Below are 72,089 nucleotides of genomic sequence, written 5' to 3'. Positions count from 1 at the left end.
CTTGTTTTAGGGGCAATCTATGTAGCACATTGCCTGGGACACTGGTTGTCACACAGTCATGTGCCACACACGGCCATTGCACACGGTCGTGTGTCATTGTTGTTTAAAGTGCAGGTTTAACACAGTCTGAGACATGGCCGTGTGTCTTAAGTTAGTATGTAACACGACCTACGACATGGCCGTGTGACCTAACATCAAATACGTGTACGATTTGGCACATGGCCTATGACACAATCGTGTAACCCTATTTCGAATACCCACACGGGCAGACACACAGGTTGGGACATGATCGTGTGTCCAGAATTCGAGTGCCCACACGATCTAGGCTATGTCACATGATCGTGTGACCCATGTGTCAAAAATTTTCACGCTTTTTCAAAATTTTCTGTTTTGTTTCAAATTGATCCCTAATTATTTCCAAACTAATTTTAAGGCCTTGTAAGCTCGATTTAAGAGCCATAAGTATATTTACACTATAAATGTAATGTGTGTTTGAATGTTAATATTTAATCTAAATTTTAGTTTCTATTTGAACTTAAATGTTCTGAATTGTATTGTAATGCTCCATAACCTTAATTCGACAACAGAGACCGGTTAGGGGTGTTACATTATCACAGCTACAGTTTAATCAATTCTCAGATTGAACGTAACATGTTTGTAGTCTAGCAATTACATGCCATATAAACCTGTGATAGTGCGATATTGATTAATCCGATCTAACCCCTTTTTTCTTATAGATTTTAAAGATGTTAGTAGAATCTGAATGTGCTGACTGTAACAGCCCATTTTCAGTGAAATTAGAATAGTAGTTTTGGGACCATAAATATGATGAGTAAATTATTATTTTATTATTATTTTAATGTCTATGGAATGTTAGTGGGGTTGTATAAAAATTTTGTTAAGAAATTTTGACGTTTACGTGCTTAATTAAGCGAAAAGGACTAATTCGTAAAAGGTGCAAAAGTAGAGTTCTATTAGTTAATGATATCAATTAGCTATGGAATTTAAATATGAGTGGATTCAAATGGTAATTAGGCCATTTTTATTGTTAGTGGACAAAGATGGCCATAAATTAAGTTAAAAATAAAGGTTAAAAAGGTAATTAAATAAATAAGCCTTAATTAAATTAAGTAAAGCCATGGTATCATCTTCTTTAACTTTTATTTCCATCGAAATTTGATGAATGAGAAGCCATACCTAGGTCTAGACATTCGGCCAAGTTCATCTAATGCATGTGAGTATAATTTTGGTACGTTTTTAATGATTTGTATGTTTTTGGGATCATTGTAGCTTAATCTAGCTAACCCAAGGATTAATTTGCAAAAATGTTAAAGGTTTAGGGTTTACCATGAATGTTCTTGCATGATTCATGAAGTTTAATGAAAGATTATGAGTCCTTATTGTTAAAGAAACAAGTTTTGTAAAGTGATTTTTGATGAAAATGTCATTGAGGGACTTATTTGTAAAATTAGTAAAATGCCATGGTAAATGTAACAACCCATTTTTTAGTGGTGTCGAAAATAGTGGTTTCGGGGCCACCAAATCTGATGAGTAAGTTCGTAAATATTATTATAATAAAATGCTCTGACCAGTTAGTAGTAATAACTATAGGAGTAGAAATAAGTTTTTATTTTATTATCTCAAAAGGTTTGATGCATTCCTGATCAAATACAAACAGTGTCTCTTTCTACAATAGTTGGTTCAACAACTTAGAGATATGGGCAAAATATTTTATAAATCACTTGTAGAACCCATCATGTCCTAAAAAATTTCTCACTACCCGAACTACTGTAGGATTTGGGAGTTTCTTAATAACCTTAATTTTAGCTTTGTAAACTTTCAGGCCTTTTCTATGATGCCCTAAAACCAATTCCTCCTTGACCATGAAATGACATTTTTCCCAGTTTAATACTACATTAGTTTTTTCGTATCTTTGTAGGACTTATTCAAGATTGTCTAGAAATTCTTGAAAGGAATCTCCACATAACGAGAAATCATCCATAAATATGTCCAAGACTTCCACTAACATGTTAGTAAAAATAGTAGTCACATGTCTCACAAAGGTTATTCAAGCATTGCAAAGCCCAAATGTCGTTCGTCTGAAAGTAAAGGTACCAAAAGGACATGTGAAGGTAGTTTTTTCTTGGTCATCCGAATCTATTAGGATTTGATGGTATCTTGAGTATTCGTCAAGGAAACAATAATAATCCTTCCATGCTAACCTATCAAGCATTTGATTAGTCAAAGAAAGTAGTAAATGATTTTTTTTGTTACATCATTTAATTTTTGATAATCGATACATGCTCTCCAACCAATAATTGTTCTTGTTGGAATTAATTCATTCTTATAATTTTCAACCACTTCCAGCCCACCTTTTTTTGGAACACATTGGGTAAGACTAACCTATTCACTGTCGAAAATAACATAGACAATACATGCATTTAACCATTTAAGTAATTTTTTTACCACTTCCTTCATAGTTGGACTAAGTCTGCATTGTGCATCTACTACAAGTTTTTTTCTTCTTCTACTCTAACCTTATGTCGACACAGCATAGGATTGATTCCCTTAATGTCAGTGTTTGTCCATTTTATGGCTTTATTATGTGTTTTTAAAACACTAAATAAAGCCTCTTCTTGTTCTGAACTTAGCCCAACTACTATAACCACTGGTAATGTATTTTGCTTCCCCAATACTTGTATTTTAAATGTTTCGATAAAGGTTTTAATTCTAACTCAAAAGGTTTCATAACGGAGGGTATCATTTTTGTTGTGCTTAAAATAATCTGGTTTGGTTGGCCCTTAATTTGATGCCACCAATCTAACTGAATTGTTGTCTGAGCATTTTCCTGTTCAGTGTCATCCCATTTTTCTTCTTCTAACTCATATTCATGGTCAACCAAATTTGCTGTAATGGTCTCTAATTTATAGCACTTTTGCTCCTCTGTTTTACTTTTTTCCAATTCCCATACTTCTAATTCTTGATATATTTTCAAAGAAAATTCATTTTTACGGAATCTTTCTAATATTTCCACTACCTCTTTCCAATCTTCTTCCAGATGCTCCCTTCAGCCATGATATCAAATTTTTTGCTTGTTTTGACTATTCAGTTCATCGTAAAAATGTTGGATTTGAACTGCAAAATGTATGCCTCCTCCTAACACTGATATGATGATTGTTTTAAATCTTTCCCAAGCTTGTCTTAACATTTTAGTAATATATTATTTAAATTGAAATAATATTTCATAAATATTGAGTACCTGAGTCATAGGAAGTACCCGACAAAGGAATAACTGCACAAAATCAATCCATGTAGTAAAAGTATCGGGTGGGAGTGCATCTAACTAAGCTTTTCCTTTTCCATCCAATGCAAACAGAATTAATAATAATTTGATAGAGTTTGGCGGAACTCCAGCGTAAGTGACAGTATTGCATATATATTCAAATTGTCGTAGAAAAGCTATAGGATCCTCTGTCTTAGGATCATTAAATGTCATATTATTAGAAATCCACGTTAGTAAAGAAGGATTTAGCTCAAATTGTGAATTATAAATAATAGGATGAGTAATACTAGACAACAACCAATCTGTATAAAAAATTGTCTCCAGTCATTGCATCATATTTCCTGGATTTTGAAGCTAAAAAAAGTAAGGGAATGTTAGTAACTTAGGATTTAAATTTCATATCTATAATGCGTAAATTTCCTATTTATTCTATTAATATGCAAAAATTAAAATCAATAAAGTGATGTTGTCTCTCCAAAAATGGTGCCAACAACTTGACCTCCTTCAGACGTACCAACATCCAGAGTAAAAATTATGCACAAGAGATATAAAAGATGGTATCCGCAAGTTTATGGGTCATGTTATAATATAGTTTCAATGGAGTAGTTGAATACTTCGAGGATCGTACCCAAAGGAGGCGAGCACTAAATTAGTTATAATCTAAACATAAATAGATCCAATTAGTACTTTAAATGAATTATATTACGATAAATAAAAAGAAAGATTTTGGAGATCTATAATAATAAAAATAATAAAAGAAAGTATTGAAATAAATAAAAACACGAGAAATCAAACAGTAAAATATATCAAGTCTGATCACGGATGATTAGCTCACTTCGGTAGTCATAATCAACTATGACTTTGAGTTTTCTTGTTCAATCAACTAGTCAATATCCCAACAGGATCTTTTGATCTTCTACTAGAATAACAAATCAACAAGAACTACTTATATCTCGACCTCACAGTTCAAACTAATTTAGGGTTAAGGTGTTCACAGATAGGCCATAACAAATTTAGGTTACTTCCTACCTTAATGACTTCCTAGGGTTGTCAGGCCTAGGGTTTAGGTTCTTCCTTTCTTGAATAGTTGATCCATTAAGAAACCCTTACAAAATAGTTAATTAATCATACTTCCACTAATTAATCCCCCACAAGAGGATTAGTTCCTGATGGATCTAATAAACAATATAAACTTGACAAAAAGAATAAACATGAAGAGTAATTGAAGAGAATAGAGTTTAGAAAAAGTCTAATTTATATTAGAATTTAAGCACAGAATCCTCATAGAGTTTGATGGTATTACCCAAATCCGATTTCCCTACAAAAACCAATAACAAGAAATGGAATAAAACCTAAACCTAAGAGAAAATAAAAACTAAATACTAATCAAAAGAGAAAATTATACAATATGAAAAGGTGTCTGTAACATGTATTAAATGAGCCTATTTATAGACTTTAGGGTGGTTGCTGTCCTTAACTCTAGGTCAGTTGTTGTCCTCGTGCTTAATGTTTGATTATGCAAACCAAAATGACCCTGGCTCGTAATTTTTTCCCGTACAGAGGTGATGTTGATACACACCAAGTCCTATGTCACGACATCGAGGGCAGTATGCTCATATTCAGTGTGTCTTTAGGGGTATCCCGCAACATCCTCAAGTTGTGTCATGACATCGAAGGCAGTCTTGGAATTCTTCTACAATGTTCTCTATGTTGCGACATCTAATGCTCCGTGTTGCAACATAAGGATCAGTATCGAGTTAGCATGCCTTCTAATGGTCTCCTTCACACTCACAAAGTATATTAGCCTACTCTTAGGCCTTATTTGGCCTCTAAGTAAAAGACTCATATTACACACCTTATTAAAATGAACTAAACTTACTAAAATGTAATTAAAACTTAACAAAAATTCTCAAGCTCCTAAAGTGCGAAAACTAGTTTAATCTGCTGCACCAAATTATCACAGATCAAGTATCTCAACCCTAGCCCCCTTCATGGACCATTGGGAAGAACTAGAAGGACCTGAATCCCTTTTATTCTTATTTTGGTTCTTTTCTTGTGCTCTATGCGCTTAATCTCCTCAGTAGTTTCCATTTTCTCCATCAAAGTTTTGAAGACTCGCTCCCGTTGAAGAGCTCCTAATACCTTAATATCGTACCTCACCCTTCTTCAAACCTAATACTCTTATCATAATTGGTCTCAACAAAATTGCAAGCATAGTTGCTCGGCCTTAGAAATTCAGCCTCTTACTTGGCCACATATCTCTCACCTTGGGTTATCCCCATAAACTAGCGTCATCAGGCCTCAACATAACTCGCCCCCACATATTTATTCTAGAAGGCACTCTAAAGAAAGGCCCAAGTCACTCGCTCAGGCTGGGTACCCTCCACAATAGTCAGCCACCACTGATACGCTTTGTCACGAAATAAAGATACCACACCCTTCAGTTTTTACTTAGGATGCAATCTAAATTGTTCATACTTCTTTCTTTGGCCTCAAACCAACACTCTGTCACAGCCGGGGTGATCAAAGTGACACCCCTAAATAGTTCTGCCCTATTCAACAGAGTCGTTCAATTATCAACCCTTCGCTCCTAGATCTAGTATGGGTCCCAATGACCTTTTCTGACACCCTCAACATTGCTTGGGAAAGTGCATCGTTCCCAGCAGTTTGAGCCCTAGACTCGGTCTCAATGGTAGGAGTTCCAACAGTCTCACTTGTGTCTAAATTGGGCATATTGTCCAATGGCTTAGCTTGAGCCCCTTGACGACGATAACCATGCCCACGGGTATCACGTTCACGAGATCCACATGCACTCATTATCTTATCTACAATTTCAGAGTTTTATGAATTCATTTAGGTTTAAAAACCTTAGATCTAAAGTTTTATCAGAAGTGCTTATCAGAGTTTAGAGAATGTTTTAATGTTTTAGTTTTATCAGAAGTAGCAAAAAGCATCTAAAGTATAGCTAAATTTCGAAGTTTCTTACTTGGATCGGCGTCGGAGTTTCAGTTTCACTTTTCAAAAATCAAAAGGTCACGTTTAACAAAAAATTTCCAAATAATACAAAAAAATATACTTTTAAAACGTTTTGAAACCAAAATGCATAGCCTGAGTTCTGCAACCTGACTCTGATACAACCAAATGTAGCACCCCAAACCCGGCCTAGACGTTACAGTTAGATTATGAAGGTTACATCTTTATATAAAATATTATTCTCTTCTTTTCGTGAAAACTCTGGTTCAACCGAGAGTAAATAAATTTATTTTATTTTATGAAAAACATATATGTCCAGAAATTTGTAAGAGAGCGTGTTTTGAAGAAATCTTGTCTTATTAATTATTTTTAAACAAACCCTTTCACTCTAACTACTCGAAGTTACAAAACAACATTTTACTGATTTTAAAACTTTTTGCAATGGAAAAATAACTTAGAGTTCTTAATTTTTAAAATCATAGTTTTTATTGGTTATATCATCTTATTAGAAATACCACTTAAAGACTTTTGTTTACAAAGTAAAAACAATTATCAAATAAATATCCCAAAAATGATTTAAAAAGTTCAAAAGTCTGTAAAGTCCTTATTTAACCCAAAACATTCTTAAAATTGAAAATGTCTGAATCGAGCTTTGGAATCGCTGCCAACTCCTAAGTCTGAGGATATGAATCAACACAGACGAGTGAGTTGGAAGCCCAGTGTGTGACTTGGCCTACGTGGATAATTTTACTTATAACAGACACATATACAAATATCATAACAGAATTTAATATTTTAGAAACATATAACGTATCAGAACAAACCTTACCCCCATCCACTACACACCATATTTGAGCAATCAATCACACCAATTAAGACTACATGAGTCTATCCATCCAATCACATTAGTAAGTGGTGGTATGCCACTTATAAAGATACAGTTGAGTTGCAAGACAGATTTTACGGTTTAACTGCTAGAATTTGAAATAATATTGCCATAATACACTTCTTCCATCAAATATCAAACCCACCCCGACGCATATGCATGATCAAAATAACATATATTCCTATCACATGTTTGGTATGGCATGCACATCCAAACATACAGATCATGTCATATCATATCGTTTATATAGAATTAATCCTAATTATCATACTTTATAAGCATACTAGTACATAACATACCGAATTTAAGCCATTATAAGCCTACAAAATAACCATAGATCCAATTTTAGTGTCTCCTAATTGGGCCTTCAAATTGATCAACAAGGGCTCACATGCCCATGTGGCCCACACAACCCAACTAGCTAGCCCATGTGTTTTACACGATCTAGCACACGGCTGACCACATGCCCGTGTGGTGTACATGCCTAGCCACACGGCAGGGTAACACAAAATAGTTCCAAAAAAACCCTATTTTAGTTTTTTTGAGTTCTAGCTATGTTTTTGGGTTAGATTCACACACCTAATAATAGTTCTAATCAACCACACAATAGCACACTCTGAAACCTACATACAGTATCAAATTGCATCGATTAACAAACACAACTTAACCCAAATTTTAACTTAAATACACTCCCTTTTCCAAAAGAAAATAGTCCCTAAAATCAACATACAAGTACGTACTTCACAAAATAACATCAAAATAGTGACTACTCCTTCGGAGGATCTTGAATTCCTCACCTTTCGTCTAATCAAAGACCATAAGAATGCTTGACATAACGAAAAATGAGAATAAACGCTAACAACATACCATGCTCAAAGAATAAGTTAAACCTTAAAATTAAAAATTAAATCGATGTTACATACCTTTACTTGGATTTACGATTGCAAACGAAGAATCAAGAGGTAATCCATAATAACTCAATGGAATCAAGTAGGAAACAACAAAAAAAAGAAAGAAATATGGAAAAGAGAAAAAAATTGTTACAAAAGAGGGGGAGAAACACTGGTGGCAGACCAAAAGTTGAAGGGTGCAATATCTTTGCTTAGAGATGAGGATTACCACTTGTGGCAGTCTATGGTGCGGGGCATACAAGCTAAGCGTGTGACTTGGGACTTTTTCTAGAGTCCCTTCTAGAAGAAATATGTGGCGGCAATGTATATTGTGGCTCGTAAATTGGAGTTCATTAGACTTAATCAGGTTGACTTGTTAATGTCCAAGTATGAGGCTGAGTTCTTGAGGCTGAGTCAATATGCTCAGAGTTTGGTGTTTACTGACTATGATAAGAGTGTTTATGTTGAGAATGGACTTCGATATGATTTGAAAATTTTGGTTCCTCCACAGCAAGAGCGGGTCTTTGAAGCTTTGGTAGAGAAGACTAAGGTAGTTGATGAGATTAAACGTGTGGAGCATAAAAAAAGGAAACAGAATAAAAGTTAGAGCAAAAAAGAGTTGGCTTCTTTTGGTATAGCTCTGCGACTTAAGAAGTGGACCAGAAAAGTCATGCCACAGCGAAATATTGCAACAGTGGATATTGGTGTTGGTAGCATTCTAGTATGTAAGATTTGTGGTAGGCGTCATCCAGGCAAATGTTGGAGGAAGACAAGTGCTTGTTTGGATTGTGGGTCAATTGAGCATTGTGTCAGGGATTGTCCTTGTCGAGATTGGGATCCAGTATAAAATCGGGTCCAAAATTAGAGGGTTACTCAATTACCTTTGATTTTTAACTCGTGTTTTAGACATCTCGTGTACTGATTAAATCGACCAAGTCTAGACTTAAGATGTAGGAGTTGCAGATTAAGCAATAGTACACTAATTTAAAATTAATTAGGTGTGGGTTCTGAACATTGTGTGTGATTGTATAATAATCTATAACTGTATTTGATTGCTGAAATTTTGTACATGGCCAAATGGTAAGTGAAATTGGTAGATTGAATGATTGAGATAAGTAAATTAATCAAGCGATGTGTTTATTAAATATGTTTCATGAATTGAATTTTTGCATGACTTGAAATATGGCGATTGTGATATTGAGTATTGTTGCTTTGTAAGCATGCCATTATTTGAAATTGAATTGACTAAAGCATGAAAGTATGCCAAGTATAATATGTATGAATTGTTTCATTGAAAAGCATGTCATATTGCATTGCATGGAGTTTGTTTTTGTGGATGACGGGTGAGTTTCAGGGAGTATTGGCGGTAAACCCGCAATAATTGGTTCATCAGTATACTGCATCAGTGTATTAAGGAGATTGGAAGCTTGTCTGCAATTGATATTGGCGATTTATTCGCAACCTTAATTGGTATTTTTAACTACAAGATTGATATTGATGGTTCAACCATACTGAGCTTCGACTCCAATTGTTTGGTACTCAGACGACGAGTTCTGGGGAGACTTGTGGTGTGTAGCGGGCGGTATGGGTAGGACATGTATTGTTGCAAAAGTCTGCCATGAACTTGATGTTTTAGCAAAGATGACGAGTTATGTAAACATTGACAAAGATGATAATTTTCAAAGAATGGTTTTATTTGGCCATTTTGATGGTGCATGTAGTAAATGTAACCTTTAAAATCTGGTCATAACATCTAGGTCGGGTTTGGGGTGTTACACATTATTTGGTAAAAGAATAATCTGAAGTAGTGTTTGGAAAGCCTGCAACGACATGACTTTCGGTGGTATCAAAAAATACGGTGTAATATCCCATTTGTCAGTGGTAATGGAATAATGGTTTTGAGACCACAAATCCGATATGTGAAGTTGAATTTTTATAATTTCATTAATTTTATACGATGCATTGGATTCGTCTTAAATTTTGGTGCTGAAATTTTAACGTTTAGTTAGTTAATTAAGTAAAAAGGACAATTAAATTTTTATTTGGCATGTTTATTATTAGGGATAAAATTGTACTTAATGAATAAAATGATAAAGAATAAAAAAAAAATTGTATCATCTTCTCTAGGTTTTACCACCGAAAGTTGAAAGGGAGAAACACCATTGAAATGCTTAGGGAGGTTTAGCCATAGTTCCTATTGCATATCAAGACTTGAACCAAAGAGACAATAACCGACGAAAAGGGAAAATAACGGGTTTCTGCGTGTTGACCGGAATTAAATCATAGATAAGTTCATAGTATTTCAATACGTAAATGAAATTCTAGTTGCAATCTTATATTATTGTTCCTTAGTTTATATGATTATAGATAATTATTGTATAAATGCACATACGTGCCCCTATTTGTACTCCGGTACCCTTGAATGCCCATATGTGCCTTTGTTTGTACTTCGGTACCCCTAAATGCACATATGTGGCCCTGTTTGTACTTCAGTACCCTTGAATGCACATATGTGCCCCTGTTCATACTTTGATACCCCTGAATGCACATACATGCCCCTATTTGTACTTCAGTACCCCTGAATGCACATACGTGCCCCTGTTTGTACTTTAATACTCCTGAAGGCAACATACTTGCTGTTGATTTTATTCTGGTATCTCTGAGAACATTATATCGTTACATCATCTCCTCATTTGTCTTCTTGAAATTTTAGTACTCAAATAATATGTGAACCGTTTCTAATTATATTTAGATTAAACGTTATATTATGTCTTTACTAAGTTATGTAAGCTTATGAATTTTCATGGATTGTTTTATAGATAATCGTTGCTGACTTTCTGGAAGGATCAACCAACTGGCTCACACTATCCATCTAAGTTAGTAATTTTTGTATCTTTTTTGTAATAGCATGTATATAAAGATAAAGATGTGGTTTTGAAATGTTGATAGATGTAGTTCATGAATGAGACGTGTGTTTTGTTTAAAGGTATGTTTTGTATTCATAAAAAAAATATAAATATATAATGTATAGATGAACACCTTCATGTGTAGTTGTTCAATGAAGTGGTCTTAATCATAGTGTAATGTTTATTTGCGTATTGTCTTAAAGGATGTCTTTTGATCATTTTTGTGGCTAAATGTTTAGTATATATGTGGTGCCTTTGAATGACATATTGGTTGGATGAAATAGGTTGATTGATTTGGTATGTTTAGATGTGTTGGAATAGTGCCTAGGTCTTTTGAATGTATGCATAATTAGGGCGGTGGAACAGGTATGGTTCGGTCTTAAAATGAAAAAATTATTAGGTCCAATTTGGTGCATACGACCTAGGACATGGGATGTCACATGGCCGTGTGACACATACGGCTTAGCGACACAGTCATGTGCCACTTGTAAATTCCTAGTGTTTTAAGTTAGTGAGTTACACAGCTTAGCACACGGCCATGTGACCCTACTCAGTGAGTTATATGGGTGAGGACACGGGCTTGGACACGACCGTGTGTCCCTTATTTGATTGTTACACGGCCTAGGCTATGTTACAAGGCCGTGTGACCCCTGTTTTCGCATTTTTGCATCATTTTCTTAAAACCTTTGTTTTGTTTCAAATTAGTCTCAAATTGTTTCTAAACAATTTTTAGGCCCTCGAAGGTCTGATTTAAAACCCAATTGTATATTTTTTATAGGCTTTTAATAAGTTTTCGTTAATTACTATTTAATGACATTAAAGATATATATTTTTTATATAAATTGTTTGGATTTGCTTAGTAATACTCTATAACCCTAACCCGATAGTGGAGACAGGTTAGGGGGTGTTACATTTAGTGGTATCAAAGCTTCGATTTAGTCGATTCTAGGACTAACATAGCACTGTCGGGTTTAGTATATACATGCCACATATACCTTGTGATAGTGTGATGTTGTTGATCCGCTCTAATATTGTATTTTCTTATTTATTCAAGATGTCAGCTGAGTTGAACCAGGCTGTAGTTAACAAAGTTGAAAGTAATGTTGAAGCTTTAAATCCTGAAGCAATAGTGCATCGATTCCATAGTCCTTTGGTGATGAAATGAGAAATGTGTTTCTCGGGATGATAAACCAATGGTTCAATGAATTTAAGCAAACAAATCCTGCAACTCTACAACCTCTACCCTCTACTGTGCCTTCTTCAGCACCTCTAGGTCCTCAAAATCCTGTACCTGTGATAGTTACTTGTGTATCAGTAGATAAAATCTGAAAACGTGGAGCGAAAGAATTTAGAGGCAAGGTTGATGATGATCCTGTAAGAATATGCCTAAAGATCAATCATGAGATGGTTGTAATAACATACTTGATTTATCATTTTTATTAATATATGGTGTTGCCATTATTATTTCAGTTTCTTTTCTGTGTGTATAAATAAATTGTTCTATAATAATGTCCTAAGAATAATATGATTATTCTTAAAAGGTCCTTAGTCAAGTAGTATTGTTGGCTAGGACAACAATAATGCATTAAGACTAACATGTAGTTGATTGATGATAAAGAGTTTTCATTTATATGGAGTGTCAAAATCAATGCATGAATATATGTGTTAGAGAACAACATATTGGACTGACCCGTTATGAGTATGTTTATTAGATTATTATGTAATTGTCACAATATTACTCATAGTGATTAATATGTATATGATCCTCAGACTTGAGATCATCATTATCCTAACATCATGAGTTGTATATTTTGATACAGTCAAATGTACACTGTAACTGGTTGTTCTATAAAGGCTGATGTTGGATATACCACGATCTATGTAGAGGGATATGGTTGATCGATATAGGATAAGTCCCTCCTACATAATGGGAGTAATATCTTAGGCCACTTGATTGAGTGAGACTAGAAATGCATGGCCATGCTAAAATAAGCTGATATGAGATTTCATACTTATTTGTATATCATAGTCTACTTAAGATATCAAGGAACATAGGATGGACTATGCAAGTGTGACTATTCCATGACTTGTGTCTAACCCAGAGATAAAGGACTTAAGGATTAATGCATGAAAGGTTAATTGCAAAAAGGTTATGCCGAATCATGATTTCTTATAAATTAGGTAGCAATGATGCATTGCTAGATGCCACTCATTGTTTGCAACATTAGAATCATTCTGGTATTACTGCTAACGTTACAAGAACATACAGGGTCACACCCTATGGTTGAAATGAATGGAATAAAACATAGTTGGTATTGTGTTTGGTTGTCACATGAATGAATTTAATTAGTAATCAAATATCGAACATATTATATGTACAAGGTTGTTGTACACAAAATGAGAACATGGTTCTATTAATATATGAATTTGGTTCGCATATAAATTCAGATAAATATAGTTTATCAAAATCATTATTATAATTAATGTAATTATAATTTTCGGTTTAAAACATTGTTATATTTATTTAATTTCAATTATGATTATCATGTTCGAATAAATATTTAATCAATTATTATTCATTATATATATACCAATTATAAGAGGGAAAAGTGTGTTTTTTTAAAAAGAACCCTAAAAAAATTAAAAATCTCGTTTTTCTTTGCTTAAAAAGTCCAGCAGCCGTCAAGCAAAGTGGTTCTCCAAAAATAGTTTTGGGGATTTCTTCTGTTCATTGTCAACTGGGTGGATTATGTAGAGGCCGGAGTCACAAAAGGTTGCGGCTTGGTTCGATAGTAGATCAGAATACTCGTTGTTGAAGCGTCACTGTCTATCCAGTTTAAAGATTTGGTAATTTCGAAACATTTATTTCACCCCGATTTGTTCCTCGCACATGGATCCATGGTTTGGATCGCCAGATGTATTAATTTTTGTTGCGCCATGGGTGTGCTGGCATTCCAACAGATCCTACAAAAGCCAAGTATTGTTTATTGAATATGAAAAGAGTTTTCATAGAATTGGCTTACACTCCTGAAGACTATTTGAGATGTGTTGTGTCGTTGTTAAAAGATAAAGTGTACTTATGGTGGGACACTTTGAAAACGATGACATCAAATGATTGCATTAATTGGGATTTCTTTTAGATTTAATTCAAGAAGAAGTATGTTAGTCGATTTTTTATTGATAAGGAAACGAAAAAATTTCTTGAATTAAAATAGGGGAGTCGGTTTGTAGCGAGTATGAATGGGAATTTGTACAGTTAAGCAAGTATGCCCGTAATATAGTGTCAAATGAAGAAGAAATGTGTATTAAATTTGATGACGGGTTGAATGATGATATTCGTATGTCTATGGCAGCATTAAAGTTACTAGAATTTGTAGAACATTCTGAACAAGCCCAGAAAATTGAAGAAATTTTCAAAAGTAAACGACAATCATATTTGAAATTTCAAGATTTGAACAAAAGAGGGTCGTTTAAGTCTTTTTAAACAACTTCATCGAAGAAATTTAGAAATGAGATAGGTCAATCGGCTACCCCTTCAGAGTTCACTAGCAAAGATAAACTGAGGTAAATCAATTTTAAGTCTGTTAATTCTCTAGTGGATAGTGTCGGAAGTGTAAGAAATGTTGAGAGAACCATTCCTATTTGTGATGATTGTAATAGAAGGCATTTTGGAGAGTTTCGATCAAAGTAGGGAGCTTGTTTCTGTTGTGGATCTACTGATCATTTCTTTCATGATTGTCCAAAAAGGCAAAATGATTTTGGAAATCAAATAAACAAGCCTGAAGCAACCTCACAAAGAGGTAGAGGATTTGGAAATGGTAGGAATACTACTTTTGGTCGAGGGAAGAATAGTGATATGAATGAACGATCTGAAGCAAGAACATCAGCTAGAGCCTATGCAATTAGAGCTCGTGAGGAAGCAACTGCCCCAGATGTTATTACTGGTACTTTTTCTTTCTTTGATATTAATGTATATGCATTGATTGATCCTGGACCAACTCACTCGTATATATACACTACATTAGTAGACAAAAAGAATTTGCCTATTGAGTCCACTGAATATACTATCAAAGAAATGAATCTACTGGGTCAGTGTGTTTTAGTTAATCAGATCTGTAAATCATGTCCACTGAAAGTTAGGGGTTACGGTTTTCTCGCTAGTTGGATGTTGTTACCTTTTGATGATTTTGATCTCATTTTGGGAATGGACTGGTTGTCTGAGCATGATGTAATAGTGAGTTGCCGAAGGAAACAAGTTAGTTTGAAACGTCCAAATAGTGAATTTATTTGTGTTAGGACAGATGGGGCTGATTGTACTATAAATTTAGTTTCAGCATTGTTAACTAAAAAATTGATTAAAAAGGGATGTAAAGCTTATTTATCATACATTCTTGATTCGAAATTGGCTGAATAAAAAATTGAGCAAGTGTCAGTAGTCAAAGAATATGCCGATGTTTTTCCTAAAGAACTGCCTGGGTTGCCACTGACTCGAGAAGTAGAATTTGTGATCGAACTTGTGCCTAGAACAGCTTCAATTTTGATAACACCATACAAGATGGCCCCTACAATATTGAAAGAGTTAAAAATACAGTTGCAAGAGTTGTTAGATGACAAATTTATTCGACTGAGTGTGTCACCTTAGGGTGCTCCAGTTTTGCTCGTGAAGAAGAAAGATGGGTCAATGAGACTATGTATAGATTATTGACAGCTGAATAGAGCCACCATTAAGAATAAATACATGTTACCTCATATTGATGATTTGTTCGATCAGTTAAAGGGAGCTACAGTGTTTTTGAAGATTGACTTGAGATCTGGATATTACCAACTGCAAGTTGGTATGGTCACTACAAATTTCTAGTGTTGCCATTCAGTTTGACTAATACTCTTGCGGCATTCATGGACTTGATGAATCAGGTATTTTAGCCATATTTAGATCAATTTGTTGCGATATTCATTGATGATATCCTGATATATTCACTAAATGAGTTAGATCATGCCGAACATTTAAAACTTGTGATGCAAACTTTGCATGAAAAATAAATTTATGCGAAATTCAGTAAATGCAAATTTTGGCTACAGAAAGCTGGTTTTCTGGGACATGTTATATCTGCTAATGGAATTAAGGTTTATCCAAATAAAGTATTTGTGATCGTTGATTGGAAAATTCCAAATAATGTTTTTGTAGTTTGAAGTTTCTTGGGACTAGCAGGATACTATCAGTGATTTGTTAAAAAATTCTCCATTATAGCAACTTCGATGACTAAATTGTTACAGAAAGATGTTAGTTATGTTTGGACAAAAAATTACCAGAAAATTTTTGAGCAGTTCAAGAATATTTTAACCAAAGCTCATGTTTTCATTCAGCCTAATTTCGGGAAAGAGTTTATTATTTATAGTAATGCGTCGCTTTGTGGTTTAGGATGTGTTTTGATACAAAATAGAAAAGTAATGGCCTACGCTTCTAGGCAGTTGAAACCTTCTGAGCGACATTAATCGACACACGATTTGGAGTTAGCTACAATTGTTTTCGCTTTGAAGATATGGCGACATTATTTGTATGGGGAGAAATGTCATATTTTTACTGATCATAAAAGTTTAAAATACTTAATGACTCAAAAAGAATTGAATTTACGTCAACGCATATGGCTTAAATTATTAAAAGATTATGATTTGGTAATTGACTATCATCCTGGGAAAGCTAATATAGTTGCTGATGCCTTAAGTCGGAAGTCTTTATTTACTTTGAGCACAATAAATGTAAATTTGTCATTGGAGCGTGATGGTTCTCTTTTGGCTGAGTTGATCGTAAAGCCGACATTTTTATCGAAAATTTAAGAACTTTAGAAAGATGATTCAAATTTGTGTTCAAGACTTGAAGGAGTGAAAAGTGGTCAAAAGACTGATTTTAGTATCGGCATTGACGATTGTTTGTATTTCCAAAATTGACTTTGTGTACCGAATGATTCTGGACTAAAACGAGAATTGTTGAATGAAGCTTACAATAGTGTTTATTCAATCGAACCTGGGAGTACGAAAATGTATAATGACATGAAATGAAGTTATTGGTGGCCTGGTATGAAGAGAGAAATATCAGAATTTGTGTCACGATGCTTAGTTTACTAGTAGGTGAAAGCCGAACATCAGATACCATCGGGTTTGTTGTAACTAGTAATGATCCCTGAGTGAAAATAGGAACCAGTCACCATGAATTTTTTTCGGATTACCTTTAACTCTAAAAAAATTCTATTTGGGTTGTTGTTGATAGGTTAACGAAATCAACTCATTTTCTACCCATCCAGACTGATTATTCACTTAAGGAATTGGCAGAATTATATGTTTCAGAAATATTGAAATTTTATGGGGTACCCTTGTTGATTATATTAGATCGTGATCCAAGGTTTACTTCCAGATTTTGGGGTAAGTTGCACGAAGCTTTAAGCTCGAGGTTAAATTTTAGCACCCCTTTCTATCGGCAAACAGATGGTCAGTCGGGGCGAGTCATTCAGGTTTTAGAAGATATGTTGCGGTGTTGTATCATTTAATTCGAGGGAAGATGGGAATAGTATTTCTCATTAGCTGAATTTTTGTATAATAATAGATATCAAGCAAGTATAAAGATTGCTCCATACAAGGCTTTATACGAACGTAAATATAGAAGTTCGTTGTATTGCTCTGAATTGAATGAGTAGAAGTTAACCAAGGTGGATTTGTTTCTTGAAACCGAAGAAAAAGTTGGACTTTTTGAGATAACTTGAAAGCTACACCAGATTGTCAGAAGTCTTATGATGATCTAAAAAAGGAGAAATATCGAGTTCTCAGTTGGCGAAAAAGTATTTTAAAAGTCTCGCCCTAGAAGAAAATATTATGATTTGGTAAAAAGGGGAAACTGAGTCCTAGATTCATTGAGCCGTATGAAGTTCTTGAAAGCATAGGATTGGTAGCATACTATTTAGCCTTACCACCAGAACTTGACAGAATTCACAATGTCTTTCATGTTTCCATGCTTCGACGATATCAATCTGATCCGTCGCATATTTTGTCTACGGAAGAAATTAATGTACAGAAAGATTTAACTTATAGTGAAGAGCCTGTAAAAATCTTAGCTTGGGAAACAAAAGAACTGAGAAATAAGTTTGTATCATCAGGTAAAGTATTATGGCAAAATCATGGACTTGAAGAGGCAACGTGGGAAACAGAGGAAAACATGAGTTGTAATATTTTCTCTAGTAAGATTTTTAGGGATGAAAATTCCTTTAGGGGGAGAGTTGTAATATCCCATTTTTCAATGGTAACGGAATAGTTGTTTCGAGACCAGAAATCCAATATGTGAAGTTGAAATTTTATAATTTAATTAATGTTTATAGGGTTGCATTGGATTCGCGTTAAATTTTGGTGATGAAATTTTAACATTTAGTCGATTAATTAAGTAAAAATGATTAAATTGTGAAAGATGAAAAACTTAGTAATTATTGAATTGTAATGATTTGATAGTTTAATTACCAAAGGAGAAGGGACTTCAGTAGTAATTAGATCATAGAGAAGTTAGATGGACAGTAAAGGAAGATTAAATTGTCATTTGGTATGTTTATTAATAGGGATAAAGTTGTAATTAAGTAATAAAATGATAAAGAATAATAAAAAATTGTATCATCTTCTCTAGGTTCTACCACCGAAAGTTGAAAGGCAAAAACACCATTGAAGTGCTTAGGAAGGTTTGGCCATAGTTCCTCTTGCATATCAAGACTTGAATCAAAGAGACAATAACCAAGGAAAAGGGAAAATAGCAAAATAGTCCTTGCATGTTGACCGAAATTAAATTGTAGGTAAGTTTATAGTATTACAATACATAAATGAAATTTTACTTGTAATATTATATTATTGTTCCTTAGTTTATATGTTTATAGATAATTATTGTATGAATGCACATATGTGCCCCTATTTGTACTTCGATAGCCCTGAATGCACACACGTGCTTCTGTTTGTACTATGGTACCCCTGAATGAACATACGTGCCCCTGTTTGTACCTTGATACCCTTGAATGCGCATATGTGCCCCTGTTTGTACTTCGGTACTCCTAAAGGCAATATACATGCTTTTGATTTATTCTGGTATCTTTGTGAACATTATATTGTTACATCATCTCATCATTTCTATTCTTGAAATTTTAGTAATAAAAAAATATGTGAACCGTGTCTAATTGTATTTAGATTAAATGTTATACTATGTCCTTACTACGCTATGTAAGCTTATGAGTTTTTGTGGATTGTTTTGGAGATAATCGTTATTGTCTTTCAGGAAGGATCAACCAACCGGCTCATACTATCCATCTAAGTTAGTAGTTTTACATAAATATGTGGTTTTAGAATATTGATAGATGTAGTTCATGAATGAGACGTGTGTTTTGCTTAAGGTATGTTTTGTATTAATAAAACAAGTATACATATATAATGTATAAATGAACACCTTGATGTTTAGTTATTGAATAAAGTGGTCTTAATCATAGTGTAATGTTTATTTGCTTAATGTCTTAAATGAGGTCTTTTTGATCATTTTTAGACTAAATATTTACTATATATGTGGTGTCGTTGAATGGCATATTGATTATATGAAATAGGTTGATTGACTTGGTATGTTTAGATGTGTTGGAATAGTGCCTAGGTCTTTTGAATGTGTGCACAATTGGAGTGGTGGAATAGGTATGGTTTTGTCTTAAAATGACAATTTTTGGGTAAAATTTAGTGCGCACGGCCTGGGACACGAGCTGCCACACGGCCTAGTGACACACTCGTGTGTCATTTGTAAATTCCTAGTTTTTTAAGTCAGTGAGTTACACGGCCTAGCACTTGGCCCTGTGTGGCAAGTCAAAGAGTTACACGACCTGTGACATAGCCATGTGACCCTACTTGGTGAGTTACACGAGTGAGGACATGGGTTGGGACACGGCCACGTGTCCCTTATTTGAGTGTTACACGACCTGGTGTAACATCCCGAAATAGGGCCTAAACGGAACAGTGGTTTTGAAACCATAAATTCAAGATAGAAAAGTTTATTGTGATTACATTTTATGGTTTACCGATTGATTGGATGCATGTGTTAGAATATCAATAAGAAATTTCAGCGATTGCATATCTAAATAGCATATTAGGATTTAATTGCAAAAGTGGGTAAATATGAGTTTTAGATGATAAAGGATTTAATTGAAGTGCATAATTGAAGTAGAGGTCCTTAAATGGTAATTAAACCATTAGATTTTCAAGGACAAAAATGGGCATGCATAGATAAAAATAACTAATGTTTTAATAACTGGCATTTTAGTCATTTGGTAATAAAAAGAATTAAAAGGGAAAAATATGGCAATATGGGCTCATCTTCTTCCATAGGGCCGAAACTTCAAGGGACACCATAGCTAAGGTTTCTTCACTTTCTCAAGCTCATAGTAAGTGCATCCAAGCCCCGTTTTTAATTTTTTTTTATGTTTTTGGAGTCCTTGTAGCTCGGTTTAGCTTATTCTACCATTAATTCATGCTAGGGTTCATATTTGGAAAAATACTCATAGCTGAAATGTGTTTATTTTGATGTTTTATGGTAGAATTTGAAGCTTGAAATTATGTTAAACAACTTTTACTAGGCGATTTTAAGTGAAAACGAGTAAAACGGCATAATCGGTAAAAATACCTAATGTTCATAAGTAAATGTTAGAGTGGGAATTTGATGTTGCCATAAAATGGAAAGATGTTCAGCAGGTCATAAAACATAAGAATAAGGGATGAAGTTTAATTTCCAAGCTTTGGGGCAGAAGTGTAAATATGCAAAAGTTTAGGGGTAAAATTGTAATTTTTCCAAAGTTCGAGTCAAGGACTGTTTTGATGAATGTGAGTATTAAATAAGCTACATTTTCTATTACAGATCAAGAGGAACGAAATTCGGAGTTAGACCGGGGAAAGAAAAAGGTTGAAGACTAAGTTGCTAGATTTGATCGTATTTTGTACCGAGGTAAGTTTACGGTAAATAAATGCAATATTTCAATAATTATTATTAATGTTGTTATTTTCCAGCTATTATGTACTTATTTCATGAAATTATTTAATGTTGACTCAAGTATGAGATGATAGAGAATCAGTGTTAAAAAGTTCCGTTGAAACATTAGGAATGTATTAGATACAAATGTCATGACATTAAGGGGATGAGATCCCATGTAAGACCATGTTTGGGACATGGCATTGGCATTATTAAAGTTATGAGAGATCCCACGTAAGACCATGTCTAGGACATGGCGTTGGCACCGAAATGAGAGGTCCCCCATAAGACCATGTTTGGGACATGGCCTTTGCAGTACAGGAAACATCCCATGGAAGACCATGTTTGGGACATGGCTTTGGCTTGTTATTATCAGATAGGAGTCTCGTGTATCCTTAGTATTCCAAGTGATTCAACAAGCTAGTAAATAGACTATGTTACATGAAAGTTTAGGTAAAAGCTTAATGAATAGATTCAGGTTAGTTATAAGAGTTAAGAATATCTCATTTATCAGTTGAGAAAGAAATTTTAGCAATGAAGAAGTAAGTGATAATAATGAGTTATTTAAGTAAGCAAGTAAGTAAACAAGTAAGACAGTAAGTAAAGAAGAAGCAAATACCATGATACTTGATGATGATTTATGAGTATAATTATTTATGATAAATGTTTTTATTTATTTGCTCGTAAACTTACTAAGCTTTATGCTTATCCCCTTTATTTTCCTTTCTTTTTATAGTATCACCAAGCCAATTCGAGGATCGTAAGGACGTCGGAGATCATTTCACACTATCAACAGATCATCTCAGTATTTTGTAATAAGAAACGATTAAAGTTATGGCATGTATAGGGCCTTAGTCATTTTGTGTACGTGTCGTTATGATATGGCTAATGAATAGCATGTAAATATTCGATAATGATTACCTATTGAAATGGCTATTTAAGAACATGTTTTGGTGTTGTGTATGCCTACATGATAGTTAATACAAAGAAATTATAAAAGAGTAAGAAATTGCAATGGAATAGTTTTTAGACAGCAACAGTGATGTGATTTTGAAAAATTACCAAGGATAGTAGAAATGAAATTAGAGAGTCAATGAGATATAGAATTAAAGCTTATAGAGTCTATTTTCACATGAAAGAAACAGTGTAGGCAAAACAATTATATACTATGAGATATTTGAATTTCAGTGAGACAGGGTCAGAATGGTTTTTGACGTCCACTGTTCTGAATTTAAGAAATCATTAAAAATTGTAAGCAGTGAATTCAAGAGCTATCAGTATACACCACCCAAGCGAATAGATGAAAATAGTGAGTCATATTGTTAAACCCTTAATTTGATAGGAATGGTTAATATGTTGTTATCTTATTCTCTTATGAAACTATTTAGTTGGCCTAATGACGACTCGCTAGGATTGGACAAATTTTCTGAAAATGAAAGGACATGCATTTAAGATGAAAGAGAAAACTATTAGTCACGGGTACCGAATGAAAGTTAGTGGAGGGAAATAAGCTTGTCCACTAAGTTTTCTGAATACTTAAACAAATAAAAAATACTCAAAATTTTCTGAAAATGAAAGGACATGCATTTGATAGGAATGGTTAATATGTTGTTATCTTATTCTCTTATGAAACTATCTAGTTGGCCTAATGACGACTCGCTATGATTGGACAAATTTTCTGAAAATGAAAGGACATGCATTTAAGATGAAAGAGAAAACTATTAGTCACGGGTACCCGAACCATTTAGAGCCCAATTATATGTTTATGATAGGTTTTTAATGAGTTTTCGTTAATTACTATTTAATGACATTAATGATATATATTTTTTGATATAAATTTTCTGGATTTACTTGGTAATACTCTTTAACTTTAATCAGGCAATGGAGATGGGTTAGAGGTGTTACATACAGTTTTGGGACCTCATTTTTGTAAACCATGTTTGTAAATATTAAATAGAGATATTTATGGTGTTAGTTTATAGATGAATTAAAATTTGGTTAAGTAATTTAATAAAAAATGTTGTTAATTAAGACCTAGGGACTAAATTGTAAAAGTCTAATCGCTATAGATTTTTAATTAGAAAATGACTTGGGGTACTTTGATAACAATTATCCAAAAGGCCAAAATGGTTAATAAATTATTTTGAAATATGTGTTAGAGGATGGTAATGATGTATGCCAAATCACTTAAGTAATTACAAGTTAATTAACGGAAACATGTGTAATTAAGTAAATAGAGACGAATTAACGAATTATACTTAGTATAAAGGTTAAAGTTAATGGAGAATGATTGTCATACATTTATCATCACATATGTCATTAAAATTCTACCAAATATTAACTTAACTTTGGGTCAATTAATAAACGCGTGAATCAGAAAAACATATAATTGTCTTGATATTTTAAAGAAACTAATCTACGCAAAAGAGGTCAGTTAGGTGACATTTTGTTTCAACTAATCTATTTAAAATATTAGACATCCTTAATTAAATCTCAAAGCCAAAATATGAATTTAAACCAAAATAATTTGAATAAAGGTAAATCACATATCAATATATTAGACACTCCATTAATATTTCATCCTTGGACAAAAATATTAACTTGTAAGTGATACCTTATTGTAGTAATCAAAAACTAACAATAAAAACATGTCGAACAATAAATCTTCCTTTGAGTCGATTTACTGCTCATATGTAAAATCGAATAATCGCTACATGTTTATCACCACAGTTGAACATATAATTTTGTTAAATGTTATCCCTCATTTGGGCTGATCAGTTTTAACGTAGCTTAAGTTAACGTAGCTTAAGTTACTTCCACACCACCTTTTATATTTTAAAACAAAATAACTTCAATAAAGGCCATTTTGGCAACATATTGTTTCAATTAAGTTATTTTAATATATATAAATATACCAATATTTAAATTTAAAATTTTCATAACAGTCAAAGGTTATAACTAAAATTTCTGGCCACGCTAAAGTTTCTAAAATAACCCAAAGCAAAGTTGTCTCAACAAAGCAATCAATATTTGAAAACCGTAATCTTTAATTGATTTTAATATCTTAAACAAGCACACATCAAAATTTTTATAATAAAAATTAAAACCTAATTTTACAAAACCAAACTTAAATCAAAATTTTTAAACGCATATCATAATCAACATCAATTTACATCAAAACAATGCCCACAAAACATTCGACCAAAGTTTATAACTATACCGTTAAAATCAATTTCAATTCATGCAAAATAAGATCATGCAATATTCCCTTAAATTCATTGATAAGTATATGCATATAATGTAACACCCTAAAATCTACCCAGAAGTTTCAATCGAATTCTAGAGGTTACATTGGCCACCGAAATGGCCCTAAATCAGACACTGATCAAATTTGTCAAAAACCTTTCCAAAATCCATATTTGCTCACCTTTGATTGAAATCGTAGTTCAGCTTTGTTTACAAATTTTCAAAGATGTAAACTTTATTAATCACTTAAAATTTGTTTAAAACCAAAGTTCAATTTATTCGTAATAATTTTGAAAATGAGTTAGATTAACAAGTTGGTTAACCAAAGTTTCAACAAAACAGTATTGCAACGGAAAATCTACTATTTAGTTCCAAACTGGAACTATAATCCATTTCATAAAAACCATGAGATGATTTAAGATAGTAACCATTTGATTAGCTATAAACCATGCATGAAAATCACAGTTTTAGTTCAAAACCAAAACCCAGAAACCTTATGTCAAATAAAAAACTCATACAACAATTTATATAATCTTCCTGACAAACCAATTGGAAATAATTTATTATCACTTAGGAAAAATCTTTATTAAACCAAACCAGATTGTACAACTCCGAGACCACAGGGTTGCCGAGTCCAACTTCTAATCTCGAAGGTTACCTGAAAGAGAGGAGACTAAGGGAGTGAGCTATGAAAGTTCAGTGTGAGTCTAAACGTAGATAAGCAGTATGGTATTAAATGATTATGCGAACATGCAAAAGACAAGTCTGAATTATAGTCAGATATCACTTCAGAATCATTCCTCATAACACGTTAGCATTTAGCAGAGTCATAAAGTAACAAACATGCAATAGTCATTTTCCTGTCATATCGAATATCATGTCAAAGAAGAGCACCAAATATGCCTTAATAGTAACAAACATGCAAATTTTAGTCATGTACAATTGGCCCAAAACCCCACCTATCCAGTCTCTACACACCATCTTCAACCACCTGTCACACACCATAAATAAGGTTTAACTACACCCTTCCATCCTCTACACACCAATGTTGGGTTATAGTGGACTCGTCCTCCCAAATCACACCATGAAGAAGTCTTTTGCTTTATGATTGTTATGTAGTCAGGCTGCTAACATAATTGTGATTTTACCGCTAGATATTAATAACACAGTTTAACTACTGAATCATGTTTACTTCACTTATAAAATCAAATCCTATCCCAAAATGAAAATACATACAATTTCCAGCCTACGGATATACAGAATTACAGATTTAGGCATACTTATTCTCAATTTCCATAACTAATTACATATTAGCAACTAGCTCAGATATGCAAAGTCAGTATCAAACATTCCCACACCCAATTGTAAGATAACAAAATCAGAATGCACAATTTCTTGATCGTTATGTCCAAAACATTTACAAATACCAAAATTTCCATAACTTATGCATACTTAAAACCAATGAAAATATCAGTACTAAACATTCCAAACGTTTATAAATAAACTTTTCTAATAGGAATACGTCTACCGTAAATAAAATTCATGCCCTAAACACCCCTACAGAGGCTTAAACGAGTAAAGAATCATTCGGGATTTAAAATGAAACAATTTGTCATAGCAAAGTTTTGCAAAAACAAGACCACATGGCCGTGTGGAAGGGTCCAGACAGTGTGACAAAGGTACACGGTCGTGTGGCTGAGGGACATGCCTATGTGACCAGATCGTGTAACTCTCTATGCCTGTGTGACAAAATTAAAAAAAATTAGAAGCAGAGGAGACATGACCATATGGCTAAACCACACACCCGTGTGACTAAGTTACACGATTGTGTGCGATCGACAATTTTTCCCAATAGGGGTCACAAGACCGTGTGGACAGCCCGTGTGACCCACTTCAGACCGTGTGACAAGAAATTACCCTAACTTTTAAAGCAGCACACAGTCGTGCGGACCACCCGTGTGTAGCACACGCCCGTGTGGTCCAAAAACCACACCAAAATATGTTGTAAACCATGAAAATTACCATTAAAATGACCCCTAATTATAAATGTTGAAGAAACACACCTAAAAAATACAACTCCAACACCAAATAATGACTGAAGCACCTCCAAAAGACCAATCTAAAACTCGATATCACATATGTACAAAGCCTATAAGAACTTACACTTTACAATACCAAAAAGGAACGAAGATAAAATCGACCTAAAACTCAAACAAAACCACACTTACCGGATTCACACTTTGTTGAACAAGGAACGACTTTAAGAAGCAACCACTAATGATAACTATGTTGAAATCAAAAGGAAAAATTGTAGAACAAAGGGAAGAAGTTGAGGACATTGAAAAAAATGTAGAAATGAAAAGAGTCAAAACCAAATTTGCAAAACAAAAAGAATGGAAGAGAAAATTACGTGAGTAGAAGTAGAGACGTGAACAAAAATTTCGGGAGTATTTTTTTCAAAATTTTAAATAAAAAATAATAATAATAACAAATTGAATAGGATACTAACTTATCACAATTTCCAGAGTTGCTTATTAAAAATAAATCCCTCTAAGCACACAAGGGAATTCAAACACAATACCTAAAGCAAGCTAATAACTTATCACTGAACCAATAGACTCATTTTGTTCCTAAAATGCAAAAACTAACTTAATAGTCCACCCAAAGCACTGACCCAACCAACAGACCTTAATACTTCTAGCCCAAATTTTGAGGTGTTATATATAATAAAAAAATTACCAACTTACTTTGCATTTACATATAAATCTAAATAATTAAGTGGATTAGTGTAAGAAGCCTTTATTTTCATGAATACTTATAAAATTTTGTAACCACCAAATATTTATTTATTAAAGCAGCAACATGCTAAAAAGTCCATAAATTCATGGCTTATATTGGCACCAATATCAAAAGCATCACATATTAAACAAATGGTAAAATATAATGCCCTCATGGATTCATATAAGTAAACTAAAGGTGAAATCAAGAACCTTTAAAAGAAGTAAAATAAAACACTTCAAAGCCAATGTATTTGTTCTTTTTACAGATCTCCTAAAAAATGCTTCAGAAAACGTTGACTAAACAAAATCAAAACTTTGTAATAAACATGACTGAAGATAATAAACCCACAAAATATTGAATTTAAACTGATGATTCAGTAACTTAAACATGAAACTTTGCATCAATACTTGAGAAAATCGGAACTTTTGATGAAACAAATTCAACTTGAACTAATAACAGAAAAAAAATTATTAACTAGAGAACTGATCAAAAGTACATTCATAACAAACCCAACCCACACATGCATTCCAAAAAGAAAGAAACTTAATCAATTCCCAGTGATTCAACGCGATTAGGCTCGGATGTCACTTGTTAGAACCGTAAAACAAGGTCTAATATAAAACTTAACAAACCAGGATCTATCATGCCAAATCATCAAGAATAAATCAATAACAAAACTAGATGCAGAAGCGTACCTGAATACATCGATTTCTTGATCGAATATTAGAAAAGTTACATTGTGTAGTTTGGAGACCATAATCCTAATTTATAACTTTTGCACATTAACCACATTTTTAACCAGTCCTTCATTAATTAGAAATTAATTACTAGAGTATCTACACATATTTGACCCATTCTTTATTTAATAACTAAAGCCCAATAAATCTTAACCAAATTAGATCACTTTTAATTTGGACTAATATTTTATGATAGTTTATAATAACATGTAGTTACTATTATTATATAGGTGATGTCCATATTTTCCAACACACAAACCTTTTCAATAAGAGGTGATTAGGATTAGCATGTATGTAACAGCCCGATTTTGACCCTATTCAAAACGATGGTTTCGGAACCATGAATCTGAGTCCAAAAAATATTTTTAAATTATTTTCTGTGTTTATTATGTGTGAATTTGTTTGTGCTAAATTTTTGTTTAAAAATTTAATCGTTTGGATGCCGATTTAATAAAAAGGGCTTAATCACGTAAAATGAAAATTTGATAGTTAAATGTGTGAATGCGTAATTGAACTTGTCTTTATATTATGATGCACTTATGTTGAAATTATGCCATAGCTAATATTAATGGACGGCATTGGCATTAATATATAATAGTTATATATTGTTTTATAAGGTTAAAATAGTAAAACATGAAATAACTTATGTTAAATAAAATAAAAACAAAATGTTCATGCATGAAACTTTGTTCTTGCCGAAATAGAAAGATAAAAGAAAAAGAAAAAGAAACTAGGGTTCAGCTTTGTGTTTCTTCAATTGAGGTATGTTTTTGCTTCGGTTTTTGATTAATTTTTACGTTTTTGTGATCGTTGCTTTGAGTACTACAAAGCCCATGTCTTAATTTTTTAATTTGACGATTATTTTGTGAATTGCCATTTATGATAGCTTGTGGTTTTAGTAGTTGATGATGAAATATTAAAGATATGTGAAAGGTTATAATGTTTTGTTTTTGAATTTTTGATGAATTTGATTATTTTGTGTTAAATTGTAAAAATAATAAATTGAGGGACCAAAATGTGAAATAAATTACATGCATAGACTTATATGAGTCTAGGGAATATTTGGCCAAGCTATAGTGTGGTCAAATTTGGAATATTTTGTATTTTGTGAAATAGGGACTAATTTGTAAAAAATATGAAATGTCAGGGGAAAGAGTGAAAATTACTTATTTATTCATTTTTGAACTGAATTGAATGAAATTATGTTTGAATGAGTTTAATTTGAATATGTTTAGATCAAGAATTAAAGAAATCAAACTTGGATCGGGGTAAAACAAAAGTCATCGATTAATCGTTCCGTTCCGGTTTATCGCTGTCTAAGGTAAGTTTACAAGCAAATAGATGTTACAATTTGTAAATAAATATTAGTTATATATTCTGAAATGAAAATATGCAAAATATATATATGTAGCCGAATGTGTTTAAGTTCGGGAAGCAGAAATAGACATGGATGAGATTTATCAATATTCAGCACTGAGTGTGCGAGTATGGAATAGCTACAGCTATACGAATGGCACTAAGTGTGTGAAACTGAAATGAATATGTTGAATAATGGGCACTAAGTGTGCGATACCGAGATCAATTTGGTTAAATGAGAGAGAGCACTAATTGTGCAACTTCATTATGGCCTCAACAAATTACTTAGCACAAATTATGCGGATCAAATGAATGATAAATGTGACATATAAGTACATGATAGTACAAGTATTTAATAGTTAAATAATATATGATATCAAGGTAAGTTGGTTACTTCAATTGTGATACAAATTATATGATGCAAATGAAAGTATGTGAGTGTGTGTGACAAGCTTATATTCGGCCAAAGGGTAAGTGTATGTGAAATCATAATTATGCTTTTTATGCTTTTATATATGAATGAATACATTTGGTAAAGAATGTGTTTATTATTTAAAGGTAAAAAAAACTATAATGTTATTTATGTGTCAACTCGGTCAATGAAATTTGATTCATAGTTATACGCTGGATATTTACATTTTGCAAGCTCGACTGTATATATATATGAATATGAATTGAATAATTTGGTTATGTGATATTGAATTATTAATGACATTGAATTGTTTATTTGCTTTTAACTTACTAAGCTTTGATGGCTTACCGTGCATATGTGTTTGCCTCGATTTTATAGATTTTGGAAGCTAGTTACGGGCTCGGGGATCGTCAGTGAAATCAATCACACTATCGTTCGTTATCTATAAAAGTTAAACTTAAACATATAGCATGTATAGACGATACCACCTTTTTGAATATATATTGAATGATGTATATATATATAATAAGCCATGCGAAAATGGCTTGTTTATTTTGATATGTATGGTTTCATGCTTTGATTAAATATTATGGTTGATGATTTGGCTATGTTTCGTAAATGGTTGTGATAGACAAGTAAAGTTGATTGATATGATATGATATTTGTGTGAGCTAAGTTTGAGATCATGAGTGGATATATCTTTACATTCGGTAATTGAGATTGAATGTGGATTATCACTTGATATGCGAAAGTTATATAATGATTTGCCATGAATATAGGGCAGTTGGAATTGGTAATTTGCATAAGGAGTCTTGTTTATGTAATGGGTTTTATAGATGACATTTGACATTGAGGATAAATAGTATTAGCATATATATATATATATATATATATACAGGATCGACTTTGGAATGTTATGCATGAAAATGTTGAGTATTGATGAATTTGACATTGATTAAAGCATAATTGTATTGGGCTAAAGCTTGAGAAATTGACCATATGAATAGTAACTTTATTTATTTGATGAATAAATATTTGTATGCAATTTTGATAAATGGTTTTGAGTATTTGATTAATAATGAGTGAATATACTATGAAGGTATACAAATGCTTAGCTATATTTGGCCCAATGTATATAATTGTTTGTATTTATAAGGTTTTGTATATGTGCATATGTTAAAACATAATTATTACATGTAAAATAGGTAAATTTTAAATGTGGTGTTTGAGTTATTTAAAAAATAATAATAATGATATTCTGGATATTTTTATTTATGGGCTATGTGATTACGAATATGTTCGATGTATGATATGAAATGACTCGTAATAAGTTTATATAACCTTTTTGATTTAAGACTTGGTTGGTTTAGTAGTTTGAACATGTGTATATCTACGATTATTCGAATTTAAGTTTGGTCCGACAATACCTCGTAACCCTATTCCGGCGACGGCTACGGGTTAGGAGTGTTACAATATATGTTAGAATAACTTCAATTATTAGTTCAACGTTAAAGAGGCATACAAGGAGATCATTTGGAATACTACTACAATAGAGATTTATCTGGAAGGTACTATAGAAGCTCAAACTTTCCTTTAAGATACTAATGTTCCTATGGAAGTTTTGTAATAATTTATTTCCTATACGATCAGAAATAAAGACAAGAAACATTATGAAGGTGGAGTGGCTTGTTTGCTGTTTAGGGGAGGAAAAACTTGATCATTTAATCCCAACTTGTTCCCATGCAAGAGCTATTTGATTTGGAGCAAAGTAGGAATTTGAGTTGACCTAATCCAACAATCTAATGTTAGAGAATGGGTACCACACTGGATGGAGGAAGCTGGAACATCGAATGTTTTCTCATGTTCTCTAGCAAATATGGAAGCATCAGATTGAAATTCTAATTGGGTCTTGAAAGAAAAGCTTAGTTTGGTTCACTACATAATGTAAATTCACTTGGAAGTTGGGTTCAGGAACAAAGCGTGCTAATTGGGTTAGTAGTAACCGCTAACATGCGTGATAAAACATTTCGTGTGACGGCTGCAATAATAGGTGGTGGTTCCTCTTCGCTAATAATGGGGGTAACGATTATGGTGGTTTTTTTAATACATTACAGATTATTATTCAACAACCCTAATTGTCTGTCAAGATTTTAACTGTTATATAGAGCTAGTTGTTTATACCTATAACAATATAGAAATATAATTATTGTAAACTTACAATAAAGTTCATATTGTGAATTTCTATCAAATAAATAAAATGAAAATTACATTAAAAAAAAAGAAAAGAAAAGTGAGAATCATATTAACAAAATTAAAAAATGTATAGTAGGTGCATGCATTATTACTTTTACGCATATTTTATTTTTCTTTCTTTTACATGATTAATTATGATTATCAATCTAACAAGTTTAATTAATCAGTGTGAGTTATCAAATTAAATTAATTAATTTATCATGCATTATTAAATTCAAGTAATCAATTTATAAGTTTATGATGTTTCATATTCATAATAGAATATTAAATTAGGGAACTTAATAATTTATTGAATTGATTTCTTTAATTCCTCCCATTGAAAATTATTTTCATTTAATAAAAATGATTAATAAATATTTTCACGTGAATGTTAAACATTTTATTTAAGGCTTAGTATTTTGTCCACTGCAAATTGAATTTTTTAATTGCACAAGTCAGGTTTGCTACATGACACATGTCTACTCTAATTTTTTTAAAATTTTTTTAATATTCCTTTAAGACTCATGGAGATTTTACCCTTACTTTTTTAACTCGATTGGCAACAGACCAAATAATTTTCCTTTATTAAAATAATATTTTAATTAGTATAAATTTATTTAATAAATTATAATTAATAGGCTAGCTTATGTGAAATATCTATTTACTTAAAATTTTAGCCAAGATACTATTATAGAGAACTAATTTGAATGTACTTCATAACTATGGTTCTTATTGTTATAAGTGAAAAATTGTTATAAAAAATTAAAATAAAATATAAAATTTGATTCTACTAGAAATTTGATTGTTATAACAAAATATTGTTATAGTGGGAGATTGTTATAGAGAGGACCCATTGTAATAGAATTGAGAATTCTTAGAATTAGGAAACGGAGGAAAATTACATATATGACGACTCTAGTGCATTGGAAGTCGGTAGAAGACATCTACTACACATATATATCATTTTTGCTTGTTATACAAAAAAATGAAAAGAAAAGGAAAAGAAAATAGAGAAAAGAAAGTTTGAAAACTAGGATATTTTCTTTTCTTTTCTTTTACTTTTCTATCATGTTCGATTTTATTAAAAAGTTTAAATAGATTCACCAACTAAATATTAATTATGCTAAGTTTTCCCTTTTTTTTGTCTTCAATGGGAACTAAAGTATAATATATAACTTATCGAGATTGTATTATCTTTTTTCGTAATTTGTTTGTATTACTTTGTTCATATCTGTTTAAACTTTACTTTTATTTATTGAAAAAATTTCAGCATAGTTTCATATTCATTTCTTAAACTGATATGGAACAACTTACTTAACAGTTGGTATTTTTTTTTTCTTTCAAAACCAGTCTTCATGTTCATTTCTTGGACCGAAAATAATTTTTTTACTTGAAAATTTATATATTTATTTTATGTTGGTACGTCTTTCAAGTCATTGCTGTATTTATGTAAAGAGTATTAATACATTCATACATCCTTATTAATGCGAGCTGAGCTCCAATGGTCAAACTTCTCAACATAATGGGCTTTGAAAACTTTAAAGATCCAAGTGAGCTTATTGAATGATAAATGGATTGGTTTATGTTCTTTTGTTAGGCCTAATTTCGAGCCTTATTTTATTTTATTCATATGTTTATAATGTAATCACAATGACAAGTAGGGGTGAGCAAAACTTGATTCGACTCGAAAAATTCAAAAAAAAATTTGAATTTCGAGTTAAACGAATCGAGTTATTCGAGTTAATCGAGTTATTCGAATCAACTCGAATTTTTTTTTCGAATTTCGAGTTCAAATCGAGTTCAGTTTTCAAATTCGAATAACTCGAATAATTCGAATATCAAACTATAATATTTTACATTTTTACCCCAAACTCCCAAACCTTTTTACTTTTCTCTCAAAACTTTTACTCCTTCCCACTTTCCCCCCAAAACTTTTACTCTCCTCCCCTCCCAACCCCCCAATCTACCCAAAATCCATTTCCCACCAAAATTTTACTCTCCCATTTATTTTTTCTCAAAATTTTACTACCAAAAACCCTCAAAACCTTTTATTTTCTCCCAAAATTTTTACTCCCTCCCACTTTCCCCCTAAAACTTTTATTCCCTTCCCATCCCACCTCCCATCTACCCCAAACCCTCCCCCTCCAATTTTTTTTAATATTTTCCCTCCAAAATTTTACTCCCCCTATTTACTTTCCCTCAAACTTTTATTCTCTAAAACTTTTTATTTTCCCCCTAAACTTTTACTTCTCACCCTTTACCCTCAAATAAAAAATCAAAATTATCCAAAAAAAAATCACTAAACATAAATAGTAATAATTTTATTTATATATACTATTTATATTATTAAATTAAATTTCACATTTTATATTATTTATATTATTGAATTGTTTAGTCATATTGAATATTTATATTAAAATTGAATTATTAATTATGCCATAAAATATTCGTGTTAAAATTTTATATTGGTATCAATTTCACATTTTATTTTTAAAATAACTTTTATTAAAAAAATCATATTTTTACATTTAATATATTTTTTAATTCCAAAATACATAGTGACAAGAATCTGAAGATAATTGAAATAACTAAGCAAGCAAAGAAGCTAACCAATATATAAAAAATTAATAAATAAATTATGAGGTGATGAAAGTTAATAAAAAATTTGATTAAGGTCGACAAATTTTATTACGATGGGTGACAGTGGTTACAAGGACCCAAAATTATTTTTTAAAATTTAACTCGAACAAATATATTCGATTCGATTCGATTCGAATTCCATCTCACTCGACTCGATTCGAGAAAACTTCAAATAAAGTTAGGATGATAAAATGAGATTCAAAAACTCAATTAACTCGAAAATTTTCGATTCGATTCGATTCGATCGAATGCTCACCCCTAATAACAAGCGGTTTATCATAAAATTTCATTATGGCGAATTTGACATTTTGTAATTAAAATAACATGTTTCATAATTAAATTAATACTTTTTAGTAGGTTTTAGGGGTAAGCAAAATTCAGTGTAAACTAATTTAATTAACAGGTTTTTTTAAGTTAAAACTAAAATAATATATAGTTGTACTAAATATATGAAAGGGTTGGATAATCTAGTTATTGGGTAAGTAGACAACACATATAAGGAGGTCTCCATGAAGAACTTCTATTTTCTATAAAATATTATTATTTTTTATTCCTATACTAGTAGAACTCTTATAATATTTTCTCTATATATAGGGATTGGGGGTTATCGAAAATCATGAGGAAAATATACGAGGATACTTTATGGAATTTTATTGAAAATTTTATTTGGGTTATTAATAAATTTTATTTTTGTGAGTTCTTGTTGTTCAAAATTTTGAGATTATAATTCAAATTTGTGAGATTAAAATTTTTTAATTTTTCATCTAGTGTTTTGTTCTTAAATAGAAATCACTCTCTAAGCATTTAAGGGTTTGAGAATAGTAGAGAAGATCATTTGAGAAGGATTTAGATGTTAAATCTAGTATGTATTCAACAAATCTCCCTAGTTGGGAAACACCAATACAACATTTGGTAAAATTTATAACTATAGATATGACAATTAAGATTCAATTTTTTGAAAAATTTTAGATGTTCACTACGCAAATAAAATTGTCTTTCATAACTTATTTTTCCAACATAAGGAAGCACATTTACTCCAGTTATTAATAAAGCCTTTCTAAGGCAAAATGGCGAGCTAGGAGTGAGACCAAAAAGCTCATTTAAAATTGGAATAAAATAAATTTAACAAAATCAAGCCAAGGCTGCGACCTAAAGAATCCACCCACGGCCTTCTTTGGCAAACTATGATTTCTTCTTTTCCATCTTTTTTCTCACTTCCCTTGAATTTACTTTTCTTCTCTTGAACTCGATCCAATGCATATAAGAGGATCTTGAAAAAAATTATGTATTCAAAAAAATTAGTAATAATACAAAAAACACTAAATAATTTAAAACTCATTTTACAACTAGTTGTAAAATAGACTTATTAGTTCAAAACTAACTAAAAACCACTCAAGAAAATGCAAATGTGAATGAATTAAGGCCTAAAATATGTAACAAATATTCGTTCATCATACCCCCACACTCAAATTTTTGTTTGTTGCCAAGCAAAACCACTCAACAAAAAAATTAAGCTTGCAACTTAAAGTACTTAGTATAAATCAATAACAATATTACTAATATGTGAAGACTGATCTGTCGCTCCCTATTATACTTAAAGAGCTTGTTTTCGAGGAATTTAGATGACTTTGTCGTACTTTTAGTTAGTTTTAGTTTTCACATTAATAAGTGATTAACATGTGTTTTGCGCTACTTTTGAGACCCAAATTGGCCAAATGCGCCATAGGTTGATTGAGTGTTGTAATGAGTCAATGGTGGCTCGAACATGAGGGAGAACATCATCTAGTAGGGGTATTGCGATATTGAAGCATGAAAGTTGTCATACCTCGGGCAATGCTGAAAGGAAGAGGATTGAGGCCACCTACAGTGGTATCGTGATACCAACCTTGGATATTGCGGTATCGCGATACCCAACTCCCCCAGGATCCCTCATGTTAAGAATGGCGTGAGTATCGCAATACTAGACCACAGGTATCGTGGTACCCTTGACGAGAAGAGATAAAATAAATTACTACAAGGCTAGTCCTTGTTCAACCCAACATCAATAAAAAAATACATGCTGAGGGGCATTTTGGGCATAATTTTGGGTTGTAATCATAACAAAAAGCCTTCTTCTAGTTGAGAGAAATAGGGAAGACATCACTTTTCATATTTTATCATCTTTTTAGCTTAGGTTTAATTGCTTTTTTCATTTTCTTTTAAGGTTTATGCTTTTTTTAATTTTTGTTTAGTTAATTAGTTAGTTAGTTAGTTAGTTAGTTAACACTGTAGCTTGGTGTTAATTGCTCTTTAGTACCTTAACCTTTCATTGTTGTTCCACCTCTAACCCGAATCTGTCGCTGAATTAGGGTTACGAAGTATTACCGATCAAAACACAGTTCAGAACAGTTATTCAATGCAATTCAAGCACAAAGTAATATAATCTCCTTTACAAATTTTTTTTTCTACAAGTCAAATTCGTATATTTGAATCACATAGTCAACTAAAATCAATCATACTTTTCTAGTCATTTTACATATACGAATCATGATTCAATATTCAACTATGTCAAATCATTTATCTAATCAAATTACTAACCAACCAACAATCATCAAAATCATAGTGCACGTGTTTCATAAATACAAAGCTCGAACCATGTGACCATCAATTGCATGGTATTTGAATACCTAAATCATAATCAAACATAATTCATCTTATAAACCGAGCATACATTAAGACATCCTTTAGAATAATTTAATGCCTTTAACTAAATACTAAACATACCAATTCCACCATTCAATATTATGCTAAACATACTATTTCATAACCTAATGCAAACATCAACATGCCACTTATAACTATATATATAACCAACGAAACATACCTAAAACATACTCATTAGTCCCCATTTAGAATCATACCTAAATATTCAATACACAATCAATATACATATTCATCATATAACCTATAAGAACATACACCATAGTCAAAAAAAATACATCCATCATTTACCTCATTACTCAAACCAAATTATATGACCATCCACCACATAAGATATACCATATAACATACTTCCAAAATGAGCTAATTACATGGCCTAATATACATGAACATTAGCATCATTATCAAGCCATTTTCGCATGGCTATATATATACATATCAAAATGAACCATATTGAAATTAGCCTATACATGTCATACGTCAAAGGTACAAACTCTTAAAGTACCAAAATAGCGATCGATAATGTGACGATGTTCCTTGACGATCCCCAAACTCGAGCTAGCTTTATATATCTATAAAACAGAAAAAAATGCACAAAGTAAGTTTTGAAAGCTTAGTAAGTCATAAGCAAATAATTTATCACAAGAACATATATAATTCAATTCGGAATAGGCCAAATTTAACTAATCTCACTCCACCAAAACAGGCTTTTAGCGGCATCTTTAGTGGCGTTTGGACAAAAAACGCCACTAAAAATCAAGCATTAGCGGCGCTAAACATAAAACGCCGCTAAAGATCGAGCATTAGCAGCGCTTTCAGAAAAGTGCCGCTAAAAATGAGCATTAGCGGTGTTTTTTGGAAAAACGCCGCAAAAAACCTAAGCCCAACGACACTGTTTTCTTACCTTTCGGGGCTTTAGCGGCATTTTTTCAAAAGCGCTGCTAATGCTCTAGCTTTTAGCGGCGTTTTTAATAAAGCGCCGCTAATGCTCAGAGCTTTAGCGGCGTTTTTAGAAATGCGCTGCTAATGCTCTAGCTTTTAGCGGCGTTCTTAAGAAAGCGCCGCTAATGCTTAGACCTTTAGCGGCATTTTTGAAAAAGCGCAGCTAATGCTAATGGCTTTAGCGGCGTTTTTCAAAAAGCGCCACAAAAACACTTTACATGTCTATTTACTATTTACTTTGTTTATTTATATTAATTAAAATTCAATTTAATTTTAATTGAATATTTGTTAAAAATGGATAAATTTAAAATAATAACACGTAGAAATAATTTGAAATAAAAAACATAAAAAAGTATTTGTTAAAAATGGAAAAATTAAAATACTATTATTGAAAATAAATTTTAAATTTTTTGGGTACATGACTGATTGATTTTTAATTTATATATTAAATACTTTCATATATAATTGTAAAAGATACGATAGTATTAATTTTAAAATATTTAATTAATTATGATTATAGTTTAGGGTTTAATATATATGGTTTAAGGTATATGGTTAATTTAGGATTTAAGGCCGGTTTAGGAGTTACAATTTTAAGGTTTATAGATTATGGAATTAGGGACTATGGATTTGGAATTTTGGTTTAAGGTTTGTGATTTAGGGGTTAAGGGTTAGGGGTTAAAGATTAAGAGTTAGAGATTTAAGGTTTATGGATTCGGTGTCAGGTTAGAGTTTAAGGTTTAGATTAATTAGTGTGTTTTAATTTATATTAAATAAGGTTTAAGGGTTAGGGGTTAGGGATTCAGGTTAGGGTTAGGGTTTATGATTTAGATTAATTAGTGTTTTTTAATTTATATATTAAATAAGGTTTAAGGCTTAATAGTCAGGGGTTAGGGGTTAGAAGTTAAGAGTCAATGATTTAGGGTTGGGTTAGAGTTTAAGATTTAGATTAATTAGTATTTTTTAATTTATATATTAATTAAGTTCTTATATAATTGTAAAAGAGGGGTTAGGGGTTAAGGGTTAGAGGTTAGGGGTTAGGGGTTAAAGGGTTTATGTTTTATGATTTAGGGTTTAGGAGACATGGGTTTAGGGATAGGGTTTAGATTAATTGGTATTTTTTAATTTATATATTAAATAATTTCTTATATAATTGTAAAAGAGATAATATTAATTTTAATATATTAAAATTATTATTATAGTTTAAATTATTTAAGAGATAATAGATCAATTTTATATATATTAAATGGTTTAGGATTTAAGGTTTACTTTAGATTTGTTTTATTATAGATCAATTTTATTATAGTTTTCTTTAATTTTGTAACTTCTACCTGAGGTTGGCTATTTTACTTGTTTGTAGGAGTAAGTAGATGTTGCCACTTAAATGAATTTTCTTCGAAGGATGTTTTATCATTCTATTATCATGTTCCCTCTTGGCTCAAAAGTAACAGGGTTTATGAAATATTTTCAGATTGTCTTCACCCCTGGGCAAGATAAATGCTTCATATACGGTCAGATGGGCCATATAGCAGCAAATTGTGAAGGAAAGGCAAAGAGGAAGGAAGGAGAATTTGATGAGAAAGCTGATGGAAAAGCTGTGGCCAGAAAGCCATATCAAGTTACTTTTCAATTGAATTTATAGTTGGAATTATTATAATAAATTATTTGGAAAAATTAGAACTTGTTATTTGCTTCATCTTTGCAGTTCTTGAACATATGGACCCTTAGGGAGTATCTGGAATATGAGATGAGAATCCCCAATCCTCCTTTTGAAATTGACTTGGAACGCGTTGTGGATGATTTTATATTCATATGCTTCTTTGTTGGCAATGATTTCTTACCTCATATGCCTACACTCGAGATTCGTGAGGTTTTTATGTTGAAGTAATTATTCTATTGTTGGGTTGTATTTTTATATTGTGATTTTGACTGTAACTTTAGGGCTTTTATATGAAGCCAAGGTTTTAATTGAAAGCCTTCCCCTTTGTAATTTGTTAATTTCAGGATGCAATCAACTTGTTAATGGTAGTATACAAGAAGGAATTTAGATCATTTGGTGGTTATTTGACTGATGGAAGCAAGGTGCCTGTTGATCTTATGTGTGATGGCCACTTATTATTCCAGTCATCAAATTTCATCTAGTAAACTAAAGCTTTTGACTGTATGATTTTTATTTCAGCCTAATTTGAGCAGGGTAGAGCATTTTATCCAAGCTGTGGGGTCCTATGAAGATAAAATATTCAACAAAACAGCACAGTTGCATCAGGTTTGTTTGAGTTTAGGATCAATATGATTCTCTTTAACTTAAACAAAAAATTAGTTTGTATTTAGCTTTTATCTGTGATCCAAATTATTCTGGAAAACTTGCGAATGATCTTACCTTGTGAGTCAGTAGTCTCTTTCTATTTCATTTTGCATGTAGTATTCATTATGTGTTCAATCCTCTTTCATATGCCAATTGGTTTAGATTTAGACAATATTCATTTCAATGATGAAGTAGTGTTAGGTTTTTCTTCTTTGTTAGCTAATATTAATTTTAATCTGCTGATTTTAGCTGCCTGTTATTTGATTAGATTGTTGGTTATGCTGGCTTGAGTTGTGAATCTGGTGAACAAAGAACTTGCATAAAATCTCTTTAGTTTCTTTCTTTTTAAAAATCATTAACTATAACTTTACTAGTAAGAAATGAGATATATCAAACCCACCACTTCTCAATATCTGAGCATTTAACTTTACTAGAATACCTTGTGCTCTTGGCAACATTTGGCTGGCCTTACATTTCTTAAAATTTTTTCTAATTCAAATTCATATTTACTGTTTTTTGAAGAAAAATTAATAATAATTTTGTTTTGTCATTTCTTCTAATATTAATAACTAGCTACTTATACTATATTAGAGAATCAAATATTCACCGAGTCAATGGAGTATATAATTTAAATAAATTATCCTTGAGATAGTACCAAACCAGTTTTCCTCTTTGAAATTGCTTTAACTAGTGAAATGCTTCGGTAGTTTGCTATCTTTGTGGTGGAAATTATTGATGTCTATTTTGGACTTTAGAGCTATAATTTCATTTTTTATATGCAATTTTATTTTTATTATTTTTCTTTTATACAGGATGAGAACCGGTATAGTTTAAGCAATCTCATTAATGTCTTGTTTTATTCTTCCTGAAATTCAAAGAATCAGTTATTTAAGTGTTTTCATTCAGTTTACATGTTTACCTCTGTTTCTCTGAGTTTCATATTTAAGTAATCCATCTTAATTGGTGGTAAATTCATGTTTTAGGCACTAATCAATTTTAACCAAATTATCTAACTGTAATTTGTACTGCTTGTAGATTTTCAGCAGCATGATCCCAAAGTTGTCAAGCAAATTAGCCAAATGCTGGTGAATCACCTTGGACTAAATTTGACCAAAGATGATCTGCAAAACGTGGTTGATTTAATGGAGCCATATGGTCAGATAAGCAATGGAATAGAATATCTAAATCCTCCCCTTGATGTCAGTAACTAACTTGCTTGTCATTTTAAATATGCAAGTCAATTGCTATTAATAATTTTCTGTTGGATTCGTTTTGGACTGAAAAATAATTTCTGGGGAAAGTCTAAGAATCTTAAATTTTATAGAAAGCCAATAAAGTGCTTGCTGGACGAAATGTGGTGATTAATTGAACTGCAAGGTCATACATGCTGTTAATTTTTTAAGAGCTGATAAATGAGTATGACATAGTGCTCATAAATGTTCTAAGGATGTCTTTAGATGAATGGAATTGTTTGATAGTTTGAAGTTATAAATCTTTGTATTGATTTTTCTCAACAATCTGAAGCCTGTCATACTTAGCAAATTTTTTGATAGTTTAACAATTGTGAATTGTCTTGAAATATATGCGGTTGAGATGGTTGATATATTATCAAGCATGCAATATATATCACTGTCGTGACAAGTTTTTATAGGATATATTTGAAATGGGTACGAATTTATATCCTTGTTACATGGAAATATATATTTAGCTTTAAAGTTAAAATTTTAATAGAAATTTTAATTTAATTAATATTTTTTATTCCTAAAAGTATATAGTTTAAAGTTTAAATTTAAAAAAAACATAATATAATATTTATCATAAAAATAAATATTATTTAATTAAATTTTTTTTAAAAGTCATGTTTTTAGTGGCGTTTGTCAAAAAAGCGCCTCTAAAAGTCATCTTTATAGTGGCGTTTGTTGTAGAAGCGTCGCTAAAGGTCATGATCTTTAGTTGCATTTGTGGTAGAAGCGCCGCTAAAGATCATGACCTTTAGCGGCGCTTGTGGGAAAAGCGCCACTAAAGGTCTTGGTCTTTAGTGGCGTTTGTGGGAAAAGCGCCGCTAAAGTTAGCGACACGGTCTTTAGCGGCGTTTTTTCCGGCGCTTCTCAAAGCTCCGCAAATACTTTTAGCGTCGCTAAAGGCCTAAAAAAGCGCCGCTAAAAGCCTATTTTGGTGTAGTGTCTCATACACATATACAGTCATTTTTCTCATATAATCCAAATTACCACATTAAGTAACTTCACTTACCTTTATTTTTCAATGAACATATAAATCTCATACGTACCTGAATAATTTAACTCAATTTCACATTCGAACTCATTTTAACATTGTGTGTTGAACCATTCGAAATCGTTAAGGATACTTGAAAGCACATATATCACATACAATGCCATATCCTAGATATGGTCTTACATGTTATCACATATCGATGCCTTTGTCCTAGACAGGGTCTTACACGAATCATATATGGTGCTAATGTCCCAGACATGGTCTTACACGTAATCTCATATCGATGCTAATGTCTCAGACATGGTCTTACATGTAATCACACCTCGAAAGTCCTAACGTCATGACATACGTATCCTCTAATATTCCTATGGTTCATACGGGGCTTTCGGATGTCGTAATTCAATCAATTCAAGCCCGAAACAGGCCATCCCATGCTCAATTCAATTCAACAACATATATATTTGTATATACAATTTAATTTAAGAACATTTATTTACTTATGAACTTATCTCGTTCAGAAACGAACGGGGCAGAACGACTATTCGACAACTTTCGACTTTCCCCGATCTAACTCCGATTTCTTTCTTTCTTGATCTAAATCAATTCAAATTTAACTTATTTAATCACATATCAATTTAATTTCATCCAAAAACATATAAATGGAAATTTTGCACTTTAACCCCTAAAATTTCATATTTTCTCAATTTAGTCCCTATTTCAAACCAACTCAAAATACACATAATTTCATTAAACCCATCTTGGCAGAATCTTCCCTAGGTCCTTAGCAGCCCATCAATTCCATTTATTTCACATTTCAACCCCTCAATTTGTAAATTTCACAAATAAACCCCTAATTTGGATTTTCATCAAAAATCAATTTATAAAATATGAAAATCTAATATCAAATATTCATATTTCATCATTAAACATCAAAGACCACATAAAATTCTCAATGGAACCTATCAAAATATTTAATAGTTTTGAAATCGAAGACACGGGCTAGCTAGTTTTAGCTACAACGATCACAAAAACGTAGAAATCATTAAAAACAGAGTTAAAACCGTACCTATTTGAGCAAAAACACCATGGCCGAATGTCAAGCTCTTCAATGGCTATTTTAAACCCTATTTTTGGTTGTAAATGGATGGAAGATGATGATATTTAGCTTTGTTTTATTTAGTGTTAACTTAATTACCTAATTACCCATTTACCCTTTAAAAACATTAATAATAACACCAATTGTCACTCCACTATCATCCAATATCTCATAAATGGGTTATTTATACATAAGGACCTTCACTTTTAGGTTTTATAGCTATTTGATAAATTTAGCTTATAGAACACAACTTTTACGTTTTACGTAATTTAGTCCTTTTTACCGAATTAAACACTTAAACGATAACATTTCTTCACGAAAATTTCACACAACTCTAATATCATTCTTTAAATATTAAAATAATAATAAAAGAAATTTTAGAACCTCGGATTTGTGGTTCCAAAACCACTGTTTAGATTTAGCTAAAATTGGGTTGTTACAACTCTCCCCCCTTATGGATTTTCGTCCCCGAAAATCTTACCAGTGAATAGATTTGAATATTACTCTCTCATAGCACCCTTGGGCTCCCACGTAGCTTCTTCAACCCCGTGTCGATGCCATAAGAATTTCACTGATGAAATTTTCTTATTTCTCAGTTCTTTTAACCTCGAGATCTAAAACTTGGATCGGTTCTTCTTCGTATGTCATATCAGACTGAATCTCAATATCAGACGGGGAAATCACATGTGAGGGATCGGATTGATATCGTCGAAGCACCGATACATGAAATACATTATGAATCTTTTCTAATTCAGGTGGCAACAACAATCTATAAGCAACTGACCTGATACGCTCGATAATTTCATACGGCCCGATGAATCTTGGACTTAACTTGCCTTTTCTGCCAAATCTAAGTATTTTCTTCCATGGAGATACTTTCAAAAAACACTCGATCTCTAATTTGAAACTAAATATCTTTTCGTTTCAAGTCTGTGTACGATTTCTAACAATCTGACGTTGCTTTCAGACTATCACGAATCACTTTCACTTTCTGTTCAGTCTCTTTAATCAAATCGACCCCGTGAATCTTATTCTCACTAAGTTCAGTCCAGTACAAAGGTGTTTGGCATTTACGACCGTATAAATCTTCGTAAGGTGCTATTTTAATACTCGATTGAAAGTTGTTATTATACGCAAATTCAATCAACGGCAAATACTTTTCCCACGTACCTTCAAACTTAATAACGTAACATTGTAACATATCCTCAAGTATCTAAATAACTCGCTCGGATTGTCGATCCGTTTGTGGGTGAAAGACGGTACTAAAGTGTAGCTTTGTACCTAGTGCATCTTGCAGTTTCTTCCAAAACCGCGATGTGAACCTCGAATCTCTATCCGAAATAATGGAAATAGGTACTCCGTGCAATCTCACAACCTCAAAAATATACAACTCAGCTAACTTATCAAGCGAATAGTCCGTTCGTACTGGAATGAAATGAGCTGATTTCGTCAATCTGTCAATTATGACCTAGATTGCATCTTTCTTTCCCGTTGATAGGGACAATCTCGACACAAAATCCATAGTCACTCTATCCCATTTCCACTCGAGAATCATAATCGGCTGCAATAAACCAAATGGTATCTGATGCTCAGCTTTAACTTGCTGACAAATCAAACATTTAGAAACGAACTCTGAGATGTCACATTTCATACCAGACCACCAGTAAAGCTGTTTTAGATCGTTATACATTTTCGTGCTTCTCGAATGAATAGACAAACGACTACTATGAGCTTTATTTAAAATCATTTGAATCAACTCTAAATTTCTCGATACACATATTCGGCCTCTAAATCTTAAACAATCATTAGCATTAACTCGTAATTCTAAATTAGAATTCAAATCACATTGAGCCCGTTTTGCTAACAATTCAGTATCAACTTTCTAAGCTTCACAAATCTGCTGCATAAATAATGGTCTTGCTTTCAACTCAGCTTTAATCGAGTCGTCATCAGATAGAGCCAATTGATTATTCATTGCACGTAGAGCAAACAAAGATTTCCAACTTAAAGCATTAGCAACAACATTGGCCTTTCCCGGATGGTAGTCAATCACTAGCTCGTAATCTTTTAACAATTCCAACCATCTTCGTTGTCGTAGTTTTAGATCTTTATGAGTCATCAAATATTTTAAGCTCTTGTGATCAGAATAAACATGACATTTCTCACCGACCAGATAGTGACGCCAAATCTTCAACTCAACACGATACCTGCTAATTCCAAATCGTGCGTTGGGTAATTCTTTTCATGCGGCTTTAATTGTTTCGAGGCATAAGCTATGACTTTGCCTTCCTACATCAAAACACAGCCCAAACCATTCAACGATGCATCACTATAGATTACGAATTATTTACCCGATTCTGGCTGTATTAACACTGGAGCTTCAGTCAAAAGAGCTTTCAGCTAATCAAAACTTTTTTTGGCACTTGCCCAGCCACTCGAACTTAACATCTTTCTAAAGTAGTCTCGTTAACAGAGTTGCAATCATTGAGAAACCTTTTACGAATTGTCTGTAATAACTGGCATGTCCTAGAAAACTTCGAACTTTGGATACATTTTTCAGAGGCTTCCAATCCAATATTGCCAAAATCTTACTCAGATCGACTTGAATACCTGATGCTGGCACAATATGCCCCAGAAAACCAACTTCCCGTAACCAAAACTCACATTTACTAAACTTTGCAAATAGCTGTTTATCTCGCAAAGTCTGTAGCACTATTCTCAAATGTTCATAATGCTCAGATTCATCACGGGAATAGATCAATATGTCATCTATAAACACAACAACAAATCTATCCAAATACGGTCTGAAGATCCGATTCATTAGGTCCATAAAAATAGCAGGTGCATTCGTCACTCCGAAAGGCATAACTAGAAACTCATAATGCCTGTACCTCGTTCAGAAAGTAGTTTTCGGCACATCTAAGTCTTTAACTCGCAGTTGATAATAACCCGATCTCAAATCTATCTTTGAAAACACTATAGCCCCTTTCAGCTGATCAAACAAATCATCTATTTGTGGCAGAGGATATTTATTCTTGATTGTCACTTTATTGAGCTGTCTATAATCAATACACATTCTTATAGTTCCATCTTTCTTTTTCACAAATAATACCGGAGCACCCCAGGGAGAGAAACTCGGTCGTGCAAATCCTATATCGGTCAACTCTTGCAACTGAGATTTCAATTCTTTTAACTCGATCGGAGCTATTCTATATGGAGCTATTGATATCGGAGTAGTTCTCGGCACTAATTCAATACCAAATTCAACTTCTCGAATCGGTGGTAATCCAGTAGCTCTTCAGGAAATACATCTGGATACTCACACACAACTGGCACATATTCAATCTTCTTTTCAATTACTTTTATATCAAGAACATAAGCAAAGTAAGGTTCATAGCCTTTTCTCACATAACTCTGAGCTTTCATCGACGAAATCACAACCGGCAACCCATTCAGATCATCTAACTCAATCCAGGTAATCTCATTATTCTGACATTTCAAATCGATCGTCTTTCGTTTGTAGTTCTCAATCGTATCATGCAACATTAGCCAATTCATACCCAAAATTATATCAAATTCATTAAATGGTAACAACATCAGATCAGCTGGAAAGAAAAAATCTCAAATCATCAACGGACAGTTCTTGCACACTTTATCTACTTAAACACACTTGCCTAAGGGGATTGATATTCAAATCACAAATTTAGTAGACTCTATAGGCAAAGTCTTACTAGATACTAAATTTATGCATATATAAGAATGAGTTGATCCTGGATCTATCAATGCAATCACAGTAGTATCATAGAGAGTGAAAGTATCAGTAATAACATCTGGAGACGAGGCTTCTTCGCGAGCGAGAATAGCATAAGCTCTGGTAGGTGCGCGGGCTTCAAATCTAACAGCAGTGTCTTTAGTTCCCCTCTGACTACCACTCACATTACCAGTGTTTCTGGGTGGTCTACTTCTAGCTGCAGTGTTACTCGGCCTCGTATTCTGCACTGTATCTTGCTCGGCCAACTCAGGACATTCACGGATGAGATGACCTAATGATCCACATTTGAAACAAGCCCGATACTTTAATCTAAAATTGTCGAGATGTCGTTTACCATAATGTTTGCACTGAGGTTGATTTGGACTGACATTTCCAACACTAGCTATTTATGTAACTTTCGAACTCACAAGTGGTCTATCTCGATCTCGTCTAGAATAACCCACAGTAGCCTTTAAACATCTAAAATCATCTCAGAACTTCTTTGATGCTGACTAAAATGACTTACTCGATGATATTTTTCTCAAATCTCTAGCTTCAATGTCAGCTTTTGTTTTCTCTTTCCCAAGTTCCTCAGCTTTATATGCTCGCTCAACGAGTACCACAAACTATTTTATTTCTAGAATCCCAACTAATAGCTTAATGTCTTCATTCAAACTGTCTTCAAATCTTTTACACATTGTTGCTTCAGTCGAAACATATTCCAGTGCATATCTGCTGAGTCTCACAAATTCTCGCTCATATTCTGTCACTGTCATACGACCTTGTTTTAACTTGAGCATTTTTTTGTGTTTTTGATCTATGAATCTCTAACTGATATATTTCTTCCAGAATCCAGTCTAAAATAAACTCCCAAGTAACCCGTTCTTTTGGAACCACTGATACTAGTGTATTCCACCGGTGATATGCAGTGTCCTTTAACAAAGATACACATTTGATACATTCATCAGGAGTATAAGATAATTCATCGAACACCTGAATCGTACTATCAAGCCAGAATTCAGCTTGCTTGGTATCATCATCAATAGTAGCTTTGACTCTTCGACCCTGTATTTTCTAATTTTATCAATTGAAGGCTTATTTAATCGCATCGGATCAGTAACTTGAGGTATCACAGGTATTTGGGGAGGATTAGGTGGGGGTGGAGGTTGTTGAGCTGTCGGATTTATTTGGATATACTGTGTGAACCATTCATTCATCATCTAGAAGAAAACTTGTTTAGCCTCTTCCTCGTGGTTACTCGTAATCGGCCTAGAATCAGTCGTCACTGCCCCTTGAGTGGGAACGGGTGCATTATTTTTCACATCATCAGCTACAGCTCGACCGGGATCCATTTACTATACAAAAACACATTTTAATTGTCAGGAATCATCATACTATCGTACTTTAAATATATGGCATGTATAGCTAGAATCACACGTGCTACGTTAGTCCTAGAACCGACTAAACCGTAGCTCTGATACCAATCAAATGTAACACCCCTATCCTAAATCCTTCGTTGAATTAGGGTTACAAAGCATTACTGATCAAAACACAGTTCAGAACATTTATTCAATACAATTCAAGCACAAAGTAATTTAATCTACTTTACAATTTTTTTTTCTACAAGTCAAATTCGTATATCTGAATCACATAGTCAACCAAAATCAATCATACTTTTCTAGTCATTTCACATATACAAATCATGTTTCAATATTCAACTATATCAATATCATTTATCTAATCAAATTACTAACCAACCAACAATCATCAAAATCATAGTGCACGTGCTTTATAAATACAAAGTTTGAACCATGTGACCATCAATTACATGGTATTCGAATACCTAAATCATAATCAAACATAATTCATCTCATAAACCAAGCATACATTAAGACATCCTTTAGTATAATTTCATGCCTTTAACTAAATACTAAACATACCAATTCCACCACTCAATATTAAGCTAAACATACTATTTCATAACCTAATACAAACATCAACATGTAATTTATAACTATATATATAACCAACGAAACATACCAAAAACATAGTCATTAGTCCCCATTTAGAATCATACCTAAATAACCAATACACAATCAATATATATATTCATCATATAACCTATAGGAACATACACCATAGTTAAAAAAAAATCCATCATTTACCTCATTACTCAAACCAAGTTATATGACCATCCACCACACAAGATATACCATATGGCATACTTCCAGAATGAACTAATTACATGGCCTAATATACACAAACATTAGCATCATTATCAAGCCATTTTCGCATGGATATATATATACAAATCAAAATGAACCATATTGAAATTAGCCTATACATGCCATACGTCAAAGGTACAAAATCTTAAAGTACCAAAATAGTGATTGATAGTGTGGCGATGTTCCTTGATGATCCTCGAACTTGAGCTAGCTTTATATATCTATAAAACAGAAACAAAAGCACAAAGTAAGCTTTGAAAGCTTAGCAAGTCATAAGCAAATAATTTATCACAAGAACATATATAATTCAATTCGGAATAGGACAAATTTAACTAATCTCATACACATATACAATCATTTTCTCATATAATCCAAATTACCACAATAAGTAACTTCACTTACCTTATTATTATTTTTTCAATGAACATATAAACCTCATACGTACCTGAATCATTTAGCTCAATTTCAAATTTAGACTCGTTTTAACATTGCCCATTGAACCATTCAAAATTGTTAAGGAGACTCGAAAACACATATCACATATAATGCCATACCCCAATATGGTCTTACATGTTATCACATACCGAGGCCTCTGTTCTAGACGAGGTCTTACACGAATCATATACGATGCCAATGTCCTAGACATGGTCTTAAACGTAATCTCATATCAAAGCCAATGTCCCAGACATGGTCTTCCATGAAATCAGACCTCGAAAGTCCTAACGTCATGACATACGTATCCTATACTATTCCTACAGTTCATACGGGGCTTTCAGACGTCATAATTCAATCAATTCAAGCTCAAAATAGGTCATCCCATGCTCAGTTCAATTCGGCAACATATACATTTGTATATACAATTTAATTTAAGAACATTTATTTACTTATGAACTTACCTCGTTCAAAAACGAACGGATCGAAACGACTATTCAACAACTTTCGACTTTCCCCAATCTAACTCCGATTCCTTTCTTTCTTTATCTAAATCAATTCAAATTTAACTTATTTAATCACCTATTCATTTAATTTCATCCAAAAACACATAAATGAGAATTTTGCACTTTAGCCTCTAAAATTTCACATTTTCTTAATTTAGTCCCTATTTCAAAACAACACAAAATACACATAATTTCATTAAACCCATGCTTGGCCGAATCTTCCCTAGGTACCTAGCATCCCATTAATTCCATTTATTTCACATTTCAACCCCCCAATTTGAAAATTTCACAAATAAATCCCTAATTTGGATTTTTATCAAAAATCACTTTATAAAATATGAAAATCTAACATCAAATATTCATATTTCATCATTAAACATCAAAGACCACATAAAATTTTCAATGGCAACTATCAAAATCTTTAATAGTTTTGAAATCGAGGACACGGGCTAACTAGTTCTAGCTGCAACGATCACAAATACGTAGAAAGCATTAAAAACGGAGTTAAAATCATACATATTTGAGCAAAAACATCATGGTCGAATGTCTAGCTCTTCAATGGCTATTTTAAACCCTATTTTTTATTGTAAATGGATGTAAGATGATGAAATTTGGCTTTGTTTTATTTATTATTAACTTAATTATCTATTTACCCTTTTACCCTTTAAAAACATTAATAATAACACCAATTGCCACTCCATTATCATCCACTATCTCATAAATGGGATATTTACTACATAAGGACCTTCACTTTTAGGTTCGATGGCTATTTGATACCTTTAGCTTATAGAACCCAACTTTTACGCTTTATGCAATTTAGTCCTTTTTACCGAATTAAACACTTGAACGATAAAATTTCTTTACGAAAATTTCACAAAACTCTAATATCATGCTGTAAATATTAAAATAATAATAAAATAAATTTTACGACCTCAAATTTGTGGTTCCAAAACCACTGTTTTGATTTAGCTAAAACCGGGCTATTATAATTGTATTGCACTTTAATCCATAGTTTAATGTAGCTCATCTTTGTTTCATTTGATTTAGTAAAAATCTGATCTTTTGTGTTTTCATTCATTTATCTTTCTTCCATTATTGTGTTCTCCAAGCTTTTGTAAAAAAGCTTAGTTTTTTTATTGATTTGCTTTTGACTCAAGTTAATGTCATTTTTTCTTGATTCTTTGTTGTTAAATAGCTTAGATATGAGTTTAAGAGGCTAAGTCTTAGGTGGTTGGTTGATGGAAATGGTGGGTAATTGATTTTTGGGTTTAAACACTAAATCGCAAAATTTAAACTAAATCGAATAGACTTAAAAACACAGGATTAACACCTTTAAGGGAAAATTAAGATAAGTGAGACCGAGAGGAGATCTTATCGGACACCAATTTGATAGTCTCGAGTTAGTTTGGTGAGGTTGAGAGATAAATTGAACTAATTTATCTAAGTTAGTAAAATTGAGGTGAAGAGGTAAAATTGAATCAATTTAGGAGTAATAGTAATTTAGGTCCCTAATCTAAAGGTTAACCAATCACATGGAAATCATCCAACCATTGTCTATTATCATATTTGTTAGTTTCATGCTTTGCATAATTTACAATTTAGTCCTCTTACACTCCTAAGTAATTAATTAGTGTAATTAAAATCTTGTATGGTCAGTCGTAATAAAATACTTAGTGAATAGTTATTTAGACTCCTTTAATTGCATGACAATAGTTTATAAATCACTTAATCGCTGACTCCTATGGGTTCGATCCTTGGAATACTCTGGTGTTCCATTGAACATTATAAATATTATAACTGACCTGTCACACTTGTAGATACCACATAGATTAGATTTGTATTTGTGTTGATTCTCAACCTCAGTGCACGCATGCTAAGGCACGATTAAGTTATAGGCGCCATTGCCACGGAGTCAGTGCATGCTTTCTAAGGAGATAATTAACCCAAACTAAGTTTATAGATACAACATTTCTTTTCTATTGTGTTTGTAATTTTGTTTGGAAAATATTTGTTGATTTGTGTCAATTCTTTTTGCTTGCAAGGAGTAGTGTATGACTCAAATTGGTAATGGGATCGTACCATTCAAACTAAAACTAGAATCAAAAAGAATTTTGACACATGTGAGAAGGGGGCAACTTCCAAGAGTAGCCCAACCTCTACTGATAGACCCACAAATTGCCAATCCGCAGATTGACAATCTGAGAGTAGAAGACCAAACACCTCCACTACGCCAAGTACCGATGGAGCAAAGAACGTTGTGAGATTATGCCATGCCTAACTTGGAGGAAGTTCAAGGAAGCATTAATTGTCTGGCGATTAATGCTAACAATTTCAAGATCAAACCGCCAATGATTTAGAAGATACAAGGGAATCTTCAATTCCAGGGATCAATGAGCGAGGATCCTAATGAACACCTTAAGTGTTTCTTAACCTTGTGTGATACCTTTAGACAATGAAGTCATGGATGGATATCATGAATTTTTGCCTGCTCGAAGGAGAGTCACTCTTTGAAGCATTAGAGGGCTTCAAATTAATCCTATGTAAGTGCCCTTGTCATGGCTTACAAGATTGATTACAATTGCAAACCTTTTATAATAGGCTTGACTGGAACTTGCAATCGAGCCTTGATGGAGCATCCTCGGGGGAATTTATGTCAAAGACCTATGCTGAAGGGTGCCAATTAATTGTGGGTATGGCGATGAACTCCTGTATGTTACCGGTTGAGTGATTCACATACCGAACTAACCAGCTGACCGTGAATACGATCGGTAATGAGGACAGGTTTCAACAAATGCTCAAGAGGCTTAAGAACCTTAAAGTTAGTTTGGTTCGATCACCAATTCCAAACTAGCCCCTTCTAACCAATGCACATGTATGGAGCAATCATGAAGGCACAAATTGGGGGAGCCATAATGAAAACACTCTCATGGAGTTAAACTACTTAAGGAATAGGGGATAAAACCTGTACTCTAACACCTATAACTCGGGGTGGCTAGATCACCCCAATCTTAGGTGGGAAGGGAACCATGGGAGACCCTCCAACCAAAGAGTACCCAACTTGAATCAACCTAGACCCAACGCTCTGTACCAGCCTTCACATCCATATCGACCACCTCAAGAACCCAATAGGAAACCCACCTATAGTAGTGACCCTCCCATTCTTGTAACACCTCTCATTCGTCTCTGCCACTAGAATAAGGTTACGGGATGCTACAATAATTAAAAAAAAACATGAAATTTTAAATAATTTTTTTTTAAAAATTCATTAAATCTTAATCATTCAAACCAAACATGTTTTTCATACGAGATCGGGCTTAAATTAAGCTTACAAAAGCTCTAAAATCAATCAAAGATTGAATTGAAACATTTCACAAAAGAAAGACAAAAATATAAAATAGGGGTCGCACAGTCATGTGGCCAGGTTGTGTGAAAGGTTGAGACCATATATCATTGAGTCATATGGTAGTGTGACTGGGTCATGTAACTAATTGTGATTGTATAGCAATCTGGCATACCATATCTATAGTATTCACATGAGCGCGTGGCTATCCCATGTGACAATCTGAAATCGTGTCATTTTCATGCTTTCTAAATACCAATCGCACACGATCGTGTCACCAACCCGTGTGTGACACATTATCGTGTGGTTAGTCGTGTAACACCAAACATGTTAATTATGCAATTGAATCAAACCAAACACTAAAGTACTTCCAAAAACAAATTTAGATACATTAAACCCTAACTTAAAACACGTCAAATACCCAAGCAAAATCATTATACAATAAATCCTAATAGTTCCTAACCATTATGCCACATTGGCACCATCACAAACAAGTTATAAACATTACAAGTCTTTATCTAACTTTAATTCCAAATTACCACATTCAAAAGTCACAAACATGTATAATAATCCATAGTTCAAATACTCATCTTGCCAAAATAGACTTACCAATTCTCACTTTTAAACATATCAAAACTTACCGAAACACAATACTAACTGTTAACATCAAACCCTACAAGTGCGCATTCTAGCTGTTAACATCGTTAACTTCAATGACCAAAAATTTTCAAGTCCTTATACTCTTTATAAATTTGGAAATTAATCCATGTTCTTTTATTTCTATGAATTTAACCCCTATATTTTTTAGATTTTAAAATTCAGGTCCAATTGTTAATTATGTTAATTTTTTTTGTTAAATTCAAGTTCACTCATTTTTAGCTTATTATATAAGAAAACGCCTTAAAAATAATTCAATAATCAATTGAGCCCTCAATTATAAACAACACCTAATTGAGCCATTTATCGAACTTAAGCACTCAATTAAGTGCCTGAATTTAAACTTTTTGTGGAAGCTCCTAAACAATGTTAGCTTTGTCACGTGGCATGCCAGGGTTGTGCAATATGGTTAAATATGATAATTTTTATGAATTTTTTTAAAAATATAAACAAATTCAAAAAAATTCACAAAATTTGAAAAATTGAAGTTTAAAAATTATAAAAATGGAAAATATTAAAAATAATAGAAAATAATTTAAAAATAGTTATTTTTGTTTTCCTTTTTTTACTTCTTTCCTTTTTCCTTTTTTTTGTTTCTTTCCATTTTCCATTTTCTCATTTTTCTTTCCAACTTTCCATAAAACCCGAAGTGGATGCCGCCGCAAGCGACATTGACAGCTCCTAGACGGTTCTTTCACCTCCCAAAGTCATCATTTTGGTTGACCTTAATGTCAACCCTCCTGAATCCAAAAACTATGATTCTCTACTCCTCCCTACTCTCGACCTTACCAGGTTCTTACCCCTTTGCTCGGATTCGTCCTATGTTTTCTATAATTGTTGGAGCAATTATTAAGCTTTCTTAGTTTCTTTATCCCTTGTATTTAGTTCCAAATTATTTATTTTCTAGAAATGGGATGTTATGTTTATGAGTTTAGAGCAATTTAATTTCATTTTGACTTTGCCTAATGAAGCTCTGAATTTAAACTACTTTAAGCACAAAAACACTAGAAAAATCTTGCTTTAACAGCTCTAATAAACTTATTGTATGCTTAGAAGTTTTGTGTTTTCTGAGTTAGGAAGTTGAGGTGAAGTTCAAACATTATTACAATAGGAGATTTAATGAAAATTTTAAAATATTTTCTATTATTAAAAAAAGGGAAAAAAGAAAATTGAAAGAAAAAAATTAAAGGAAAGAGAGAAAGAAAGTAAAAAAAAAAGGAAAAGAGAAAAAGAGAAAAAATATTTTAAATGATTTTCTATTATTTTAAATATTTTTTTATAATTTCTATTTTTTTAAATTTCTAAAAATTTGAAATCTTTTTAGAGTTTTTTAGAACTAAAAAAAAATTAAGATAAGTTACCTGCTTTCGTCACGTGGCACAACCTAGGCATGCCACGTAGCGAAGTTAACGATGTCAAAGGACGAGGTCTTAATTGATTGCTTAAATCTGATTGAGAGCTCAATTGATTATTGAATTCTTTTAAAGGGGCCTTTTCATATATAATAAGCCTTCATTTTTTTTTATAGTTTCATTGTTGCCAAGTGAATCTATTTTTTTTTATTTCAAAATGTCACACCAAAAATTTAAAAAAAGAAAATTTAACAGTGTTAAATATTGAACCTAAGCTTAAAAAATCTAAAAAGTAGATAGACTGAATTTTTAGAAATAAAAGTACATAGACTAAATTAAAAAAATGTATGAAGAATACACGGACATGTGGCATATTTTAACCTAAACCCAAATGATTTTTCACACATTAAATTGTTGTTTTATGTAGTTTTTAACATATTGGAGCATATGTTTTGTGTAAATAAACTTTTGGGTAAATTTCATCATAGGTCACTCTAAAATAGTGTTATCTCTATTTTGGTCACTTTAATTTTTTATTAATTAAATCACTCAAATTAAAATAATTGCTCGAATTGGTAATTGTTGTTAAAAATTTAAATAATCCATTAATGGGTTTGTAACCCCCCAAATTTCTTAGATTTAAATTGTGAAAATTTGTTAAGTAATTTAATTTAGTGTGTTGGTTAAGTGCTTTGGATGTTTGCATTAGGTTTTGAGTTTGATTCCATGTTTTGAGATTTTCTTATTTATTTTTGAAGTATGCTCAACTTGAGTCTTAGGCCTTATCTTTTGTTTTCGTGAGATTGTGATATGATTTGGCTTAGTGGTAAGGTTTTAGTTTAGCTTTAGGTCTTGTGTTACATAAATATATATTATTTTTTGCTCCCTACACTATTATGGGTTGTTGAGTTCAATTCAAATTCTATAAAATCTGGTGGGTTGGATTTTTATCAGAATATTTGATTTTATTTTCTTAAATTTATCAAAATTCCTATTTTTTCCCTCATTTGCAACCATCCAAACCCCCACCCCTTTTGAAAGTTGTTTTTCTTTCTTTTCCCTATATTGTTGATTTTTTCTTCTTTTCTTTCTTCTTCCTTGAGTTCTTTTCTTCTTTTTTGGTAATTCTTGAGTATTTCCATTTACTTCGTGCATAGTGTTGCTCTTAAATCGCAAGTCGTTCATAGTGTAAGTTTTCGTTTAAGTAATTTTTTCTGAAGTCTCACACTTAGTTTGTTCTTTGAAGTAATATATGGTTGTGTTAATGTTCAATCCTCGTTCTCAGTAGTGTTAAATGTTCTTATGTTTTGGTTAGGCGAAGGGTACGAAAACCGAATTCTTCCAACAGAGTAGTGCTCATTTTGGACAATATTTTTTGGGTGGTAAGTACTCGAATCCCAATTTAGGGGCTAAAATTTTGATAAAAAGATGCTATTTTAGATGGGTATGTGACGGTTAGTTGGTATGATTTGATGATTGAGTGTAGGTTTTGTGAGTTCCTAGTTGTGTGGTCAATCAAATCATCCATCGGGTGTGTGAAAGTAACCCAAAATCTTGATTGAAACTCGGTAAAACCTGAAAAAAGAGGTTGTTTTCGAAACTACTCTACGTCACACAGTCGTGTAGCAGATCATGTGGACCTTTTTGGACCAATTTGAAGGCCCAATTAGGGGCCGATTAAGGGACTCTAAAATTGGATCTATGGGCACTTTGTTTGCTTATAAAATTCAGTACGTTACACATAAGTATGCTTAGAAAGCATGTCAAGTAAGTTTTGTTTTGTATAAGTTATGTGATATGTTGTGCTCTATAAAATATATATGTTTAGGTATGCATGATATACAACTTATGAGATATGTATGTATGTTATCATGATTATACATATGCATTGGGGTGGGTTTTGATATGTTGGAGGAAGTGTAATCTGACAGTTTTACTGTAATTTTGGTGGTTAAATCACAATTTCTGTTTGGCAGCTCAGGTTCATATTTGAGAGTGACATACCGCCACGTACTAGTGTGATTGGATGGACAGAGATAATGAATAGTGGATGGGGGTAGAATCTGTTTTGATATGATATATGTTCTGAAATTTGAAAAAAAGATATATGTTATGAAATTTTGATTTGGCATTTGTATAAGTGTACGTTATGAGTAAGAAAATTTTGTATGTGGGTCAAGTCACACAATAGGATTCTAGCTCACTCATTTGTTCTGTTTCGTTTTAGGTGACCATTAGGATTAGGATTGGACAACAATTATGGAGCTTGGTTTGAACATTTTGGTCTTTTTTAATTCTGTTTCGTTTTTTTTTTAAATTTTGCTTGGGACTTTAATATTGATTTTTGTATTTAGTCTAAAAACGTTCTATTCATAATCAGAGTTTTAATCAAGAAGACATAACTAACAATATAATCAGAGTTTTAATCAAGATGACATAACTAACAATATTGACATAACTAACAATATACTATGGTTTTATAAGACAAAAATTTTTAAATGTTTTTTTGCAACAAAGTTTTTGAAATTCGATACGATGTTTTACTACGCAATTGATTAATCAATTTGGTTTTGTTTTACTAAACTATGGGCTTTACGAACTTTTTTTTAATTTTTCTTGGGACTTCAATATTGATTTTTGTATTTAGTCTAAAAACGTTCAATTTCTAATCGTAGTTTTAATCAAGACGGCATAACTAACAATATACTATGGTTTCATAAGACAAATTTTAAAATATTTTTTTGCTGTAAAGTTTTTGAAATCTAATACGATTTTTTACTACGCAAGTGATTAAGCAATTTAGTTTTGTTTTACTAATGTATGTTTTGGGACTAAATTATGGAATTTATAGACTTTTGTTTATTTAATTTTGCTTGGGACTTTTAATATTGATTTTTGTATTTAGTCTTGTAACATCCCGAAATAGGGCCTAAACAGAATAGTGGTTGCAAAACCAAGAATCCGAGATAGAAAATATTATAGTGATTAATTTTTATGATTTACCGATTGATTGGATGCATGTGTTAGAATACCGATAAGAAATTTCAGCGACTGCTTGTCTGAATTGCATATTAGGGTCTAATTGCAAAAATGGGTAAATATGAGTTTTAGATGATAAATGATTTAATTGAAGTGCATAATTGAAGTAGAGGTCCTTAAATGGTAATCAGACCATTAGATTTTCATGGACAAAAATGGGCATGCATAGATAAAAATAACTAAAGTTTTAATGAAGGGCATTTTAGTCATTTGGTAATAAAAAGAATGAAAAGGGAAAAAGATGGAAAAATGTGCTCATCTTCTTCCATAAGGGCCAAATTTCAAGAGACACCATAGCTAAGGTTTCTTCACCTTCTCAAGCTCATAGTAAGTGCATCCAAGCCTCGTTTTTAATATTTTTTTACGTTTTTGGAGTCCTCGTAGCTCGATTTAGCTTATTCTACCAAGAATTCATGTTAGGGTTCCTATTTGGAAAATTAACCATAGGTGAAATGTGTTTATTTTGATGTTTTATGGTAGATATGAAGCTTGAAATTATGTTAAACAACTTTTGCTAGGCAATTTTAAGTGAAAACAAGTAAAATGACATAATTGGTAAAAATACCTAATGTTCATAAGTAAATGTTAGAGTGGGAATTTGATGTTGCCATAGAAGAGAAAGATGTTCAGCATGTCACAAAACATAAGAATAAGGGATGAAGTTTAATTTCCAAGCTTTGGGGCAAAAGTGTAAATATGCAAAAGTTTAGGGGCAAAATAATAATTTTGCCAAAGTTTGAGTCAAAGACTATTTTGATGAATGTGAGTATTAAGTAAGCTAAATTTGATATTATAGATCAAGAGGAACAAAATCCAGAGTTAGACCGGGGAAAGAAAAAGGTTGAGTACTAAGTCGCTAGATTTGATCGTATTTTGTAACAAGGTAAGTTTACGGTAAATAAATGTAATGTTTCAATAATTATTATTAATGTTTCTATTTTCTAGCAATTATGTACTTATTTCATGAAATTATTTAACGTTGACTCAAGTATGAGATGATAGAGAATTAGTGATAAAAAGTCTCGTTGAAACATTAGGAATGTATCGGATACAAATGTCATGACTTTAAGGGAATGAGATCTCATGTAAGACCATGTCTGAGAAATGGCATTGGCATTATTGAAGTTATGAGAGGTCCCACGTAAGACCATGTCTGGGACATGGCATTGGCACAGAGATGAGAGGTCCCCCGTAAGACCATGTCTGGGACATGGCGTGAGCGCCGATATGAGAACTCTCATGTAAGACCATATCTGAGATATGACATTTGCAGTACAGGAAACATCCCATGTAAGACCATGTCTGGGACATGGCTTTGGCATGTTATTATCAGACAGGAGACCCGAGTATCCTTAGTATTCCAAGTGGTTCAACGGGCTAGTAAATAGACTATGTTATATGAAAGTTCAGGTAAAAGCATAATAAATAGATTCAGGTGAGTTATAAGGGTTAAGAATATCTCCGTTATCAGTTAAGAAAAAGAAATTTCAGCAATGGAGGAGTAAGTTATATTCATGAGTTATTTAAGTAAGCAAGTAAGTAACAAGTAAGAGAGTAAGTAAAGAAGAAGCAAAGACCATGATACTTGATGATGATTTACGAGTATAATTATTTATGATAAATGTTGTTATTTATTTTATTGTAAACTTACTAAGCTTTACGCTTACTCCCTTTATTTTCCTTCTTTTTTATAGTATCACCAAGCCAATTCAGGGATCGTAAGGGCGTCGGAGATTGTTTCACACTATCAACAGACCATCTTGGTATTTCGTGGTTCGAAACGTTTTAAGTTATGGCATGTATAGGGACTTAGTCATTTTGTGTGTGTGTCCTTATGATATGCTAATGAATAGCATGTAAATATTCGATAATGATTAGCTATTGAAATGGCTAGTTAACAACATGTTTTGGTGTTATGTATGCCTAATGATAGTTAAAACAAAGAAATTCTAAAAGAGTAAAAATTTGCAATGGAACAATTTTTGGACAGCAACATTGACGTGAATTTGAAAAATCACCAAGGATAGTAGAAATAGAATTAGAAAGTGAATGAGATATAGAATTAAATCTTATGGAGTCTATTTTCACATTAAAGAAACGGTGTAGCAAAGGAATTTTATATTTTGTAATATTTGAATTTTAGTGAGACAGGGTCAGAATGGTTTTTGAAGTCCTTTATTCTGAATTTAGAAAATCATTAAAAATTGTATAGCAATAATTATGAGTCATAATTTATATGTCTAGATTCCTTAGTGAGTCTATTTGCAGTAGAAACAAGCAGAAGCACCATATGAATCTCGTACAATGGGATAATTGATTTTTAGTGAATAGAGGTTAGAACCATTGGACAGTGAAATAGGGGATACTTTAATGAATAAAATGTACTTATTGGCTAAGCCAAAAATTGTTGAAATTTTATGGTAAGAAGATATATGAGTCTAGTTTCAGGGAAAATTTACATATCTAAATTTTGAGTTTTTTAGCTCGAGTTATAATTAAATTAGTGATTGTTACGCAGGTGGACAGTTTTATTGTAAATAGTGAAATGATTTATTTTGATTTATTTAAGTATTCAAAAAATTTTTAATGTTCCCGGTTTGGCCCCAAACTATTTTCGTTGCATGTTTTAGGGTCTCGAGGGTTTTTTTGGAACATATTGATTGAACAAGAGCGAATTAATTTTAAAAGCAATTTTTTATGCTCCGATCTAGTAAGTTAAGTCAAATAACGCCTCGTGCTTGACTCCGGCAATGGTCTCGGGTAAGGGGTGTTACAAGTCTAAAAACGTTCTATTTTTTATCAAAGTTTTAATCAAGACAGCATAACTAACAATATACTATGGTTTTATAGGAAAAAAGTTTTAAAATGTTTTTCCGCTGCAAAGTTTTTGAAATCTGATACGGTGTTTTACTATGCAAGTGATTAAGCAATTTGGTTTTGTTTTACTAAAGTTAATAAAACATGGTTTTCGTCAAAGTACCCAAGTGATTTTAGTAATTTCTATGCTTTCGATGATTTAATATGTTTTGTTTCCCTTTAAGTCAAAATGAGCTTTTCACAAAAACTAAGCGACAATGTTTTCACATAAGTTGTAACCATCACAATCTCACTGTAACGTCTAAGCTGGGTTTGGGGTGTTATAGGGTTGCTGATGTGGCACTTTCTAAAATTTGACCAAAGTTAGATTATCTATAATTAGTCAAAGATATATACTTTTTTGTTTATTTGCAATATAGGAACCACAATCTTCATCTGTGCCGAACACCAACCATAATAACCACAAATTCTCATCACCGCCCATCCTCTGCTCCTCCATCTTTAGCGCTACTCATTCTACTACCCATGCACCATAAGATCCACCTTACACAACCACTTCTTCTACATAGGTGATGAGGCTGTCGAAATAATAATTTTTTTGTGACGTCAAATGTTTTAATTATTATTTATTATATGTAGAAATTATTTCTTATTTTACATAAATCATCATAATAATTCAATTAATTTTAAGTTCTATACTAAAATAAATATGATATTCAAAACCTTGATTTATTTCTTTAGACTCTTAGGAAAAGAGACGATCCATCACTCCAATAAAAAAAACTGTAATTTGATATCTTTATTACATAGTACTAAGGTATTTATTTGGAAGGGAAATATTTTATTACAAAAAAAATTAAAAACAAAACTTTTATCCATAAACTTCACTCTTTGCATTGGGTGCCAAAATTGGTCAAATCCTACAAAACGACCAAAAGAAGAATGATGTTATTGCATTAAACGAAGGAACTTCATCACTAAAGAAGCAATGGAGATGTGAAGGAAGTGTGTTATGCATACTGCTTGTAGTCGACGCTAATGACACCAGCAACAGGGTTGGCAATAATAGTGAAGGCCTCTTGGGAGAGATCGATGGTTGATGGACATCTTGGACAGTGATCAACAATCTTCACATTAACGCTCTTGCCAGTGCATGGATGTGGTACGGGGTTTCGGGGTCCCGTGCAGGTCACAGTGAACATTTTCCCACACACTGTCCCATTATCCCACAATGCATCACCAGCTGCAGCAATCATTTTTCCTTGATCTTGGTTTCCAAAGCATGCAGAAGCTACCAACAACCACAATATATAGCATAGTTATATATTTGTTTCAAATCAAAGCATTTGGTTAAGAAAAAAAATTCAAATTTTGATTATAAATTCGATGGACTTGATTAGGAGAAATTAGAGAAAACAATACTCACGAACATATTTTGTATAAAAGGTGGCAATCCCTGGTGTTGCTGAAGCAAAGGAGATAAGGCAGGCAACCATACCAACAAAAAACAAACTATAATTCTCCATTTCTTAATTAGATTTCGATGTTTTAGGTTGCATGTGTTATGAGCACTTAAGCTATAGGAGTGGTCCACTTATGTAGGCTAATTGCCTGCCTCATTGGTAACTTTTTTTTGGGTGGTTTACTAATTCATTAGCATTTATTAAAAAAATTAATCACTAAACTTTTACAAAACTTACAATAGAGAGTGATAGATTGTAACTGAAACACCCATAAACACTGGAAAAAAAACCGAGAAAGAGATTATTGTAACATTCAATGATGCCATTGATGAGGGTGAATGGAATAGGAGATTATTGTAACAGCAGCAACAGTAGTGTAAGTAGTGAAGGTCATGTTTTCCTATGATGTCTCAATCTCGAACTCGTTCCCAATTCTATTTCTAACTTAGCTTGGTTCCCATCCGAACAGCCATCGCTTCTACTACTCTACCTAAATAGGTTCAAACAACCATCAACAACCTTCCCTGTGCAGTCCCTAGCAACAGCCGCAATGGTTGCCCATCCTGATTCACTCATGCAAGAAGTGTCGTAGTTACTTTTGATCGTCTGGTGATCTGGTTTCTTCCATTTAAGGCAACCATTTCCCTTGAACCCAAGAATCAGATTGGTTTCATGTTCACCATTTTTATCACAAAATAATTTGATTATTTTTAGTTCTATGTATTTTTAATGTTGTAATCTTTTTACCATTAATTTTATCTTCTAATTTGACCTTTGTGCTGATATAGACACATGGATCTTTAATATTATTTTTATAATAAAAGTATATAGTTTTTCTTTTATACTTTCGTGTATGTTGTTGTATTGGAATGGTTATAGTGATAAAAGTTATATGCACTTTCCGTTTTCCATTCCAAAGGTTTAATATTATTTCAATTTTATATAAAGGTTTTTAATATTTATAACATATATTTTTTGAAAAACCAGCCATGCATAAACAATATAGTTAGCAAAAGAACAGTAAGTAAAAAGAACTTGGAATTAAGTCAAGCTAAAATTTTCTAGTTTTGGTGCATAAATATAATAATTTCATTTCGATGCCATTGAAATATATATTACCCTATCATCCAAGGCTTTATATACATTAACATTTCATTTATAGATAATATCCCATAATAATAGTAATAGAGCAAAGTGAATGTTTTCAATAAAAAAATTTAATGAATTATTAAGCTATATCCATGTGTGAATTGGATTTGGAAGCATTAAATAAAATAAAATAAAATATATGGATAATATAAAAGTAAAATACAAGCTAAAGGATTGAAATATTTTCAATTATATATATATAAGAAGATGAATAGAGAAAAGGCACAAACTATCTAATTTTATTCAGCAATAATAAGTAAAAATAAGATGATAACAATATATGGAATATATTCCACTTATAATCAAAGCTGTGAAATTATATCCAATTTTCTTCGTAGGTAATTCATTATCTGCTTCATATGAAGAGAGAAACAACAGTAAGGGCACAAGAAACCACAACCATACTGGAAGCAACAAAAGTACCACCTTTTACCGCAGAAATCACAGACATAAAGCAACTGATTGCAGAAACAACAAGAACAAACATTTTTCTTTGCTAATTCACTAATATGCTCAAATTGGTTGATTTATTTGGTAATTTTAAGTGACCAAAAAAGATGTATTTATAAGGAACAAAAGCAATCAACCGACTTTTGAGCTTTCCTACTCTCATTTACTTCACTTACTCTAAACCCACTGTTTTGAGAAGTTCAATCACCAAAAATGTTATAAATTAATTATTTATCAACTTCATCCAAGAAATGCAATTAAAAAATTTAACGTCGAATAAATATGTTTCAATCCCAAGTTTATACTGGGTTCGACTTAGCTCGATGACTTTTTTTCTAAATAAATAATAATTTTATTTATCCAAAAAAAAGAAAAAAGAAAAATGTTGCTATAAATTCAATTGATAGGAAATTTCGTTTTGTGTATTATAAATTCAAATGGTTTTTTCCACATTAATTTTGTTTGTTTATGTAGTTTTTAACATATTCAGGCATATGTATTGTGTACATAAAGTTTTGTCACACTAAATTTTATATTTTTTCAAATTTATTTTTTTATATTACATAATTTATCATACTAAATTAAAGGTTTTTTTATACAAGTGAACAAATACATTTCAATAAGATGAAAGAATTTACAAACACATGAATCAAATTCTAATCTCATGTCGTTTAATTTGAAATCCATGCAAGTTTACCATTAAACCAATAACGTGACTAGCTAAAGTAATTAATTTTAAGTTGTATGTAATACCCCAAATTTTGGGGTTAAAACTTCTGAGCTTTGTGGTTAGGGTCATTGAGTAGGTTGATCTATTATATTTATCTTCGCGTTCTAGTGTTAGAATAAGTCTGCTAGTTCGGTGGTAAGATGTGTGTTAGGTTGCCTTTGGGTTTTGGGTTTAAATCTTCATATGTGTTTGAGTGGGTAATTTTATTTTAGATTTGTGTTTTTCTAAGTTGCTAAAATATTTATTTTAGCTATTTTATTTATTATTATTGAGAATAGAAAATCCAAAAAAAAAGAGTTGCACGTTCTTCCCCTCTTCTCCATTTTGTTCTCTGTGACTTTTCAATTTTTTCTTTCTTCCTCAAAAGAAAATATTCAGTTTCTTTTGATTATTTGCTTCTTTCATTTTATTGTTGTTGTCATTTGTGAAGGGAGTTTTGTTCTCGGGTGTTCGTTTAATCAGAATAGCAGAAGGTTTTTAAATCAGCTTGGTGGAGTGAGTTGAATGATTTTGGGTGCTCGTTTTTTCATTTAAGGTATGTGTTTGGAAACTCATATGTTTCGTTATCGAATTACTGCTTGGGTTCTTCGAAATTCGACAAATTCTGAATGTTTCGAAGATTGATATATCACTGTACTATTTTGCTATTTTTTTGCATTAAAACCTATATAATTTGACATATTTCTGAGTTATCAATGGTTGGTAAGAGTTTTGAGATCAAAAACACATTTTTCAGGCTATTTTAGGGTGGTTTCTTGACCACACAAGTGGCCACACTGGCATGTACCGCACACAGGCGATCCACACGACCTTGTACATTTGAGAAATTAGGGATTTGAGTGAATTTTGGTGCCACACAACCTGGCCAGACGACCATGTGGTTGATTTGGGGATTTTTAGTCGATATTCACATGAGCATGTGTTTTGGACACACAGTCGTGTCCCATGGGCACACGGGCGTGTGTTATAGTCACACGGGCGTGTGCTCCTTAACAAGGGCGTGCACCTCCTTCACATGGGTGTGTAGACCCTCACATGGCCTAAGCACTTCCACACGGCTGGGGCACACGGTCTTGTGGCCATATTTCGTAAATTTTTGTTCTGTGTCAGATTTTGACTTGTTTGTGTTCGTTTGTGTTTCGACCCTCAGCTAGGCCTTGGTAAGGGTGGTTAAGACTCTATTTTGGCCTGGACTTATGCATTAGTTATAATCATAGCACTAATTTAATGATTTATCTAAGTGTTAAGTGATGTTACCTAGTACTTAAGTACCATTATAACTGATTCTGAATCTGGTCGATTGAATATGTGCACCTTTGATTCTGTTTGATTGATGTGTGATTGTTTGTAAGTTGTGTACATTATTTCTGTAAGTCTGCTGGTGATCTATTTGCATACGTGCTTTTGCATAAAATTCCTGGGTTTGGTTGCGAAGAGAAGGAAGCTTGATTTGATTTCATAGTTTCAACTTCACATATGTCAGCTCAGCTGCATATTGTCATTTGAGTAGCTTAGTTCCACGTATGTAATGTGTAGGGTGGGTTGGCCTTTCAAGGTCCTATGTGGTGTGCATGGTTGGTTGGGCTTGATTAGCTCATATGTGGTATGCAAGGTGGTCGAAGAGGTGTTCGGTTGGTGGGGTGGGTTATTTTTTACTCATTGCATTCATACGCATTTTATTATATTCTTAATATACATGTAAGATTATGCAAGTATTGAGGAGTTAGTGATATGGTACTTGGAAATGATGTATTTTTGTTAATACGCGTTTTGGTATGTTTTGGTAACGACTTGTTGTTTGGTTTAGCGGCTGAGTTTTCTGAGTATGATTGTGTTCATATTCTGGTAACGGATTGTTTGTCATGACGCTCCATTTTCCATTTTCTGCTACGTTTCAGACTCACACTGAGCTCGTGTAGCTCACCCCCTTAGTGTTTCCCCTTTTAGGTACTCTTGCGTTCTGAAGTTGGACTTGGCATGCCGGAGGTCTCGAAGTGATAGGTTTTCAAACAAGCTAATAAGTCTATTTTTCAGTTCTTTATTTTGTTAATCCATTTTGGACTGTAAATTATTATAAGAACTGTGGTATAATTCTATTTAGGGTTTTTGTAAATGGCTTTTGTATTGAATTCTAGAAACTATGGAATTTTAATTCCGTATGAGTTTAACATAACTTAAATTTTCTGTTTTAAATTCTAAGTGGTTACATGATATAGTTTGAATCAAACAAACTACATTTGAAATGAGATTTTGACAAGTTGTTTATAAACTGCTTTTAAATCACTTTGGTGATCAATGTAACCTTCGGGATTTGGCCTAAACTTTTAGGCCAAATTTTAGGGCGTTATATTTAGTGGTATCAGAGCTAGGTTTATAAAAAATCAGCTTGTATTTTTACGTATCCGTGTGCGCATGATTTTGTTTTTAAAAAAGTTGATAAATCTTACGACTGTGTTTTGAAATAATTTGTGTCTTAGAAAAAGTTTTGTGAAAATGAGATGTCTGATACTCCAATGCCGATTCATGCAAAACTTAGGAAGTTGTAAGATTAGTTCCGTAAGATTAGAACTATACAGCTTAGGTATTTATTTTGTGTTCAATGTTGGAAATTGTAGACTTTTTTAGAGATTATTACGAGGTTCTATATGGACTTTTATGGCAAGTGAGATCGCGAGGATCAGCCCAGTGTGACTCTCGAGGGTTCATCAGCTTTTTCAGGACACGTGTTTGTTCAGGAGTCAGAGGTCAATGTAATTTCGCCAACTTTGGGTAGTGATAACTCGGAGGTTAGTACTGAGGCATTGACTCGGGTAGTGAGAGAAGTTTTAGAGAAAGTCGTCAAGGCTAGTATAGAGAGGAATGGAGAGTTAGTTTAAGGTAGGTGTATAGAATGTGGGAAGAAAAGCTAGTGCAGTCCTTTTAAGGTTAGAGCCTCAGTTTACGAAGCGTGTTAGAGCGCCGTTGAGTGGCAATAAAGGTAGTGAAGGTTCAAGTGGTGGTGTAGACATTTCGACTTACGGGTACTGTAAGAAGCGTCATCTGTACGACTGTTGGAAAAAGTTGGGAACGTGTCTCAGATATGGGTCCACGGGGCATCGAACTAAGGAGTGCCCTCGTCGGTATTGGGACAAGTATGGTTGGGTGCTATTGGTTTAGAATTTTTTTATTTTCTGAGTATGGCATAGTGTTTGTGTGTGTGGTAGATAAGTAACTAATTTGGTTTATTGGTTGGTGTTCTATATGTGTACGAGGTTTTAAGATTATGTATGGCATGGTTGTGTTTCGCGTTTAGAGTACGCAGCGAGAGCATAGTGGTGGAACTTTCGGTTGTTATGTTAGTTGGAAATTTCAGGGACGAAATTTCTTTAAGGAGGGGTGAGTTGTAACACCCCAGACTTTGGGGTTAGAAGTTTTGAGCTTTGTGGTTAGGTTTAGTGAATAAGTTGATCTATTGTGTTTACCTTCACGTTTTAGTGTCAGAATGAGCCTGCTGGTTCAGTGGTTGGATGTGTGTTAGGTTGCCTCTAGGTTCTAGGTTCGAATCTTCACGTGTGTTTGAGGGAGTAATTTTATTTTAGATTTTTTTTTATTTTTGAGAATAGAAAATCCCAAAAAAAAAATAGTTTCACATTCTTCCCCTCTTCTCAATTTTGTTCTCTGTGACTTTTCAATTTTTTTCTTTCTTCCTTAAAAAAAATATTCGGTTTCTTCCTCAACAAGTTGTTATCATTTGTCGAGGGAGTTTTGTTCTCTGGGGTTCGTTTAATCAGAAGAGAAGAAGGTTCTGAGTAAGCTTGGTGAAGCGAGTCAAACGATTCTGGGTGCTCATTTTTCGTCTAAGGTGTGTGTGTTAGAAAACTCCTCTGTTTCGTTATCAAATTATTGTTTGGGCTCTGTGAAATTTTACAAATTCTGAGTGTTTCAGATATTGATAAATCACTGTATTATTTTGCTGCTGTTATGCATAGAAACCTATATAAATTGGTATATTCCAGAGTTATCAATGGTTGGGAAGCGTTTCAAGAGAAAAAACATGTTTTTCAAGCTATTTTAAAGTGATTTTGTGACCACACAAGTGGCTACTCGGGCGTGTACCGCACACAGGCAGTCCACACGGTTGTGTGCATTTGGAAAATTAGGGATTTGGGCAAAGTTTGGTGCCACACGATCGTGTGGCTAATTTGGGGATTTTTAGTCGATAGTCACATAGGCGTGCATTCTGGACACACGATCATGCCACGTGGGTACATGGGCATCTGAGACTTTCACATGGTTGTGTCTGCCCTGCATTTTGTTTAATTTAGTTTGGACAGAGGGTTACACGGGCTATCCACATGCCCATGTTCTTGGGTCACACGGGCGTGTGGCATAGTCACACGGTCGTGTGCCTCCTTCACATGGGCATGTAGACCCTCACACGACCTAGGCACTTCTACACGACCGTGTGGCCCTAGTTCGTAAATTTTCGTTCTATGTCAGATTTTGACCTGTTTGTGTTCCTGTGTGTTCCGACCCTCGGCTAGGCCTTGGTAAGGGTGGTTGGGACTCTATTTTGGCTTGGGCTTATACGTTAGTTATAATTATAGCACTAATTTAATGATTTATTTAAGTGTTAAGTGATGTTACCTAGTAGTTAAGTACCGTTATAACTAATTCTGAATCTGGTCGATTGAATATGTGCACATTTGCTTCTGTTTGACTAATGTGTGATTGTTTGTAAGTTGTGTACATTGTTTCTATAAGTCTGTTGGTGATCTGTTTGCATATGTACATTTGCATAAAATTCCTGGGTTTGGTTGTGAAGGGAAGGAAGTCTGATCTGATTTCGTAGTTTCAACTACAATACATATGTACATCGTTTTACCACATTATACTTTACATATGTCAGCTCAGGTGCATATTGTCATTTGAGTGGCTTAGTTCCACGCCTGTGGTGTGTGATGTGGATGGGCCTTTCAAGGTCCTATGTGGTGTGCATGGTTGGTTGGGCTTCATTAGCTCATCTGTGGAGTGCAGGGTGGTTGGAGAGGTGTTTGGTTGGTGGGGTAAGTTGCTTTTGACCTGTTGCATTCATACGCATCTGATTATATGTCTTAATATACGTGTAAGATTATGCAAGTATTGAGGTGTTAGTGATATGGTACTTGGAAATGAAATGTTTTTTTTTAATACGCGTTTTGGTATGTTTTGGTAACGACTTGTTGTTTGGTTTAGTGGCTTAGTTTTCCGTGTATGATTGTGTTCATATTTTGGTAGCGGATTGTTTTTCATGATGCTCCGTTTTCTATTTTCTGTTACGTTTCAGACTCACACTGAGCTCGTGTAGCTCACCCTCTTAGTGTTTCCCCTTTTAGGTACCCTCACGTTCTGAAGTTGGACTTGGCATGCCAGAGGTCTCGGAGTGATAGGTTTTTAAACAAGCTAATAAGTCTTTTTTTTCAGTTCTTATTTTCTTAAGCCGTTTTGGACTGTAAATAATTAGAAGGACTATGGTATAATTCTATTTAGGGTTTTCGTAAATGGCTTTTGTATTGAATTCTAGAAATTACGGAATTTTAATTCCGTATAAATTTGACATAACTTAAATTTTTTGTTTTAAATTCTAAGTGGTGACATGATTTTGTACGAACAAAGCAAACTGTGTTTGAAATGAGATTTCGGCAAATACAATTTTTATATTGGTGTACGAATACAATTCAATAAGATGAAAGAATTTACAAACACAGGGATCAAATTTTAATATCATGTCGTTTAATTTAAAATCCATGCAAGTTTACCATTAAACCAATAATGTAACTAGCTAAAACAAATAATTTTAAGCTGTATATTAATATAAATATTGTATTCAAAACATTGATTTATTTCTATGGACTCTTTAGGCAAAGGGGCGATACATTACTCCAACAAAAATTGTAATTTGATCTATGGATTAGGTACTACTATGGAATTTAATAGTAAAGGAAATGTTACTTTATTACAAAAGATATGAAAAAAACAATTTTATCCCTAATCTTCACTTTTCATTATGTGCAAAAATTGATCAAAATGTGTTTTTCACAAAAATTAAGCAATAATGTTTTCACATATGATGTAACGTTTACAATCCGACTGTAATGTCTAGGTCGGGTTTGAGGTGTTACAGAGTTGCTGATGTGGCAGTTTTTGAAATTGGACTAAAGTTAGTGATTTTTCTATATGTAGTCCGAGATATTTTTTTTGTTTATTTGCAATATAAGAACCACGAATCTTCATCCGTGCCCAACACCCATCATAATAACCACCAATTCTTATCATCGACCATCCCCTGCTCCGCCGTCTTTAGCGCTACTCATTCTGCTACCTCGTACCATAAGATCCACCTTACACAACTACTTCTCCTACATGGGTGATGAGGCTGTCAAAATAATAATTTTTTTGTGACGTCAAATTTTTTAATTTTTATTATTTATTATATCTAGAAATTATTTCTTATTTTGCAGAAATCATCATAATAATTAAATTAATTTTAAGTTCTATATTATTATAAATATGATATTTAAAACA

At 32.6% G+C, this 72,089-nt stretch overlaps 2 protein-coding genes across 2 annotated transcripts; one reads left to right on the top strand and one right to left on the bottom strand.

Annotated features, from left to right (window-relative positions):
- The first annotated feature begins 39,397 nt into the window (after positions 1 to 39,397).
- On the top strand, positions 39,398 to 41,575 carry LOC107947502 (5'-3' exoribonuclease 3). Its single transcript, XM_016882140.2, has 5 exons — positions 39,398 to 39,620; positions 39,708 to 39,872; positions 40,007 to 40,084; positions 40,182 to 40,268; positions 41,343 to 41,575. The coding sequence occupies exons 1-5, from the start codon at positions 39,405 to 39,407 to the stop codon at positions 41,394 to 41,396; spliced, it is 600 nt and encodes a 199-aa protein (XP_016737629.1). The 5' UTR covers positions 39,398 to 39,404; the 3' UTR covers positions 41,397 to 41,575.
- Positions 41,576 to 62,537: 20,962 nt separating this feature from the next.
- On the bottom strand, positions 62,538 to 63,300 carry LOC107947503 (putative EG45-like domain containing protein 1). Its single transcript, XM_016882141.2, has 3 exons — positions 63,181 to 63,300; positions 62,775 to 63,045; positions 62,538 to 62,674 (listed from the first exon to the last, which is right to left on the bottom strand). Exons 1-3 carry the CDS (start codon positions 63,278 to 63,280, stop codon positions 62,668 to 62,670), a joined length of 378 nt encoding a protein of 125 aa, XP_016737630.1. The 5' UTR covers positions 63,281 to 63,300; the 3' UTR covers positions 62,538 to 62,667.
- Between the last annotated feature and the right edge of the window lie 8,789 nt (positions 63,301 to 72,089).

This window comes from Gossypium hirsutum, chromosome D12 (assembly GCF_007990345.1).
Source record: "Gossypium hirsutum isolate 1008001.06 chromosome D12, Gossypium_hirsutum_v2.1, whole genome shotgun sequence".
NCBI lineage: Eukaryota > Viridiplantae > Streptophyta > Magnoliopsida > Malvales > Malvaceae > Gossypium > Gossypium hirsutum.
Note: the sequence above shows the minus strand (reverse complement) of the source record. Positions and strands in the feature narration are given on the sequence as shown.

Coding starts and splice junctions, on each gene's coding strand:
- LOC107947502 (XM_016882140.2), top strand. CDS start 39,405: ATGTTTTATCATTCTATTATCATGTTCCCTCTTGGCTCAAAAGTAACA. Junction 39,873..40,006: donor CTACACTCGAGATTCGTGAG/GTTTTTATGTTG, acceptor TGTTAATTTCAG/GATGCAATCAACTTGTTAAT. Junction 40,269..41,342: donor AAACAGCACAGTTGCATCAG/GTTTGTTTGAGT, acceptor TACTGCTTGTAG/ATTTTCAGCAGCATGATCCC.
- LOC107947503 (XM_016882141.2), bottom strand. CDS start 63,280: ATGGAGAATTATAGTTTGTTTTTTGTTGGTATGGTTGCCTGCCTTATC. Junction 63,046..63,180: donor CTTTTATACAAAATATGTTC/GTGAGTATTGTT, acceptor GGTTGTTGGTAG/CTTCTGCATGCTTTGGAAAC.